The sequence below is a fragment of the Phoenix dactylifera genome, unplaced genomic scaffold (genome assembly GCF_009389715.1).
Source record: "Phoenix dactylifera cultivar Barhee BC4 unplaced genomic scaffold, palm_55x_up_171113_PBpolish2nd_filt_p 001282F, whole genome shotgun sequence".
Lineage (NCBI taxonomy): Eukaryota > Viridiplantae > Streptophyta > Magnoliopsida > Arecales > Arecaceae > Phoenix > Phoenix dactylifera.
The window spans coordinates 37,136-109,224 of NW_024068615.1; the positions used below are offsets into that span (position 1 = coordinate 37,136).

Consider the following 72,089-nt stretch of genomic DNA (forward strand, 5'->3'; position numbering starts at 1 on the left):
CTTACAATAGAACCCCCTATGTACGAGTTATATGTAGGAGACTTCCACTACAAATTCCAACAACATCATACTGAATTACTTCTTATTACGATCCGACTTCAATGTACTATCTCCACCAAAAGAAAACTTTTAACGGTGCAAATGCTTGAGAGGGGAGAATGTCAAAGCTATTAGCTAATATTATCCTACATACCATGGGTTACCGGCTACTAGGAAGGTACTATTACCAAACTGCGTTAATAACATCAGCTAACGTTAAAATAACAAACTTTGCTGTTATTTTGAAAAAGACGATGGTAATGAAACCATCAGAAAGCATTAATATTATAATGCTCAAAAATAGCAAACGACTCACATAGAAGATCTTGAAGAAATAGTTATAACACTCAGATAATCACAACAAAGAGTGGGAGCCATTGATGATACTAATTCTTAATTTCAAAAATCAAGTGATGGCTATTCCTTGGTTTGGTATGTGCGTGCAGGCAAATATTTAAACTAATGCGTGTTCGTGCTCATGCGCATGTGTGGGCATGTAGTTATACATTTGCATGCATGCATGATTTTAAGTATATTTTCCAATTCATTAATTCCCACAACCCTAATCATAGTTAGATTTTCGTTTACAGATTTAAACCAAATTAGAGTTTTTTAAAGAGACTTAAGTCTGCAGGACTTCAAGGAGTCCAAGGAGGAAACTACTCTTAAGTTGGGCTTTCTAGGGGAGCGTACATGCATAACTAGAGTCCAGTGTCCTCCCAAAATTTAGGGCTCATTTCAAAAGTCACACTTATTTAGACCAAAAAAGTAATATGTCACATAACTTTTGAACAAATTCATGAAGACGCATTTTACCACCCAATCTTTGCTAATCTTTTTCTTTTCTTCTTTTTTTTGAAGGGGTGCCATAGTGTTTCTAAAATTTTATTCTATGCCAAAAATCTTTGGTATATATATTCATGCATGCATGCACATCTCAAGTACTAGAAAGAATTCAATTCTATATAAAACTTCTGCATCCAATAGATTATGACTATTATTTATAATTCCAAATAAATTTTCAATCAAAGGTTAAATTGAGCAACAAAGTGTTGTTAATCCCATTGATATGACGAATGATAGACCATAGTTTTTCTCTTACGATAGCAATTACATGGCAAGAATAATGGTCACTTTTGACCTTATCAACATTGATTTCTTTGATCAAGAATATATTTCGAGGATTGGAATATAAATACAGAAAAGATAAATACTAATCTTAGATGCAAACGGCAACAAACACTAGTGGAAAAAAAAAGGGACATGATTACCTGCTTTTGTAAAAGGTTTGCAAGTATTCATACAAAGCCAGATTTCATCTCAGCATTTTAATAAAAAAATTGCCTGAACGGTGCAAGATTTATAATAACATCTTCGAATACAATGTCAGTCCTGCTTATGCTCTCTCGACAGTTCTGAGGTTTGTAGGCACCACAATTCCGGTTATTTTAAGTCATATACCTTGAGAACATCTTCGAAGGTGGTGAGAGATGCTGGTCATTTCCACTCTCTTGATAGCGATGTGGTCTGAAGGCGCCACCCTTCTGGCTCCTTCAAGTACATTTTCTCATCCAAATATTGTTCAAGTCCTAGTGCAATATCGCCCTTGTTTTGATCTCGTTTCTTCAGAGCAGGCAAAAAGCTACGGGAGATGACATCCAGTATCTTCAGAAACTGAGATTTGTATCTCCTAAATAGAGCAAAGCCTGCCATCTGATAACGTAAAAGCTAATTTAGCTATGAGAAGCGCAGCAAAGTATGCAGCGAATATGGGAGAGTCAAGAAGCCAGATTAACCTTTAGGAAGGACTCCAAAGCAGCAGCAGTGTATTCGTTAGCAGGAAGTGCATTCAGAAACATTGCAAGCCATGCCCATCCTTCTTTTAGGCCATGAGGATTTCTGATACCTTCAACCTCTGTCTGCCAAGACACAAAAATGGCATTTTCGTGTTGGATACTGGTACATTCATAGGGTATCTCATGAACATCTAATATAAACCAATCCTTCGTAACAGGAATGGATCCTTGGAATTAATAGCAGTCAAAGCAAAATTTCTAGGTTAACCAGATTGAATGGCGAGGCTCCACTACCATGATCTGAGCAACACTGGTAGCTTGACCAATATCTCCCTCTACACTAATATCCTTCTAAGTTCAGTTGGGCCAACACTTGTGATGTTTAACAATTATGTCGAACATGTATCAAAATGTAACACTGCAAATATCAAATAAAATAGAAATAATACTATTTTCGAATTTTCTAGCCTTTGACATTTTTCTTTCATTCTTAATATATTGCTATTATTGCAATTAAGGGGACAATTTGTTCATGAGAGAGTGAAGGTAGAAAAGGCATTGCATTGAGATGCATGATTTATGGGCAATATTTAAGCACAGTTAACCAGAAATGAATTTCCTACTCTATCTATTTAGTTCCCTAATTGCACCACCTTCTTCCCTTCCCCAATAAAAAAGGGGTGAAGCTTTAGAAAACTGGTAGAACTCAATCAAATAATTGTATTAGTTGTCCAGACCAGCAAGAAAATACTGGAGCTAAAGAATTCCCCTTTTTCTTTCTCATGTTTCTCACTGTTTTCTCCTATTTTGTCATTGTTTCCTGTTCCTTACTTCAACAAATTTGTCTAGCCATAGCATTTCCCTTCACTCTTACATACTGCTTCCTAGTTCCATTTGGAAGGTGGCAGCTATGGTTTTAAGAGATGCTTATGGTTGGAGGAGAGAATTTGTCAGATAATGATCTGGTAGACATTTTGGGAGGGTGTTGATTGAGGTATTTATGGCCCTAGAGAAAATACACATGCAAATTTCTAAAATAATTTAATAGTATTATTGTAATTCTACAGTACTATTTTGTTTGACACCATTAGCATCCAGGAATAGGAGAAATAAATATAGAGACCTGAATGAGTGCAGCATATAATTTCATATAAGACCTGACACGATTCAGGTAACTTTGAGAGCTTTCAATCTTCCCATCTTCTTCACGGTAACCAATCATTTTCAAGTATTCTCTGGTTCCCAGTGCTGGCTGAAATAAGTAAGAAATTGACTAAAAAATCTTTCAAAAATTCATGCTACTAGAAGATTTAACTAATACATAAAATATAATTCTCAAATATAAAAAATGGAATAGTTGTATTTTGTATAGTATGAAGTCAGATTTGTGCAATAGAAGACTTTCATCATGCTTCTAAAATTCACTGAAACCATTAATCTGTTGCAATTATCCAAATTATATTTGGATAATCCTCCATTATTAGTTTGTTTATATCTTCCATAAAAGAATAGTATTATCTAGATTTCAGAGTCACTTGAGAAGGCTAATCATACCTATTGTCTTGTTTGATTGATCGCTCTCAAAGATGTGGAACCACTTGATAAACTTGTGCTTTAACACAAAATAAGTTTCATAGTAAATCTATATAATGTTATTGGAGTCTGCAATAAAATAAAATAGCCTACCAGTTGTTAAAATTGATTACATTATTAACTGCAAATGCAGTTAAATCGAATTATTGTTTTCTCAAATAACCTTTACGTGATGATTAAGAAATTAGTATTATTAAATGCTTTTTCTTTTTGAATACTGAAGAAAAGCACAAGCATCATTTGAAAAAAATAAGTAAAATGCCGAAAGTTGGAATACAACTTTATTGTTTTGGCTATAGTTGTAGTTAAAACGTACACCATCTAAGAACTAATGCAATATAAAGTAGATAATTTACAGTTAGAAAAACAATAGCTGGTCTCACATTTGAACTCTGCAGATGCTTTGGAACAGTGTAAATGCAAGCTTTGTGGAACTCAGCCAGAACAAAATCCATTGTAACTGGGATCTGAGGATGATCCAAATAGTCAGTTCATGTACTTGAAATGCTAATATGCATAATAACATGTGATAACAAAATAATGAATTTAACATCTATTTGCAACCAATATTTACCAATAGGCAACTAGAAATCTAAGACTTTTGACAGCAAATATTTCCTACCTCTACTAACACCACGGGTCAAAGTGTGTAATGAAGTTTCCAACATATAGAGAAAATAGATAATGATTTGCAAATTAGAATGCAAAACAGGACAAACACAAGCAAATTTACTTATTATCACTCAGGGTGGACAACACGATTTTTACCTCAAATATGTTATGGATAAATGTAACGTGCCAATACAACCAGGTAATGCAACCAATCATTCTCATGATATGTATGCATGGCCAATATCTTATATTCAAACCAGTCGACACGTATTGAACTTTTTTCCAACTCATTGTAACTATGGTGGTCAGGAGCATTCCAAGGTGCACCAAATAGAACTACCATTATTTCGCAGCAATATGTCATATTGATTTGCTTTTTGTGCTAAAGTTTTAAACAAAGAAATTATGAGGGAATTTTTAGTTTTGCAAATTGAATTTTTTCTTTAAATAAAGCAAAACTCAAACATTTTCAATAAACATGGATTAATGGATTTTTCTACCAAAATTGTGGGTCTCTAATTAAATCAACCAGTATAAAGCAAATTGAAATTGAAAGTGGCCTTTCATTTAACCATCTGCCAGATCTAACAACTTTAAAATAACTCTGTCCGGAACCTACCAATATGGGTTAGATTTTTGTTAAAAATCATCTGTCATGGATAAAAATGATTTACGATAAATTAATATTATATTTCAATTAAATGGTGCAATCTAAAATTGCTTTCGACAAAAAATACAGAACTATAAATTTTCCAAAAATCATACTTTGTATTTATTTGAATTGATGAAAGTTTTATGAGATATCAATCAAAAAATATATCACAAGCAAGCTCACTTACTGGGGATATATTAATGTATCATAGTCAATACTGTCTAGCTCATCTACTTTGTGCCATAACCTAATATAGTATATTTATATATGCTAACGTTATGTTTCCAGCAGACCATGGGGTGAAGCCTACAGGGTGGACTGTGCTGCATCAGCAAAAGATGTACATGCTATATAGAATCAGTTATGTGCAGGCAATGTGCATATGAGCACCTGGCTAATGTAAATGGATTCATATAAGATGTTTCAATGTCCTTTGGGAGGTCTATGCAAAAGTACTTGGTCAGTTGGAGGACAAATTATTGAATGCAAATAGTCACTAATCGTTGGTTTAATATAAAAGCAAACATCTTGCACCATCAGATACAGGCACAAAGAACAGAAGGCATGAGCTTTGTCTTTTGAGGCGTCTTCATTTGGATCGCATGGACGAGTGCAGTATGCAAAGAGCGCAGGTCATGCAAAAACCACGTAGATGTTTTCCAGATGTTTGTGTTTTATTACAAGAGAATTGCTGGTGCAACTGGGAACCACTTATGATTTTGAGGAATTTGTGAAGAATGTTCTCTATGTTTTTATGTTATATATTTATACCACTCCAAAATGAGAAATCTTCCACAAAAGTATATTCTTATGAAGTTGAATCCTTTAGTTTAAACATACTTTTGTACTTGAGAAAAATGAAAAGAATAAAAAAGAAAAGCACTATAAGTTCTTCCTTTGATAAAATCAATTTCAGTTCAAAAGTTTTACTTTTGCATCTTTGGAAAAGGAATACATTTATTTTCAACAAAAAATGCCATAATTCTATAATTTCTATAATTCTATTCTATTGTTTTCTTACTGGGCTTGGTTAACGTGGTTTATCTCTGATAGTGCAAATCAAAACAGCACCAAATTGTGAGGCAGGGTTTGGATGAATATTTTGAACAATAAGCAGAGAATCCATTGGAAAACAATGAGTCTTCATTAAATGACATAAATTTCAGGCATATTTTATATGTAATGTTATTGCATCCAAGTTCCCATTCCAGGTGCTCTCACAAGTTGATTGTAGCTCTCCAATAGCGCTGCATAAAAGACAACATTAGACTTGTCACCCTGCAAATGCCACTGCTACGAGAAATAATATTTCTTAAATTTCACTAGCATTATCATCTTTATTATCACTCAAATCACTGTTACTAAGTATGCTTTGATAGAAGAATACATGGATAGAGTGGATTGCCGACTTGTTACAGGAAGGAAATAAGTAAATAACTAATGTGAAAATGAACCATCTTATACCACTCCAGGCTAAAGTATCAGCCATGATGTTAGCTGATTGAAACAAACTAGTACAAAGAAAAAGAAGAAAAACTAGATCATTAGTCAGCACTTGTTTTTCAATTCATGGTCCTGCCTCCACCCCCCTCAATTTCAATAATGTAAAAAAATTCAATTCTTCAAGCTCATCATCGTGGAAAGCACCAATATCAAGGATGTTGCATGTGTGATTTTAATACATTTCGTTGACACAAATACAATGAGCTTAAATACTCTTCCTCAAGCATTAATTATATGCTAATGTAAAAATATGCAGCAAATGGCACTTGCACGACATGTTTGATGATACTGAGAGACTTTAGTTAGGAGATCTCTAGAATTATAAATTATGCTAACCTCAGAACCGTCACTTTCATTTATGTTTCCAGCATATAGAGATCTGTAGATTTAAACTAACTATCGCATTATGCTAGCATTAGGTATCATCATTTGTCCTGAGTAGTCTGCCTGTGCCGGTACCGGGCCCCAGACTGGTTGCCCGACAGCACGGTTCGGTACGGGCCGGCGTCGTGTCGTATTAGGCTTGTACCAACAAAGTAGAAGAGGCGGGGAAGAGGGAGAACAGGAGAGAGAAAAAGCGAGACAAGGGGAAGGCCGAGGGAGGCCGGTGGAGAGCCAGCAGAGGGCTGGAGAACTGCCACGAGAAGGAGGAAGAGGCCGGAGAACTGTTGCTGCGGAGGGGCTCCAGCTCCGGTCCCTTGTTTTCGTTCGAAACAGGGGCTCAGAGGTGGAGCCCCTCTGTTGTGGCTCCCCGACCTCCGCCGCCTCCATGTGGCGACTCTTCAACCTCCGTCGGCCAGCCTCCACCTTCCTCTCGTTTTCTTCCTCTCTCTCTCTCTCTTTCCTCTTTTTCCATCTTCTCTTCCTCTGTCGCTGGTCTCATTTTCGTTGCCAGAACTGTCTCGGTCTACCAGAGGTTGGCTCGGGACGCCCCAAACCGGGCAGTTCAAGACGATTCCGCTGACCATGGTTTGAGTGAGGTGAAGTATGATTCAAATGGCTCTGCCAACCATATGCAAGAATGCTTAGAGATTCAAGTTGGCTTTAGGATATCTCCAAAAAAGAACTCTAGAACTATGAATTATGTTAATCTCAAAAAAGTTGCTTGTTTTACTATCATATAGAAGTTTGAAGAACTAAACTCTTCAGCACCGTGCTAGCATTAGGTAAGCATCAGTTTGTCCTGATGAGGCAAATTATGAATCAAATGGTTCCATTAGTCAAGGATCCTTAGAGATCCAACAGGTCAAATAAGCCTTACATAGTTTCAAGAGTATCTAATTGAAAATCCGTCACAATCATCTTCATGCATGTCTATGTAACAATGATGGAGAGAACAGGCCTAACATGAAAAAATGACATATGTTTACATAAGAATATTACAGAAAGGGATCAATACAAGATGTCCAGAACTTTGCTTTATAATACTAAAAAAGAGTATACATCCTATTGGGCAGCCAAAAAGAGGACAATACCTATCACAGGAAAGAAAAGTAACAAAAGTAGTTGATACAAACGCAATGAAGTACCCTACTATTAATTGAATATAATTTAAAGAATTCAAGGATGATAAAGAATTTAGCAGACTTAAGATTTCCTAATTACTAATTATGTAAATCAGAGTAAGGAAGAGTGAAACCTGTGATGTAACAAGGAGAATGACATGGCTACAAGCAAAAGCAGTGCGGTCAAAACTTCCAACTGGGTTTCCACATAAAGAGACAACCTATAAACAATGTTTAAATATTAGTTGAAAAAACAAATTACTGATTATATTGTAACAAGCAACATGCATCACATAAGTGGTAATTAAATTTAAGTTATTAGTATTCATGTATGAACAATTTCAAGTGATAAATAATTCCTAATAAGTAAAACTTTGTGTACTGGGTGCCTACATATCCCGTTAAAATTGCCTTACTTGGGTTGTATAAAAAGTCAGATCATACATGGTTTTTCTTTACTTGCTTAAGAGAAGCAATTGGTTAGTTGACTCATTTACCCAAAATGTAGGATAAACTTGACAAGGTCTTCTTTACAAGTATATGTTTTAAGAGCAGTACATATCCATTCATGTTCAGTATAATACATAAGCAAATTGCAAGCTCAAAGGCCATTAAGTGCTTTTGCATTTTGCTTGATGCATCATGTGAAGATGTGAACTTTGAAGGTGACCATGGTTCTGAGTTCTAACCAGGGTATTTGTTGAAGTGTCAATGTAGGTTCCATTGAGTTTCAGAGACCCAACTAGGTTTCACCAAATATAGGCATAGCCCTGAGATATTTACAAGGGGCATTGAAGCATACCACCAAAGGTGGTGGATAAAGGTAATAAGACAGCAAGTAGGAACATGCCAACATGGACCAAATATTATAAAAGGGCAGGACACTTGACAAGCAAGAATATATTAACAGTACATAGCCCACATGGTGTGATGTTGCAGTATGAGCCTTGCCACTTTAAATCCAATAGTTGTACCCCAGAGTTCATCATATAATGTGCTGGACTCAATCAATTGACTCGAGCCCCATGAGGGCCTGGATAGTGTCAAGATTGCAAAACTAGGTGGCATAATGCATTCAAATAACATAAGAAAAGAAGACATTCTCACAAATGTCGAACTACTCAAAATATAAGCACAAAACAAGGCTTTCAAAATTAAAAACTTTTGATATCTGAAGTCTAATTAGCCACTTCAACCAATTGAAGTGCAGATCAACATCTAGACCCCTGAAATTTCACAACATTTAGCATCATTAGGTCCAATCACTTATTTATTTCTTTCTCTTGCTTGAAGCTTGACTCTTTCAGTCTTATTTTTTAGGGGAACTTGCTCAGCGGTCCATTTATTGACCGAACTTTAACATTAAATCCCTGTTGACCGGTTGTTTAACAACCGGTCCATATATATTTTAACATTGCTTTATGGGATAAAAATGCCCCCGCCTCTCCCATTCCCACCGAAGAAGGAGAAGAAAAAGGCAGCCGCCGGCCACGGCCCACCCCCTCCTGCGCCTGCCGCCGGACACGGCCCACCCCCTCCCGCCGGCCACGGCCCACCCCCTCCCGCGCCTGCCGCCGCGCCCGCCGCCCGCCCCCTCCCGCACCCGCTGCCCCCTTCCGCGCCGCCGAAAATACCTCCGCCCCCACGGTGGGGAGTTGCCAAAGAAGAGGAGCCGCTGCCCCCCCGGTGGCCCCATCCTGCGGCCGCCACCGTCCGACCCCCTTCCGTAGCTGCCGGCCTCGCGAGAGGAGAAGGAAGAAGAAAGAAGGAGAAGGGAAGAATGAGAAGGAAAAAAAAAAGAAAAAGAAAAGAAAAAAAAGAAAATGAAAGAAAAAGAAGAAAAGAAAATAAAATAAAAATAAAAATAAAGTTAACTGTATTCCTAGACAAGTTAACTGTGTTCACAGACAACTTAACTGTGTTCACAGACCTGGAGTCGACCCCTTAACAGCACGAGTCGACCCCTGCTCACCTGGAGTCGACTCTCAGGCTTTCCTAGACAAGTTAACTGTGTTCACAAACAAGTTAACTGTGTTCCTAGATAACTTAACTATGTACCTAGACAACTGTGTTCTTAGACAAGTTAACTGTGTTCCCAAACAACTGAACTGTGTTCCTAGACAACTGTGTTCCTAGACAAGTTAACTGTGTTCCTAGACAAGTTAACTTTGTTCCCAAACAACTTAACTGTGTTCCTAGACAAGTTAACTGTGTTCACAGACAACTTAACTGTGTTCCTAGACAACTGTGTTCCTAGACAAATTAACTGTGTTCCTAGACAAGTTAACTGCGTTCCTAGATAAGTTAACTGCGTTCCTAGACAAGTTAACTGTGTTCCCAAACAACTTAACTGTGTTCCAAGACAACTGTGTTCCTAGACAAGTTAACTGTGTTCCCAAACAATTTAACTGTGTTCCTAAACAACTGTGTTCCTAGACAAGTTAACTGTGTTCCTAGACAACTTAACTGTGTTCCCAGACAAGTTAACTGTGTTCCTAGACAACTTAACTGTGTTCCCGGGCAAGTTAACTGTGTTCCCAGACAACTTAACTGTGTTCCTAGACAACTGTGTTCCTAGACAAATTAACTGTGTTCCTAGACAAGTTAACTGTGTTCCCAAACAACTTAACTGTATTCTTAGATAACTGTGTTCCTAAACAACTTAACTGTGTTCACAGACAACTTAACTGTGTTCCTAGACAACTGTGTTCCTAGACAAGTTAACTGTGTTCCTAGACAAGTTAACTGTGTTCCCAAACAATTTAACTGTGTTCCTAAATAACTGTGTTCCTAGACAAGTTAACTGTGTTCCTAGACAACTTAACTGTGTTCCCAGACAAGTTAACTGTGTTCCTAGACAACTTAACTGTGTTCCCAGACAAGTTAACTGTGTTCTCAAACAACTTAACTGTGTTCCTAGACAACTGTGTTCCTAGACAAATTAACTGTGTTCCTAGACAAGTTAACTGTGTTCCCAAACAACTTAACTGTATTCTTAGATAACTGTGTTCCTAAACAACTTAACTGTGTTCACAGACAACTTAACTGTGTTCCTAAACAACTGTGTTCCTAGACAAGTTAACTGTGTTCCTAGACAAGTTAATTGTGTTCCCAAACAATTTAACTGTGTTCCTAGACAAGTTAACTGTGTTCCTAGACAACTTAACTGTGTTCCCAGACAAGTTAACTGTGTTCCTAGACAACTTAACTGTGTTCCCAGACAAGTTAACTGTGTTCCCAAACAACTTAACTGTGTTCCTAGACAACTGTGTTCCTAGACAAATTAACTATGTTCCTAGACAAGTTAACTGTGTTCCCAAACAACTTAACTGTATTCTTAGATAACTGTGTTCCTAAACAACTTAACTGTGTTCACAGACAACTTAACTGTGTTCCTAGACAACTGTGTTCCTAGACAAGTTAACTGTGTTCCTAGACAAGTTAACTGTGTTCCCAAACAATTTAACTGTGTTCCTAAACAACTGTGTTCCTAGACAACTTAACTGTGTTCCCAGACAACTTAACTGTGTTTCCAGACAACTTAACTGTGTTCCCAGACAAGTTAACTGTGTTCCCAAACAACTTAACTGTGTTCCTAGACAACTGTGTTCCTAGACAAATTAACTGTGTTCCTAAACAACTTAACTGTATTCTTAGATACCTGTGTTCCTAAACAACTTAACTGTGTTGACAGACAACTTAACTGTGTTCCTAGACAACTATGTTCCTAGACAAGTTAACTGTGTTCCTAGACAAGTTAACTGTGTTCCCAAACAATTTAACTGTGTTCCTAAACAACTGTGTTCCTAGACAAGTTAACTGTGTTCCTAGACAAATTAACTGTGTTCCTAGACAAGTTAACTGTGTTCCCAGACAAGTTAACTGTGTTCCCAAACAACTTAACTGTGTTCCTAAACAACTGTGTTCCTAGACAACTTAACTGTGTTCACAGACAACTTAACTGTGTTCCTAGACAAGTTAACTGTGTTCACAGACAACTTAACTGTGTTCACAGACCTGGGGTCGACCCCTGCTCACCTGGAGTCGACTCTCTTAGGCTTTCGAGAGAGCTGTTTTTTGCCCTGATTTCAGGGGTCGACTCCAGCTCTTTAGGGGTCGACCCCAGCTCTTTAGGGGTCGACCTCAGCATAAGTCTACAATAATTTTCTAATAACACTTAACTGTGTGCACAGTCGAAATAACTGTGTTCTGGGGTAGAATAAGTGTGTTCCGGGATGATTTAAATATGTTCCAAGCTTTTTTAAACGTGTGTCATGTTAGATTAAGTGTGTTCCAAACTTATTTAATTGTTCCAAGCTTATTTAACTTTATTTTTATTTTTTCCTTTTTTTCTTCTTTTTTTTTCCTTTTTTTTTCTTCTCTTCTTCCCTTCTTCTTTCTTCTTTTTTCTCCTTCCGCGAGCTGGCGGCACACAGTTAAGTTGTCTGCGAACACAGTTAACAGGACTGTGCACACAGTTAAGTGTTCTTAGAAAATTGTTGTAGAAGTGAGCGAGTCGACCCAAGATTCTCACGAGTCGACCCCAGCAGAGCAGGAGTCGACCCCAGTTCAAACTTTTTCTTTTTTTTTTCTTTTTTTTCTTCTCTTCTTCCCTTCTTCTTCTTTCTTCTCTTCCCGCGAGGCCGGCGGACGCTGGAGGAGGGCGGGCCGTGGCCGGCGACAGCCGCAGGACGCGGGACGGCGCCCTTCTTCCTCTTCTTCGGCACCTTCCCACCATGGGGGCAGGGGCGGAGGCATTCCCGGCGGCGCGGCCGCGGGAGGGGGCTCGGGAGGAGGCGAGTCGGGCCGGCGGCGGCCGCGGGAGGGGGCAGGCCGCGGTCGGCAGCAGCCGCGGCTGGGAGATTACAGTTTGGAAAGTCTCTGAAATTCTTCTTCTTCGGAAGGATGGGAGATCATGAGGAAAGGGGCATTTTCGGTATCTTATTTCAAAATAAAAGGGGCTCAGGGACCGGAAATTACAGTTTGGAAAGTTTCTGGACCGGTTGTTTTAGATTTAATTAACAAGGACTTTTTGTTACAGTGGAGTCTTTAGAGGGATGGGAAAGTCAATTACCCTATTTTTTAAACCTCTAGTAGAATAGCTAGTTCAAGTTATATTCTAACCTACTTAAGGAGGAAACATATGCGCAGAATATATATTTATCCACAGATTGTGACTGAACCAAAATCTTTTTTTTTTTTGACAACTTTTACTTCTAAGAAGCAACTTAAACTTAAGAAAATGCATGGTAGACCAAAACATGGATTTGTATATTACAAATCAAATGTGTCACTGACTTGTGTGGTTCTAAGACCACTTCCATTGTAAAATTGTAAGCGAGTAAGTAATTGATAGTGAAAACCCTGGCAGGTTACAATGGTAACCTAGGATCGAGACATTGAAGCTGCTGCATCTCTATGACAGTGTGTATGAGATTCGCACATAAACAAAATAAATAATAAGAGACAATAGCTTCAAAACAGAGGGAGGGAGATGCCTCTGAGCTTTCGCCTCACGCGACAAAATAAAGAGAATGCTCACAGGTGGAGAAGAAAAACAAAATTTTGTTTGATGATGGATATTGTTAGGTTATGTTGAGTGGTACATATAGCAATCACTCCACCTCAGTTTGAGTAGCACTAAACTAAAAAAACTCCTTTGATTCCTTTGTATATGATAAGATTCCATTTGTGGTGTAATTCCTCCCTTTGCTCAATGATGGATATTGTTAGGTTTCATTGAGTGCTATATATAACAACCACTTGACCTCAGTTTGACTAGCACTAAACTAAACAACTCCTTTGTTTCTTCAAATATGATAAGATTCCATTTGTGGTGTAATTCCTCTCATAGCTTCCAAAATACAAAACTAAACTAAAACCTCTATTGGAGAAATCTTGCCCCACCAAGGACTGGAAAGCCCATACACTGCACTTCTAGGATTCTGGATTTAGTATAAATAAGAGAACTATGATGAGGATGTCCTCGACATCAAACTTGGCAACCAACACGGATTCAAACACCACGAACTCAACATCGGCATTATCTTCAAGACTCCCTCATAATAAAGATGTCCTTCAACTGTATCTTGGCAAAACATAAATTCCTCCAACGGTAATGGTTTCATAAATATGTCGGCGAGCTGTTTCCAATTTGTTAACAAATGAAGTGATGCCAAATCTTCAAATGTGCTTTGCATGGCTGCGATGCACTAGATTCCTCATGATCATGATAATGGAGCAATTGTCGCGATAGGTGGTCATCACCTCTACTTGTTCATGCTTCAAGTTAGTTAGCACATTGTCGCTTCCATATAGCTCGGCAAGTTGCTGCAGTGACTGCCATGTATTTATCTTCTAAAGATGATAGTGTTATTGAGTGTTTCTTCTTGGAGGACCAACAAATAGCCCTCAAGCTAATAATGTACACGATCTAGTGGTGCCTTTGTGATCATCTATCAACCTACCAAATCACTATCAGAACAACTAGAAAAGCTACATTCATTAGCACTAGTGTACTATAGGCCATAGTCACTTGTCCCTTTCAAGCATCTTTGGATTTTCTTTACTGAAACCCAATTAATTTTACTTGGGCTCTACATAAATCCAGATAACAAGTAGCCTACATGATATTCAGCCTCATATTTGTGACATAAAGTAGACACCAAATCAAACAGTTTGCTGACTTCACTTAGAAAATTTCTAAAAAAAATTAGGGCAGGAGCCCCTGTTTCGTGTGGCCACCACCTATGGAAGAGATGAGGGCTCGAAAGCCCTCTCTCTCCCTCTCTCCGCCTCTCTCTCTCTACCCTCCCTCTACCTCTCCCTCCCTCCCTTCTCTTCCTCTCCCTCCCTCCTTCCCTCTCCCTCTCTTTCTCTCTCTCTCTCTCCCTCTTTTCCCTTCTCCGTGTTCCCCTCCCTTGCCAACTTTGGCTTTGTCGGTAAAGCCAGAAACGGAATGGGCATAGTACCATACCATATTGTACCACCAGACAATCGATACAATGCCCAATACCGGCACCGCATACTTTCAAACCACTTATGTTTTATCTAATAAATAAAAGTCCGAGTGCCGCACTATTTGTCCTCCAAATGAAGAAAAGAATTCAATCAAACCAAATTGTCATCTCAAACTCATTAATCATGCAAGACTTAAAACTCATAAATCAATTTACTAGTGTTCCCAAAATAAATCAGATCACCATATGTAAGCAAATAATCCATATTTTTGTATCTTTAGACCTTATTTAAAGTGTTGGCCTAATGGTTTCTAGTAAAATTGTGCTTCTTCTCCCTAGAATCATTTAATACATAAAAGATTGCTACCTCAAAACATCACTCTAGAACTTGCTTATTGTGCCAACAGATTTCTCTATAGTTGTGCATAGAGCACATCGAGAATGAAAATTGCTCCATCAAAGAACAAATTGCCAATAGGAGCATACAACTAATTTACTGCATTATGGAGAAGTAGCTTGCCAACATCTTTACATAGTTGATGCCATCGTAGATGTTTGTGTTTTGCCGAGATGCGCTTGAAGTTAAGGATATTAGAATTATGTGGAATGCTAAAGATAATGTCGACGTCGAGTTCATGGTGTTACCAAGTCCGAGTTGGTTTCCAAGTTTGATGTCAAGACATCCTCCTCATCATGGTTCTAGAATCTGGAGTAGTATACCTACAATCGTTGAGTTGTTGAAGCCCTTGGTGGGACGTGGTAACTTCAATAGAAGCTTTAATTTAGCATTATACTCTAGATCGAGGTCCGCCGTAACGGATCCGGTAGGCGTACCGGTCGCCAACCGTACCGGTACGGTTCCAGTTCGTACCGGAACCGAGCGGTACGAACCGACCAGCTCTTCCCTGCTGGAGCCGGAGAAGAAAAAGAGAACGAAAGAGAGCACAGGGAAGAGACGAAAGGAGGAAACCTGTGGCCGCCATCGAAGAGCCGCGGAGGGATGGCGGATTCCCCCGTCCCCCGCCGCCCTCTCCGATGGTGGCCACAGGTTTCCTCCCTCCCTCTCTTCCCCGCGCTCTCTCTTCTTCTCTTCGTCTTCTTCGTCTTCGGCACAAAACTGACTCGTACCGGATTTCACGGCTCCAGCATACCGGTAACTGGCTAGATCGGTTCGTACCTACCGGTATGGACCGGTTCGGCATACCATGCTCTAGATGCTATGAGGTGGAATTCCACCCAAAATTGGAATCTTGTCTTATTCAAAGGAGTAGAGGACTTCCTTAGTTCAATTCTAGTCAAACTAAATCAAAGTAGTAATATATACTACTCTATGTAACCTAACGATATCTATCATCAAATAAAGTTTTTTTTTTCTCCCACCCAAAAGAAACTTCTTTTTCTTTTTGCTGTGAGAGGCAAGTGCTGAGAGCTGTTCTCTCTCTACTTTAAAGCTACTCTCTCTTGTTATTTATTTTATGTGTGCAAGTCTTGTATGCACTAACCGGTGTACAGATGCAGCAGCTTGGGCACCTCAATCCTGGGACTACCATAGCAGCAAAGCAGGAAGTGTAGGTGAGATCTTATATTGTCAAAAAAGAGTGTTCATCTAGCTCCATTAGTTTTCATGTACATGAGAATCTCTATGATGCAAGAGAGCGCCTAGACTAGGATTCAGTACAGCTGATGTGGCTTGAACTAGACAGGATATATAGCTGCAATTAATGGTTCAGCCTAGAATTTGAGCTGATAAAGTTTAAAATAAGAAATTTTGCATGCAAAAAATAAGGTAGAAACTACAAAGCACAAAGTAATCTAAGGTTTGAACATCAATAAGAAGGTTTCTAAGCAAGGTATGTTGAACCGACCAAAACCGGTCGGTTCAGCCTGTACCGAACTGGTGCCGAAGGGCACCGGTACAGTACAGCGTATAAAAACGGTTCCGACCCAGTTTGGGTGGTTCCGTACTTGTACCGGTGCGAACCGGGCCGGTGCCGGCCCATTACTTTTTCCCCGCGCGCGCGCGCCCCGCGCCCGCGTGGGCCACTTAATGCCACATAGTGGCATTTAACGCGTCCGCGGACGCGCACGGACATGTACATTTTTTACCGCGCCGGAACCGATTCCCCAGCAGGGAATCGCGCCCGCGCGCGGTTCCCCATGCGGGGCAGCACGCCCACGTGTAATGCCACTCTGTGCACTTAACATGTCCACGCGCGTCCGCGGAAACGCACGGACGCGTTGTTTTTTTTATTATTTTTTTTTAATGTCTGCGCACACACGGGGCCGCAAACGAGCACGTCTCCGGTTCGGTACCGGTTCCAACCGGTACCGGTGCCCACCGGTACGTCGGTACGGTCGGTCCGGCGAACCTTGTTTCTAAGTGTTTAAAATAAGAAATTTTTGCATGAAAAAAATAAGGTAGAAACTAGAAAGCACAAAGTTATCTAAGGTTTGAACTTCAATGAGAAGGTTTCTAAGCTAACTATGGAAGGGAAAATACATTAAAGGTTTTCTTGGAATCAATAACAGTAGTCAAGAATTGTTATCTAGATTAATATGAAAAGATTTCAGCTAAGCACAGATCAAGTTGGACTGAGATTTTATAGGAAAAAGGGATGATATCATCACTAGAATGATAGTCAACTCTTGCATATACATAACCTTCAAAATATGCTCATATCATCACAAGCTTATTTACTCATCCAAAAGAAAATATGAGTACACATACCCCTCAATTATATATAAACCCATCCAAATATCTGAAATTTGCATATATGCCTTCAAAAAAACTCAAATTTACATATATGCCCCATCACAATATGACATTCTAAAAATTAAAAGTAACAGTACCTCACTGTTTTATCATTTAACCCCTTCAGTAATTTTTACATATAAACTTTTCATATAGTGCTTTACTGCTTATTTGCTTGTCATAGAAAAACTAATATATGTCGTTGCACAAAGTTTCAAAATGCAACACCACATTATAAAAAATATATAATAACAAAGAACAAAATAGTCGATGGACAAGTAAATTAAGCTTAGGATAACAAAAGCTAATACAACATGAAAGGAAGGGTATACATGCAAATCAGATCTTTGGAAGATTATATATTGTGGATCCCACGGGCAATATTGACATCTAATACTAGGCCCATACCAACTACCAAGCAAGTCACTTGCTATCAAATGATACCAAGTATCAAGTGAGCTGCCTCATACCACATGGTCCAAGCGAAAAGGGGGCCCTAAGTTATTAAGTTATTTATTTATTTATTCAATCCTATTCTATTCTATGTCTGCATGGGATTGTATGTTTTCAGCATAGAATAGCCCAACGTAGCAGGCACATGCTAGCCATTGGCCGGCCAGCCTCATGTTAGTAACATTTAAATCTTTGGTATATATGCACTTTTGGCATCAGCCTGACCATGTTAAGAGATGAACAGCTGGTGCCATGGTAAGCACTATTGAAATATGTATTCCTTTTAATCTGTTTTAATTGCTTTCCCATTGTCATGGCAAGATACATGGCTTTGTTGAAAGATAAAGAATTAACATTGCTGAGATCCAATTTCATCATCTAATTCTTTCTTCTTTTTTTTTTATAAGAAAACATCAGGAACACCTTTAATTCTTAAATTACAAAAAAGCAAACAAAAACATGTCTTTTACCAATGTACGCAAAAATGCAATTAGGGTAATAACTTTATATGCAAAATTGATAAAAATGATTGAATAAATAAGACAACAAATGTGAGGACCATCTTCTACCAAAGACCTGGCCTAGGTTCATACCAAAGAGAGACCATCTTCTAGGACAGGGTCAGGATCCCAAGTCCCTCTAGACCATGTTGTTCCAGTCCGTTCTAGTGCATCCTAGCATAACGAACCAAGCAAAATGCATCTTGACACATGGATGGCTTGGCATCCCATAATTCATTAGGACAACAATTTTATTATTTGTTTCTTTTTTTTCTTGCTTTAAATGTTTCTTTAGAGATTTCTTGTATCTTTATTTAAATTCATAACTTTTGTCCATGACATGATAAATAAGCGGCATTTTAAATTTTACTATTATTTTTGAATTTTTGAAACCATCAACATCATAAACCTAACAACTGGTATGACAAACCTACTCTAAACCCTACATTTCAGCAAACACCTAAAACCTCTAAATAATATATACATATATATAACAATTAAAAAGGGCATCCCAGTGAATCACCATGATGCCAACATTTCCCAAACTTTGGTTAAAAAATGTCACAACCGAGACTCGGACTGATATGGGTCCCAAGGATGGGATTTAAACCCTAGAATGTGACGGTTATATGCCTTAACCTATGTCCAATAGAGTCAAAGATTCATAATAGGTCCGCGGAACCAATACCGGGACCCGTACCGATCCATGGCTGGTACGATTCTATATTGTACCGTGGCCGGTACGGGTAAGGCGTGCCGGTTCCGTACCAACACGCCCAAAATTTCTTTTGGAGCTTTTGTAATATTTAATTTGTAATCACTCTTTTTAAACTTTTTCAATGATTTAAGTCTAATTTGATGTTTTCTTTGGTGTTTTCTTAATATTTTTTATGTTTCTATAATTCCGGTTTAACCTAAATGATGCATTTTATTGTTTTAAAATGATACAAATTATACAATGATTAGTAAGATGTTGCATGCTACAAGGAACAACATAAAATATCCTCAAATCAAGTAATGATGTAAAAATTATAAAATAATATAATCAATTACATACATTTAAAGTACAAATTACATACCGATATCTAAAATCGAGTCGAATGGCGATGGCACTTGTAGATATCCGAATCATCAGCATAATCAGGAGGCACATCAACCCACCCCTTTAACCAAGCGGCGTTGTAGTCTTGTATGTTAATCCCATAAGAAATGCGTGCCGGATTATAAGCACTCTCAGATCTCCGCTAAATCTCTAACTCTGAGAGGTGTCCTCTAGCTGATAATACAGTTGTGAAGGGGTCCATCCGAATATGCCGGCAACAAAATCAACCCGTGAGATTGCTCCGGACTGCGTAGGGTAGTAATCACCGAAAGATGCCTTATACGTACCATATCCATATCCGTATAAGTCATAGGCTGCCTGTGATTGTGGATAATAGGATCCAGTTTGCGACTCGAAACTTGATACGTCTATGGATCCTACGCCATGTACGAAGTCATCTGCAGCTGTATCTTGTCCTCCTAAATGACCTCGAAGTGCCTATCTCCTATATGCAATCATATCCTCGCAGGCTCTACCAGATTGTGCATTATGGCCAATCCTGTGTAGCATGCATAAACTAAAACTCACCAGTAAATTGAAACCACCATGCGGTTGTCTCATAAACAGTGGTCTCCTATCCTTCACTCCCTCTCTGGCCAGCAAATCCATAACCACCAAAATTGCTGCTCCTGATTTTCGAATCTAAGTGAACTGACTCCTCAACACTCCATTAGGGTTGCAGGTATCTTTTGTTTTTCATTTTTGGTGTGCTGGACAGGTGCCTTCTTACCTTCGTGCCCCTCGCTGCCTGGCTATGTTAGGAGAATGCATGTTGCCCTCCTAACCGAGTCGACCAGATAGTGTAGTGGCCTCGTTTAAGCATCTCACAATCATATCTAGGAGAGGATATCTTGAACAAGGAGTCATGTGGTAACTAGCTCTCCTGTGATTGTAGCTGATCAGTTGGAAGGATGCGTGGAATATTGCACTCAGCCCATTTAGCCCATTGCCCTGCATCGATCTTAGCCCTCGCTAGCTACGAAATTGGCCGGTCGTAGAGGCAATCCTCGCTCATCAAGCTTCAGCTCCTGCTACTAGCCAACAAGCCATCCAATCATAGGATCATCCTCTTCATTAACGAAAGCACCATGGATCGAATCTGTGTACTTGAGCTCCACTTTCCCCTGAATGCACTTCAGCCTCAACCTCAGATAATAGTGAACATATATAAGGTCTTGAGGCGCATCTACATCAAACGGTTCATTTGCTTGCTATGGATGAGAGCAAAGGTGGACCAGTTGCACTCACATTCACTCAAAAAGACCATCTAAAAAAGAATCCAGATAGCTAGCCGCTTAAGATTTTTACGTCATCATGTAGATCGTCCATAGATCTACAACATATAATAAATTCAAGCTCAAATCGAAAATTTTGGCATGATCTCTCCTTATTTTGCAATTTTCATGCTATTTTTTCAAGCCCAAAATAAATTAAAGAAATGAGATAGAGGAGAGGAAGCCCACCTGATTTAGGCTTGGATCTTCTTTCTGAGCTGCTGAATCGGCGGGTTTCTTGATTGTTTGGGAAGGAAAAGCGGTGAAAATCTCTTCGCCGCTTTTATTTGTTGTTGTGAAGGCCTTATCGGGCCTTCCCAACGGCAATATGATGTTTTAAAAGCATCAGATTAATCCACAATGACAACCCAGTTTGGAATCGAGTTGACTCTGTGCGAACCAGCCAGTTGGCACCGAGTTTGCACTGAACCGGCCGGTTTCGGCAGATTCGAACCCTTTTCAGCGATTCCAATCGGTTCAGGACCAATTCCGGCCGATTTGATACGGATTCCCCAATACAAGGCCAAAATTAAAAATGGAAGGCAAGCCGACCCGGTGTCTCGACACTGCCCGGATAGGGCAGTTCGGCCCGGTTCGGCAGACCATGATTCGTACCAATAAAATATTTAAATCTTGGACAATTTCGGTAGCCCCAACTACTAGGTGCTGGTATGGTACTATTAAGTCAATATGCCCTAGTTTGGCCTAACTAGACCCAAATTGCTCAAACCACACAGAATTGGGGCAGATCAAGATAGGACCAATACCTCTTAGTACCTGTCAACAAGGTTTTAAGTGCCAATGGGATCGGGGGCATCCTGGCCATTTCATCTCATTCCTATAAGAAAGCAGGACCAAGATAGGGTCAATACTCCAAAATCTATACATGCAGGGAGAGAAGAAAGAGGAAAAAAAGAAAGGAAAGATGAAGAAAAGGAGAAAGTTTAAGGAAAGAAGAAGAAAAAGAAAAGAAAGGAAGGGAGAAGAAAAAGAAAGGAAAGAAAGAAGGAAGAAAGAAAACAGAAAAAGAAGAAAAAAAGAAAAAAGAAATAAAAGAAAGGATAAGAAGAAGAAAGAAAAAGGAAAGAAAAGGAAGGTAGAAGAAAAGGAAAGGAAAGAAAGAAGAAAAAGAAAGAAAGAAAAGAAAGAAGAAGGGGAGAGAGATAGGGGATATCTATTGGAATACATGATCGGGACAGCCACCAGGATGGAGTAGGACAGCAGGGCATCCCGTATCATAGAGAAACTGGGACACCTCCATCCCACGAGACTTAAAACCTTGCTTGTCAAAAGCCTCTTAAACCCCTTCTTTGTGTTCTCTACCATTTAAAGGTGGGAACAACCATGAAGAAAGAAGAATATCTATAAGCAGGCATATAAGCTAATAAATGCAAATTTATTTACATGAATATCATTTAATTTTTATATTTATTTAGAAAGTTACACATAAGGAACAACCCCTTATTTGAGTTCAGTGAAAATACTCAAAAGATTCAAAATTCATAAGAATAAAAATGCTGATTTCTCAATTTTACTTCATTTTCTAGATTTCTAAGGTTTGGTCAAAATGTCCAACTTTCAAGTGCTAAGCCATTTCTTAAATCTTAAAGGCTCATAATTTTTATTTTGTTCTAACATTGCTAAAACCCAAAAGCCCAACAATAATTTGTATATGTCTCTAAAGCATCTCGCTAAAAATGAAACTAATAATATTAATTGTGACATATATGCATATATAGTCCTTTAAGTATATGGTGGGCTATTACATATCTATGAGCCCACCAAGCACCCAATATGACATCAAGTGAAAAAATGCGGTTATATCAAAAACATAATCATTTTTGTTCAACATTATGCAAAATTTAATTTTTTTTTCTTTGTTCATTTGTCAAACCAATGCTACTAGTAGATTGTTTAACCTTGAATGCATGGCAATTTTCAAAATCATTCATTAACTCACTAATTGCCGATAACATAATTACATTTTGATTGCTAATGCTCACATAGTTTTTAATAAAGTTCTGATTGCAAGCAATGTAATGTGTTAAATTGGCAAAAGATATTCAATGTACATTTAATTGGATAGTTAGGGCATTAAATTAATACTTACAAATCTATTATGCAGAATCATGGCATTAAAACAAAAAACATAATCAAAAAACAAATTGGTAGGCCAAAATAGGCAATACAAAGCATGCCCTAGCCATAACAAAGCATACTTGTTGGTGCCACTTGTCAATACAGCATGTAATACAACACATACCATATCGGCTGGCCATAACCACACCCTTGTACCTTGATATTTGAATCTAGGTATTGATTAAGTTAGTCGGAATTTTTGCTAATACCATAGGATGATTCTAAATGCATAGTATGACACGTCATTCTCTCATCTACTCCATGCACCACAACATCGCAATCGCATTTTACAAACACAGGCATAGGTATTGTGACAAAGACTTGTTAGCAAGAAATTTTTTGCTGCCTTGTAAATTACATTTTCTAGGTTTATCATAACTTTGAGCAAAAAAAAAAAGGAAAATGCATTTCTTACAAAAAAAATATCTTTTTCTATAAGATTCATACATATATTCGTCAATCTAATCACGAATATCTAGACTTACATTATAAGAAGCATGGAACAATTTCTATTCAAAAATATTTGGAGTTCATAAGAGCTTATTTACCACTGCGAATCTAGTTTTAACCCATAATGAACCAAGATTTCACATTGTTGATGTACAACAAATGAAAACAGAATGAAACAGAAAAGCAAGGGCAAAGATTTGAAATAGCTGGTGTACATAAGTGAAAATAATTCACTTGAAGTAAAATGCAACCTAGCTGTTATTATCAGCATGTTAACAGGTTACAAGGGAGGTACTATCTACCAATATCAGCAGTCCAATGTTAGAACTAGATTAATGAAGTAAGGCTTGTAGCCTTAAAAAGATTTGGTGGATAAATTATTTCTGATTTGAATCCATCAATACCTTAATTGATTATTTCTGATGGAAGCCATGAATAAACCTTGAATGTGATGCATATGTAAACTATTTGCCCTATCATAAAACTCGTGCCCATAAATAAATACCATCTAGCTCCATCAAGAAAGCATGTTTCTTTAGTCTATAGTCAACATATCCTCAGCTCTAAACTTCGTGATGTGCGATGAGTGCATGAGTAGTTCAGAAATGATCTTGCTACAGGTGAAAACGAGAAATCAGAGAAGGTTGATAGCTAAAATTCTAATAATACACTTAAGTTGTCCAAGATCACTAATATGACCCCTGAATATAGCTTATTCTCTTACAACCGTATCACATGACATGTCCATGCAAACTGGGCCATAGCCCAGCAGTTGCACCTGCCCACGGTTCTCCATTCGAACCTTAGAAGGTGTTTTCCATGTTTCTGACTTGGGAATTGTAATTGGTTGTGCTCCAACGGATAGCTTGACTAGGCCTATTAAATAAAATATTCTTTTATCAAAGAAAAACACCAACGAGCAGCAATTCACTAGGTCATGAAGTTGAAGTTGGAACCCTAATGTATAGAGGCAAAGGTAAAATTAATAAAATATTAAAAATTAACCAATCCTGCCAAAAAAAAAACAATTAATAATGTCAGATACCTTCTTTGAAAATAACAAGATAGAGATAGAAGGAGGGCATGCAGGATCCTTGATTACATTTATCAGCGCCTGTGCCTTGGCTCTGTATATAAAAATGAAACAAAAAGGAAAAAAGAAGAAAAATAAAATATGTACATAAGAACCTTGGCAATTCCATTACATTTTAAGAAAACCAAAAATTGTATTGCATAAAAATATGCTTTAACAGTGAGGAAAATGAAAAAGTACCACAACCACTTCAAAGATTACATAAATACAAGTAACTTATTTTCTATTAAACTGGTAAATTTACACAAACACAAGCAAGCAACTATCGTGTGGCTTCTCACATTTAAGTTATAACATTATAACGTAATAAGATAAATGCAGTATATTCCCGAACACAACTTGCACAAAGAATTAAATATTTAGAGTTATACATATGGATAAATTGGGAAGTGGATGAGAGAATTAAACACCTTTGTTGCTTAAAGATGAAGTTTTGCATTACTAGTTTCTTCACTATCAGAACTAAAATTAAGTGCTTGAAATTGGTATAACTAATACCAAACAACGAACATACCACTCAAAGAAAAAGTAAAAGAAAGTAATGCTAAGATAAAAAGCATGAATACTTCAAATTACATCTCGTGTCCATATTCAATACGTATGAGATACAGATACTTGCTACAGCTACGATACATGTGTGCATATCTCCATTATTTTTATATAAAAAAGGTTCAAGATCTTAGTGGATGTGATCAGCTGCTCTTCAGAGATGGCTTGAAGGATGCGTGAAGTCCCTTCTTTGGATCTAGCTAGCATTTGTCATGTAACGACCTAGGAATGACCCAAAAAGACTAGTCGAAAGGTAATGTTTAGGCTCCTTGGTCCTGTATGCATACCCAGGATCTACTCCTTGCATGGCTAATGTGGGACTAAACACATGCTCACACAGTCCTCACATACTCGCATACTTCCCCTATTTAAGCCCCGACATCCTCGTCAGGCTAATGGTCCAAATCCATTCAAACCCAATCATAAGTATCACAAATCCAATCTAGACCTATGCTATAGTGTTCTCTAGTCCACATGGGCCATGGGCCAAATCCACTCCGATACCATTTGTTACAACCTAGGACCTCACCCAAAAAGGTTAACCGGAAGGTATTGTTTGGGCTCCTTGGTCTTGTATACGTACACAGGATCTACCCATTGCATAGCCAACCTGAGGCTAAACACAAGCTCGTTGCCCAATTAAGGAAAGATGCCTCTCGGGGCATCTGAGAATGATTTGGGCATATGAAGGGAAATGCCCATGTACAATTTGTTTTGGGGGGAAGCACGAGTCTTCACATGTCATGTGCAATGGATGTGAGATGTTGAACATGCACTAGTTTTCCGTTACATACTTCAATAACAAGTCCCGCCAAGTTATTCATCTCATGGAACAAATAAAAATGAGTCCAACTTCGCTTGCTCAACTATAGGTTTCCTATATATAAAAAATGAATGTTAACCTTCCAAAGATGGACACGTTAGATGATTAATATTACGGTACGAGATGTTGATGTTGTTCATGAAGCATGGACAATGTTATTTGAACAACCATTATGATTATTGGATTTCCTCTATACATATTCAGAAACAATGATGTAGGACAGTCAAGGGACAGGGATTTACAAGGGTTTAGGAGAGGATTGAAACCTAAAAGGTGCTGGAATTTTAATTGCAGAGCTGAGTTTTATATAAATCTGAACTATAAAAACTGGAATTTTAACATGAAATTGATGATGGATGTGACAGCAAAACCTAGAGATTATGAAACTAGGCTTTAACTCGTGGGGAGAAATCTAAATAAGGAAACAAAAGGATTTAAAGGGATATTGAAAGACTAATCTAAGCAGCGAGGTCCATAGGTTGTTTAGACATCAAAGGAAGCAATTTGGAATCAATACAAAGAAGAAAACAAAGGAAAAAATAGATGCAAAAAGGAAAGAATAAGTAAAGCAAAACACGGATTATTACTAAAAATAATACCGGGCTCACTCAAGGACCTAAGAATCACACCCAAGGTTTGAAGGCCTCACACCTCTATTGGAGGATCACACCACAAGAGTAACAAATACTCCATTATTTCATTCATAATCTACATAAAATCTTATTACATCAAACTTTAAGAGTCTCTTTTCATAACAAAAGAGAAACATTATTTCAAGATCCCAAAAGTACCCCTAATAACGCATGGTTACTGTTCACAATTACTGTAGCATGAAGAGTGCCATAAACAGTAATGTGCTACAGCAATTAAATTCTCAGATAAGCATTGAGATCTTCTAATCCCAGCCCTAGACTCCAAAATAACCAACTAAAACTGAAAATAACCAAAAAAATAAAAGAAAAATACAGAAAAATAATAACTTAATTCAATCTAATAAAATCTCTAAGCTGCAGCTCTATGATGCAATACTACAGGAACTTCGATCCACATCACACAAATACATACATAAGTACATATATATGTATGTACATATATAAATACACATATCCATATAGATACATACACACACACACATATAGAGATGTATGTATAATCGTATGTATATGTGTGTGTACATCCTGTTTTATCATATCATTTCAACTTTTCAAGATTTGTCATATCATTGTATCCATTTTTGTTGTCTCCTCATCTAGTATCAATATTCATGCTTAGTGGATGCAAAGAAATCATGTAATAAGTGACAAGCTATCTTTAGCTATTTCATCTTTATCTCATCATATGCGTGCTATTGACATGATATCATCCTATTTCAGTACCAAATTTATAGGTTTCCAAAAAAAAAGATCATTTTTCATAGTTATAGGGTGAAGAGTTCAAGGCTGGTTTCAAGGATTCATGTCACTAATGGTACTAGTCTGTCCTGTCGGTACTGCTCCAGTAAGACAATGGTACTTGGGACAGGTGTGGGAAACACCAGTTCTGTCTTGAACAGGGATACTGCAATGTCCCAATTGGTACCAATCAAGATGGACCAGGACAGATTGGGAAAGTTGCGTCCCAATACTTGGGACAGCTTGGCATCCTGGGATGCAATTCTTTTTCTGTTTTTTCTTGTTGTTAATGACTATTTCAGATTAGACCAGGTGTAGGTATCTAGATTTAAACCATTAGTCAGTTTGTTGTTCTCAACATGCAGAAGAGTTTTGATTTTAAAGATCATATCAATAAGCAGAGAGGTCACCAAGTTGAGGATTCAGGTTTTCAGGAAGAACAGTATAATTGGGAAAATCCCTCCAAATAATTCTGTGCCGAGCATAAATCAGATAGAAATTACTGTTTCTAATTTTATAGATGATTAAGCAGATTTTCATACTTTCTGGATTAAAAGATTGAACAAAACTCTGCCAAATGTTATTTACTTTCATAAAAAGGCTAACAAAACATGCAACATATATTCTCTGATCCCCTCATTTATCATAAGAGAGAGCAGTAAAGATTATTTCAGTATCTAGGGACTAGGAATTCTCATCTTAAACCAACAATATATAGAGAGGATAAGGCACGTTGGTAAAGTTAAGCCATTAAGGTAATCTAATTTAGATTCATCACCTCAAAGATGTAAAAAAAAGGAAATAAATCAACCTATTTTTAAGGGTGACCAGCCATCAAACCCAATTTGTTTGACAGAAAGTAAGAAAGTGGTGATTCCAATAATTAGTCTCTGCTAAAGAAGGCCACACCACTTCAAATTCTACACTAGAACTACACAGGCTTTTGTTGTTGGGGAAGAGAATAGCAGCAGTTCTGGATTTATTGAGGCAGGAGGTGTCGACAGTGGTGAGGTTCATAAGCCTATTGTGGATTGTGGACTAGCTAGTTTTGATGGCCAGTTACAAATAGGGTTTGAGAACAAAAATATGACACAAACAAATTGCATCCAATAGTAAAGATATCCCATTGTCATAAGTAAAGATGTCGCTGCTTTATTCCATTTGAATTGGGATAACACCATTCATTACAATCACATAATATACACTCCTTTGTCTTTATATGTTCTTCATTTTCACATAATATACACTCCATTTGAATTGGGATAAGACAGTAAAAGGCAAGATATACTTAAAAATTCACAAGCACAAATAAGCAAATGAATAATTCCAAATATATCATTGCTTGATAAAGTGACACTTATCCACTATATACTTTCTCACATTTATTTTCCGTTCTATTTATATATTCTTGTTTTATTTTTTTTGTATTATTTGTCTTATTGTTTAGTTCTTTTAAATTTTATTTTTATTTTCCCCATTCAAATATTCATTTTAGTAATTTTGATTAGTCATTTCCTCTAATGTGCATTGCATGCCTTATTTGCTTCCATAAGATATCCCTCTCCTTTCATCTTTTCCAACAGTAGGATTGATACTTGCAGCATATATGAATTCCATTAAGATATAAATACTAAAACCTAGAGAAAGGATAGGGAGATAAAGAGCAAGGGAAGATGAAGGAGGAAAGGCAGTGAGTTGCAGCTGCTATGTTCATATTTATCACGTGAGGTTCCGAAGCAGCATTAACAAAAGAGGAGGCTGGCCAGCAACTTGAAAACCAGGTAGTGGTGAAGGTACTCAAATTATAATTACGCAGCTCAAGCTCATACAACAAGATAGCAATGCTCTAAGTTTTCCCTCGAGTGTAAATTAATAAATAACAAGACAACTAAGTAACCTTTCCTAAAAACATTCAAATGAACTTAAAACAAATGAATATTTCAGTTTCATTTAGAGCTTTTTTTTTTATTATTAATCTTATGGGTAAGGCTGGTGGATTTTGGAACATATAGTTACTATCAACTTTAATAAGCCTAAAGGAGAATTTTATGCTAGGGTTTCTTCTATATATGTAAATAAAGTTTCTTCACATTATTGAATTTTCGCTCATCAGTAATTGCCGCAAGATGTCATCTCATTCAGTGAGAAGAAAATGACTTTCAAGTTTCAAGCCTAAAAATAAAGAAACAATTACGCGGTCCACTGTAATGAATGTTTCTGTCATACCTTAACTACTAAAGTTTTAATTATTTATATACAAATGCTAGAATTAAAGAACTCTCTGAAGTAACCTCAGATTGATCCAGATATAGAACTTCATTAACAAAGAAGAGTTTATAAAAAAAATAACATGCAACTAAACAATATCAAAGGTACCAGTTATCAAAGTAGTGTTCCTCACCTTACATTCTCTATAATTCCAGCTATTTGGTTTACATACTTAGTGATCCGTCTTTCACATCTATCAATATCCTGCCCATGAGCATAGACTTGTTGAAGAAAGTATGAAAGTGCCTTCAAGGAAATTTAGCACTATAAAAATGGTTCAAAAAAGAATGTGAGTTACATAGAGAAACATATAAATTATTGGATAAATGTATTTATATGCTTTCAAATAAGTATTTTATATACAATCAGTTCTGATGTCCAGAGTATCAATAGACAATGCATGGTCCTTAAGAGTTAAAATGATGGCTTTCTTAATCATAAGAATTAAGTCAATTAAATAAAACGGGGCACAAGTTGATGATGAAAGTAGAAATATGACTTGAGGGAACAAGCCAAACCTTTTGAGCAAGCAAATGGATTTTTTCGGCCACTTCATTGTATATCTTTAGTCTGTTTGCCTCCACTTTTAGTGCAGCCTCAGCAGCCAGAACTTTGACCCCTGTCATGCATAATTTGACAAATTCTATTTCTTATAAGCATTGTAATCCTAAATGCAAGTATTGCAAACATTATATTTACAATTTGAATTAAGTTATCAAATGTTATTCTTAATTAGAAATGAATATACATGAATCATCTGATAGTGTGAAATATAATGTTTTCTTCATTGTCAGATCATGTTGCAAGCAGCATTATTTTCAATTATTTCCTGGTACCCTGAGAGATATTAAGGATATGTCAAATGGCACACCTCCAACTGAAAGTCCATATATTACAGCTCTGCATGTAACTAAAGAAAACTGCAGATAACAGCACATGCATTCCCGTGGCATACATTCTATGATCTTGGTCGATCGAATCAGAAGAAGTTGCAGCGGCTTATCTGATTATAGGAGCAAGGATGAGAAGATGATTAATGGCTCCTATTGTTACATGAACTTGTCCAGAGTTTTTCCATTTATATGCTGCCCTCTCAGGTTTCGAAATGGTAAGAGGCCCTCGTTTCAAGACATCAAACCAAGACCAAACATTAATTGATGCATACGTGAACCTAAACTCAAGACAATTTAGTTAACAAGGCCACCATGCACTTGCACTAGCTTGAATTGAATTGATAAAGGTAGTACATGGACTTCAGATAAGTTTGGAAAGAAAGAACTTTGAGAAACTAGTTTATCTAATTATCTTCAAAACAATTTGAATGTTTCTCATTTGACTTTCAATATGAATCTAAAAAAATGGTGATGGCCCTATTATTTAGACAGCTCCAAATAAAAACACATAGAATAAATTCAGGCATATTTGGATCTTGATAAGAACATCAAAAAGAACTATCTATTATTGATAATGTGTGATAAAAAGCATGTGAAACGCACTGCAAGGGGGCTACGGGATGTAGAGAGAAAAAGATAGAGAGAGAGAGATATGCATGTCTGAAAGGAAGTTTTATGTTAAACTACAGAAATTGGATAGATTACTTAGAGGAGATCATTCAAGGTTTATACTTTTGTATTATGTGGCAAAAGAAGCATTGAGGTGGTTGTTAGGATGAACTGGAGAAATAATATAAATCTACCTACTATCTTCTATCTCGTTAGTTAACTAGCTAAACAAAAAGACCATCCATCGGAATAGTGACAAATCTCTCACAAGACTCTTACTATATCAAGGCCTGTAAGGCCTTTTATGCACAAGCCATCCATCCCAACTAATTAGACTCCTTTTATCCTTTAATGGTAACTTCTATAATTAATTTCTAGTCTCATCTTTTCAGATTTATCCTCTCTTTATTTTATATTTATATATTCTTCCTTTCCGAAAAAACTAAAGTTTTCAAATACATATGCTCCATGTCAATATTATAATAAAATGAACCACTTAGTCAAGCATCAAAAAGTTAAAGCCACCTCTTTTTGAGGTTAGTTGCACTTACAAGGGTTTAAACCATGGAATGCGGGCCGGTACGTACCGGTCCGGTCCTTGACCGGTACCGGAAACAGATGAAAGCCGGTATTTCCCTTTTTTTGTGCGAACCGGCCGGTACGGAGCCCGTACCGGTCGGTACCGGCCGGTACCGCTTGGTACCGACCTCGTACCGATGCGAACCGGCCGGTTCGCACCGGTACATTTTTTTTTCCGAACCACAGTGCCTCGCGCTGTGGTTTTTGAAACCACCGCGTGGCGCGTGTTTTTTGAAACCACGGGCCACTTCTTTCAAACAAAAAAAAACTGTGGCCTGTCGGCCACAGCTTTTTTTTTTAATGGGAAAGAAAGTGGCCTCCGGCTAGCGGTACCGACCGGTACGTATCGGTCCGGCCGGCCACCGGTACGGCGGACCTTGGTTTAAACCCTAGTACTGGGACCATGTTGGTTTGGGGCTTAGTCAGTACAGTATCAGGACAAACTGGAATGACCATTAACAACAAGATGAAGAGAGCAAAAAAAAATGGTGTCCTCATACACCATGTCATCCCAAGTGCCGAGACATATCCATCTTGGTCCATTTAAGCCAGGAGGACCCTATCACCCGGGGTTCTAGAGTATCCGAGGACTTAGACTTTCTTCTTCCGATATAGTCCCATCAATATGGATCAAGTCCTCAATCCTTAGCATGTAGAACGAGAAAGCAGATAAGATGAGTCCTAAAGGGACATAAATGAATTCATCCAAAAGATGATTCTAAAACAGTCAAAAGAAAATAACAATAATCATAAGAATAAGAAATATAGTCACCCATCTAACAATGATTGAAAAAAACTGAATAATATATTTACCCATCTAGCAATTATATTTTCAATCAAAGCACACCTTTCAAATCCTATTTTGCAACTTATATCCAAATTTTCTTACATATTTTCCATAACTTCAACACTCGAGGACTTATTTCTAGCCCCTCTTCTTCCTAAAGCACCCCATATTGCTGCATATCAATATACTATTCAATTTTATTTTGTTGAGTTGAACATTCAATATAAAAATTGGACATGGTAACAAGAAAGTATAATCATTCTACATTACGTGAGACTTAAAAAGCAAAGGTAGCAAATTATATATCAGATTTCCACAGTATTACCAAAATGAAGTATTAAAAAAACAGCAAAATATGTACAATACCTACAATGTAAAGTCAACTGTAAACACAATTAGCTACAATGCAGTATTACTCACGTAGAAAACATTTCTGGGGGGCTAATTTCTAAGCTTATTTCTGTTGTTAATGTTTATACAAATCCAATGTTAGTTTGAATAATGAAGTACACACCTTAAAAGGCAACTAAAAGATATCTAAGATGATTTATTATAGATTTCAATAGGTAAAATCAAGGTTCGCCGTCTCAGTACCAGACCTCATACCGGTACGATCCTATTACAATGTCCGTATACGGTGCAGTACGAGATAGCAAGGCATATAGAGTGTCCGTACAGTACAAGATTGTATACCAATCCGATATCTGTATGGTACGGTACCAACCGGTACAGCGAACCTTGGGTAAAATGGTTTTTTGTCTAAAACAGTCTACACACTACCAAAAAGCAGTTCAATTAGCCGATGTTTTTTTGGAGAAAAAAAAAGAATCAGTGCATACATTTCCCTATGGGTGCCTGCCAAGCATGAACACAGTACCACACATTATTCAACCTACACCCTAGCAATTGCATGATTCGCTTCACTTCAACCCTTAGAAAGATGTTGGGCTTTTCTAATAAGATGTGCCAAAATTTCAGTATAAAAATACATGATGCAGGAGAAAACTGAAGTACCTGGCAATTGCACATTTTTTGGTACAATAGTACACTCATCCTTTGATATTAAATTTCCAGCCTTTACTTCACTAGTTGTTTCTGCACCAGTTGCCCATTTTTGCTCCATAGCCCCTTTCTGTGCAACTTCAGCTGCAGCTTTCTCTCTAGTTCTTGCAGCTTCCTTTTCCGCAGCTTCTTTAGCTGCCCTTTCAGCAGCATCTTCTAAAGCTTTTTTTTGTGCTTCAGCTAATTTTTCAGCCTTCATTTTAGCCTGCATTCAATCAAAGGAAAACTTATTATACTACAGAAACGTATTTAAGAATCAAAAGCAGACAAAAGCCATTTGTTAGTAGAGTTATTAAAATTCAAGATTCAATATCATTTTAATAAAAGTATGCAATTCGTAATTTGGTGAAAAATCAAGAGAAATTTGGAGTACGTCAAAAATTAAAAACAAAAATGTGAATATTAATTGGAAAATACTAAAAGCAACTCAATAAATAGGAGAAATTGAGAGAAATAGGAATTCACAAAAAAAAAAAATCATTAGATATCCACAAGTCACTATAAATTCAGAAAATCATTTTTTAAAATCTAGTATAATCTACGAAGAGAACCTTCGACCAAAGGAATCAAACCTTTCAATAAGCCAAAGAATTTTGTTGTAAGGATAGAGCAACTAAATGCCTTCAAATCTATCAAATGTGTAAATTACAATAATTAACAAATAGATGAGACAAATCAAGAAGTGCAAAGTTATTCTCATTTGGGAAAAACCAAAACATATAAATTTACTACAATAGGAAGTTGGAAGATGCCATTACTCTCTCTCTCTCTCTCTCTCTCTCTCTCTCTCTATATATATATATATATATATATATATATATATATATATATATATATATATATATATATATATATATATATATATATATATATATCTTTTGATTCCAAACATATCCATCAAGGTTCGTCGTCTCGTTACCAGACCCCATATACTAGTATCATCCTATTATAATGTCGGTACGCTCATCATGGTACCCGGTTCGGCAGACCGAGTGCCGAGACGCCTTCCATACTGCGTATTAATTGTACCGGTATGGTACGGTTGGTACACACCAGTACCGACCAGTACAGTAAACTTCAATGATCGTGATAATCTAATGTGCATTGGAGGTACAATATACTTAATGTTGAAGTAGATCAACATCGACATTATGTTTTGATTGCTTCAGAAATACCTATAAGTTAGTGTTATGTCTTACAAATAGTAATGTCATCAAATTACATATGCCTCATCTAAACTCCAATCTCAAGGATAATAAATACATGGCATTTTGCAAACTTTTTTAAGGCCTACATCCTAGATAAAGCTCCATCAAAATCACTTCAAATATTGAGCTGGACTTGTCAAATCTAACTCTCCCCTAAACTATAATCCTTGCCATTTAGTGCCTAGTATCTATAAAGGGTTACTTAGAGATTGATGCAAGTGTCCTTGGTAACAATACTATAAAGCCCTATCAACCATTTCAGCTTCTAGTTTGATTTTTCGCACTCAGGCTTCTTTTCCTTACCAATTTCTTGTTCAACTATGGTGGTCGTCTAACTTTCTTATTGGGGCTGGCATACAACTTGTTGCTAGTTAAATATTTGTCTTATTCGGCTGCAATTTCCTAAAGATACCATTGCAGTGCTAATAGAAATGCGAGTACTAGCTCATCAGGCATATCATGATTCAATCATATATTCTCAACTGAGGTCGACATGACTACTGATACAAAGCCATCACATTGCCTCCATCCTCCTCCAAGGCAAGGTTTGTCATAAGGTACTCATAAGGTATTGAGTTTCAGTTTGTTATATGAGCCGAGCAGTCCGAACCGAGCAGAAACACCCCCCTCCCCCAAGGTATCGCATTATATCGAACTATACCTCTTGGTCTCACATGGAATAATGGCTAAAGAGTGAGGAAAAAGTGTCGACAGACTGTCTTCACACAGGAAGTGTACTGTACCAAACCGAACTAATAATATATTGGTACAATTCCCATAATGGTTTTGCGGACCTTGTTCTTGAGTTTACTTATAAAATGAAGCTCTCCATTCCTATTTGGTAGTAAGTCCACTTTTCATTCCTTGTCTTAAACAGTTGTAACCATTTTTGTGCCCCGATACTCTTTTAGACCAAAACATGTGTCTCAGCATCATGATCTTCATAAAGAGTCATAGGGTCTATAAATAGTACTCCCCAAGCCTTTACCATCCTCCTCAACATGCCTACTACCTTCTTAAGGCAATCAATTGTGTCAAGCAAGTGTCAAGCAAGTGCCAAGCATAAAGAAATCTAGTCATACAATCATAGCAACCAGCCCCAATTTTGACAAGAATGATCGTGCCATATTCTTCTATACCCCTTACAAACAATTACACCATTCAAACCCATAGCAATAACATGACTAATGTTAGTACAAGACTTTGAGATGAAGGATCCTATGTCACCATGTCAACTTCCTAGTACTTGATGTCACCTAATTCAACAAATGCACAAGAATTATCTCCTCTCTAATGCATGGCTGAATTAGAGTCATTATTGATGACAATGAATTACAAAGCATGGTCCGCCGTCTTGATACCGAACCTTGTATCAGTGCCACACTAGTACAATATTGGTACGGTACGGTACGAAATTTTTTTTGGCATACCCAGTGTCGGTACGCCATCCATACCAGGTACTGGTACCGAACCAGTATGGTACGGTACACCCCATACTGCCCGGTTCGGGTCGGTACGGCATACTTTGTTACTAAATGATGCCACCAACCATAGAGACTTGTTGAAGACATTGCTTATCTCATTATGGTCTCACAATCAACAGTACATATACTATGACTTTTGTCTCATCATTTAACACCCGACATCAGATACATGGTAATACATTAGATCTTAGACCCCTATTACTTTCTACTTGGAAAGTACGTAAGCATTCAGCTATTTCAAGGGCACAACCATCAAGGCATTGCTACTCATTATGATCTCCTCGCTTCAAATCTGTGTATATGATGTTGGTTGGGCCATCGATAATACCAAATACTTACTCTCCCCTATTTAATATCATTCTTGGCGACCCTTCATCTCCAAGAGAGATAGCCAGACATTGTCTCATTCTAGTCAACTAACGCATAAATTACACTATTGTCAATACCACTGTTAAGCTTGTCCACATCTAGTGCCTTCTTGATGGCACAACAATATCACATACACTGCCTCTCTTTCCTGGGATAACTGGCTATGCAGGTCATCAGCCATTCAGTGCTACATTAGTGGACCGAGCAGATCAATTTCGTTCCCACTTTGTCCATCGTCGTGGATGCAGGTGTAGACTAAACATTTCTATACAAAGTACAATAACCACTGCTGATTATTCTTGGCAAATTCTAGTCCTCCAAATGTGGACTGAACACATCAAGATTGATTCCCACTTGGCTCATCATCTGATGCAAGACCAATTGGGAAAGCCTGCTAGGGCATTCATGGAACTTAAAGTTAAAGAAAATTGAGTAGATTTTTCATGAAAAGAATGTCTAGCTGTCTTGTATAACAAAAAAGATAGATAGAACATGCAGGGTCAAAATTTTTCCATGGATTTTGAAGAAAGTGAGAATCTAGTGTTGACCAGGTGATCAACAAGGGTCAATAGTTGACTTGAATTTCTATCGTAGGGTAAAAAATCTGATACGTTGCTACCAAAATACATACACAAGCATACATATGTGTCAATGTTTATCAAGATATGCCATACCATGCAGAACCAGTATGGTATGAGGAGTGTACCGTACCATATCAGTATATGGTACGGTCGTCGAATTGGCCTCCATACCGGGCGTACCGATATAGTAATAGGGTGGCATTGGTACGAGGCCGGGTACTGAGATGGTGTATCTTAATGTTTATTGATATATATGCATATGTATTTGTATGTCTATATGGGCAGAGATAGAGTGCTCTAGACAAGAAAGTTGCAAATTGCTCCTACCGAGAATGTTACTTTCATTCTTAAGGAATTACATTGTGCAACTTTCTTTACATGTGTATTTTGGTCCATTTTACCCTTGCAATCATGGCATCGAAAGTGGAGCAATTAATACAAAAAGAAAAAAGGAAGTTCCAACTATAGCATGGATTAAATGATCAAAACACTCAAATCTATGTAAAGCTGCTCAATGCAATTATTCAAGGGTAAAAACTAGTTTTCCATTAGGAGCAAGTGCTGTAGCCAGCAATTTAACTCTATCATGGCTAAAACATATATGCATGTATGTATGGGGTAAACTGCAAGTAGATGATCAAAAGCAAGTGAACTTTCACAAAGAGTAAAAACCTGCATATAGCAGCCAATTTAAGGGAATATGAACAATCAGGACATTTGAAATGCAATTAGTAAGAAGATAGATAGCATTTGCAACATGAGATATATTGGCATATCAGGTAATTGCAAAACAGCAAAAAGAGTAATACAAACCAGAAATTGGGGGAAAGAAGAAATTTAGACAATTATTAAAGCAAGAGAGATCAGAAGCCAGTAATTAAGGGAAAGGAGGAGAGTGGAAGAGGAAAAATTTAAAGCAAGAGATATGAGGAGGAAACAAGAGAGCAGAACCAGACCCAATTCTTTGACAAAGGAAAAAAGGGGAAAAAAAAAAAGAAAAGAACACTCTGCCATTAGGTATATTTAAACTAAGGTTTCAGATACTAGTACCAAAACCCAAAGTCCACCGAACCGGTGCCGGGAACCATACCGGTCGGCGGGCGGGTTGGTAGAGTACTGGTTCGGTACCGTACCAACACACGGTATGCTTGGGCATGCCAATATGCCCAATTTTTTTAAAGAAAAGTTTTTCAAGTTTGATTAATTAGTAATCAATTTTTTCAACTTTTTCAATGATTTTAAATATAATTTAATATCTTTTGATGTTTTTTTATGTTTCTATGATCCCGATATAACCTAAATGATGCATCTTGTTGTTTTAAAGTAATAAAAAATATAAAATAATGAGATATTACAGGCTACAAAAAGCAACATGCCACATCCTAAAATCAACTAGTTATATGAAAAATATAAAATAATACAATAAATTACATAAATTAAAGTACAACATACATACTAATATCTAAAATTTCGTCGAGTGGTGATGCCTCTCGTAAATATTCGGATCATTAGCATAGTCAGGAGGCACATCAACCCACCCCTCTAACCAAGCAGCGTTGTCTTGTATGTTAATCTCAAAAAAAACGCGCTCTAAGTTATAAGCACTTTCGGATCTCTCGCTAAAACTCTAGCTCTAAGAAGTGTCATCTGGCTGATAATACGGTTGTGGAGGAGGCCATCCGAATATGCTGGCAGCAAAATCCGATCCATAAGATGCTCCGAAATGTGTATAGCAGCCACCGAAATACGATGCCTCAGACACACTATATCCATATCCATATCCGTATGAGTCATAGGATGCTTGTGGTTTTAGGTAATAGGATTTAGTATATGACTCGAAATTTGATACGTCTACAGATCCTATTTCACGTGCGAGGTCATCTATAGCTGCATTGTGTCCTAAAAGATCTTTTTTAATCCGAAAATATATTTTTAATTTTTAATAATTATATATAATCTGAAAATTAAAAATTTTTATATGATTATGTAGATCATCCATAAATCTACAACTTATCATAAAATCAAGCCAAAATCAAAAATTTAGGCATGATCTCCCGTTATTTTACAAATTTCAAGGTATTTTTTGGCATCCAAAAAAAAGAGAAAATGACATGGAGAGAGGAAGCATACCTTATTTAGGGTTGGATCCTCCTTCAATCGTGCTGAATCAGCATGTATTTCACCGTGTGAAAGGGGGGGCTATTCGAGGTTAGGAAGGCCTGAGAAACTTCTCGGGCCTTCCCAACTTACCTTTAAAATAAAAGGAAGAGAGAGGGGAGGGGGCCGGTTCGGAATCGATTCGACTCGGTGTGAACCGAACCAGTTCCGCACGAAACCACTCGATTCGGAACAAGTCCATGTGGTTCGCAACCGGTTTCGACCGATTCCTATTGGTTTGGGACTGGTTATGGCCAGCTCCAAAAAAACAGATGAACCAATCCGGTCCCCCACCGAGTATTAGGCCGAACTGGGCGGTTCGGCTCGGTACGGGCCAAATCGGGAGGTTCGGCCTAGTTCTGCAAACCTTGCCAAACCCTATAGCATTGTTCCACATGAATGGGCATAATACCAGTACTAATATGTACCAAAATTGAAAATATTAAAAAATAAAAAATTGGTATGCATTGGTATGGTCAGTATAAAATATTGGTATGCACCAATACAAACTAGTACAGCTGTTACGTCCCATAAATTGGGTTTCAGCATCCTTCCGGTTTCGTGCCAAAACGGAATGGAATTGGTCATACAGTTCCATTCAAGTTGTTTCTGAATACATAATTTTAACCCCACATTGACTTGTCTTCAAGCAAGTTTTAAGTCCTATCAGGATTCATAGATACAGAAAGAAATCGCATTAGATATGGAAACAAATCTCATTAGAAGCCTATAAGCCACTTACCTATTTAACTCATTGCAACTCCCAATTAAGCCGCAAATAATATAGCACCACGATTCAAAGCTGAAATGACGCGAACAGCAAGTGATCCCCTTTTAAAATCACAAACTACACATTCAACCCAATTTTAAAAGCCAAATACCAAGAATTCACACTGGATGAAGATGGCGTTACTGTTTACAAATATTCATTGCAATAGGATGGCGCCCAAGGATGCTTCGGTTACTATTTGATCTCATAATCACATCCCCCCATATTTAAATTCACCTACAAAAGGTCTTCAATATTGATCGTTTATGTTCACTACGGTCACCTTCAATCCACAACAAATATTATTCAATGTGGATTGGATTGAGTCATTATTACTGCCAAGGCCAACTTGTCCTCCATGTGTCATCCACAAATCAAGTTTTAGACTAAGACTTCTTATAAATTTGACAATATTATACACCATCTAGAATCAGGTACTGATATAGGAGCTGATGAAAGCGCGGATGCAGGTAAATGGATGCCTTAACAACACTTTACTAAGGAAGTGCTTAGGAGACATGCGCAGGATCAAGATTCTAAGAAAATTCTGAACCAAGTTCATTACCCTAGATAGACGATTGCTGCTATTAAAATCTAAACATGATCTAACCTTTGAACTATTTTGAAATCAGTTTTTGCTTCATATATCATATTATGATTCAGAATCACATCCAAAGAATTGGTATGAAATGGGGACCTCACACCTCAAATAGGTGAATTTAACCAACAAGTTTTACTTCTCATTAGAAGTATAGTCTATAAACCTAATTTGAGAAATTCCAATCAATTGAAACCAAGGTACGCTATCTCGATACCGGATCTTGTACCAGTGCCACACTATCATTGTAACGGTATGGTATGGTATGGTACAGCGCCGATTCGATGTACCGAGTGCCGGTACGCCCCCACACACCATGTACCCTTATTGAACCGTCCGGTTCAATACGGTGTGCCCCGTACCGTCTGATTCAGTATAATGCGCCTCGTACCATCCGGTTCGTTACAGTGCGCCTATCTTGATCGAAACAAATATTCATAGTATTCACATGCATATCAACTAGATGGGTAGAAAGGTCGTATCTAGATTTTTTGCTACTAGCCAAAAAATTAAGGGCTACTCCCTCTTATTTTACTATTTCCTCCACCACTAGTAATCGGATTACATTTTTCTCTCTTTTGAAGGAAAGATACTGATAGTTTTTTTTTCGTAAAGAACAAAAACAAAGTTTGAGGTAAGCTTCAAAATGAAATGACACAAAGCACTATTTGCATAAAATTAATCAAATTCTAATTACAAAGCCAAACTATTTCTCACAAAAAGAAAAGAAAAGAAAAGAAAAGGACACATTATAATCCAAATTTATTGCAGTTTGGAAGGAAAGACCATGAAAATAACAACCCTAAGTAGTGAAAATTGGAGAAGTCTAAGGATTCTTCTCATACTAAAATTCCATAATTAGAAGTTTCAATCACAAAAGGCCTGTGGGCCTTTGTTCTAAATACGGCTATGGACTTTCCTAAGTCATATTTAATATAATTGCTTATAAAGAATGCAAATCAGGAGATTTGAATTCTAATTGGACTGCTGAGTATTTGAATAGGATTTCTATAAGGGAATGAATTGCCGTATAGTCTTGTACCAACATACGTCTGTCTAGCATGGTCTTTACCTTGTACTAGTAGAGGTTAGCACAACATCAATACAAACTGGTATAGGCAGTACATACAATTCCTACATCATGGTATTTAGATCTTTGGGACAAATTGAAGTTTTCAGCTCAAATTTTCTTGTAAGCATAAATGCTGCAAAAGGAATAATCAGATCACAAAAATAATACGAGAATTATTCAAGTTTAACTTAAAAAATCATTAATAACTAGATTGTGTCAACATTGCTTCAAGTTAATTTTTTAAACAGTAGTACATTAGTGCAAGGAATTAAAACGAAGATTCTGATCTGGGTTTAAAATGGTTTACAATCAACAAATTGCAAACATATATTTCAACAGATGGTACACTGTACTGGTCAGTACTTGTGCATATCTAGTGGTACCGTACCATACTGGTACCAAACCAGTAAGCAGTATAGGGGGCGTACGAAGTGTCAATATGCCAAACTGACCCCCATTCCAAGCATACCAATACTGTACCAAGATGTTACCAATATAAGACCAATACCAAGATGGCAAACCTTTTTTCAAGAAGAGAGATGACCATTTTATTACTTTTAGAAGTGGATCAAATATGACTCTGATGCCTGATAAGTTGCTTTTCTCTTAAGAAAAGAGCATGCAAGGATGGCAAATGATACTAGGGGAAGTTTAACAACACATTACAGGTTACAAGTCTTAGATGGCCCATATGAAGTGCAAGAAAAAGAAAAGAAACAAAAAAAAAAGCCTACTGAAAAGATGGTGGAATTTAAAATGAGAAATGAGATGTAAATGTAAAGGGATCTAATAAGAGTTTAGTGTAGGGCTCAAACCTATTAGGCTGGATGCAAGCACTTTGTCCATCCACATAAATTCAAGTCACACTACAAAAGTACAAAGTAACATATAGAACTATAGTAACTGTGTACAGTCTTTGCAACGATTCATGTACCAATGGTACCAACGCATCTTGTTGGTACCGTACCATTGAGATGAGAGAGAGAGAGAGAGAGTAAATTACCAATGAATGCATTAAGTCTAGATACTCTAAATTAGAAAAGTCACTTTTATCAGAATAAATTATCTCTAGTATGTATATTTATGTATTGCATATGTGATGCTTACATTTGTGTGCATACATGTGCTTATGTAGTACATATGAATGTATATGAATATATATGTATGTAAAGCTAACCTCTGCTTCTGCTTTAGCTCTTTCTTGACGCACTTTTTCCTCATGAAGAGCTTTCTCCTTCCTTTTAGCTTCTTCAAGAGCTGCATCATCTCTTATTCTCCGTTCTTCGATTTGGGATCTTTGCTCGTGATCCCTTTGGATGGCAGATAAGTGTTTATCAAGTACTTCTGCACTAGAGTGACGCAAGCAGATGCAATGTGACTGTTTCCATGTAAGAAAAGGTTGTACTACTAAGTACTACCTATGCAACAAGAAAATAATGGCAACCCTTAGTCTTTAAGCATCAATAATTCAAATAGAAAACCGGCATCATATGTACCAGCCACCTTACTGTAATGCTAGCTGCTCCTAAAATTAGGGACAGGAGGCATGTAATCTTTTTGCTAGACAGAGTATATATTTATCCAAAGCATTCAGAGTAAGCAATGTAAACACAAAATGCAACTTAGCCAAACAAAAATAACTCATAAATAAAATATATCAAACGTCTGAAGACCTTGATTCTGCTCCTAGCTGGACATATAACCAATCTATAAAAATAATGAGTGGGTCAGAAAGAATCCTATTCAATTGGATTCCTCCAAGTCTATTTCTTTTAGCCAAGATATGAAGAACATGGCATCAGTATCTGTTGAATTAGCTCAAACCTAATTGGCTTTTATAATGCAATGGCATGTAAGATGTAAATAAGCCTACTTTTTGATCTCATAATAAGAAAATCATTATCAATCTGATCGATCAAGTGAGAATTTCATGACTACATCACCCATTACAAGCATCATCTCATCGGCATTAACATCAATCAAACAAGCATTACTTGCACAACCTTTATATATTGTTAAGCATCATTGGAAATGAGAAAAATTATAAGCAGCACCCAACTAAATTTGATTGCATGAAAAAGTTAATAAGGTGACACTGAAGTACTAGAAAACCAACAAGTTGACAATTCAACCTGACAATACATATAGCAATTGAATCTTACATGTCTAAAACAACTTCTCCTCAAATAAATAGAAAAATGTTTAATGGTTATGGTTATATTTGTGGCCATATGCAGAACAACTTCCATATATAAAACTCAGTCTGAAAGCTGGGCATACTTTTGAACCAAGAGAGATCTTACAAAAGAATCTCCTGTCAAAATTTCATGTCCTATTCTTCCTCTCATAAATGGATTGCTCCTCTAATCATCACAGTTTATATTTACATTGTACTAGTGCATTTTTCTTTTTTTCTGGTTTTTAACACATTATTCAGTTTTCAAGTTTTCATGACATTATGGATCATATATTGTTTATATCAAAGTCTGCCAAAATGAGCTGAACCACCCGATTCAGGCAATACCGAGCCAACCCGATGCGAAACCGGGTCGGTTCGGTATTTCAATTCAGTTCCGGCCCCTACCGGCCGGAACGCCCATTGGACCGGCCAAAACTAGCCAGTTTGATGCCGACTCGATGCGAACCATCCGGTTCCCACTGAGTCAACTCGATTTCGAGCCGAACTGGCTGTGGCATTATTGCCACAGTGCCACTATGGTAGCCAGCATCAGATGGTGGTGGGAAGGCCCGAGAAGGCCTTCCAACCACTTCTCCTTTCCAAAAAATCCACAAACAATACCGATTCAGCCTATCAGAAGAAAGATCCAAGGCAAAATAACGTATGCTTCCTCTTTCCTATCTTCTTTCCTCCTTTTTTGGGGGGAGTTTGAAAAAATAGCTCCAAAATTGCAAAATAAAAAAAAAATCATGCCAAAATTTTTGATTTGGGCTTATTTTTTTATATATCATAGATCTATGGACAACGTACACGCTAACATAAAAACTTTTAATTTTCGAATTATATATAATTTTTAAAAAATAAAAATATATTTTTGAATTAAAAAATAATTTTTAAAAAATAAATAAAGATAAAAGTAAACTGTGAAATTAGAAACTTATTTGGGGGCATGCAAGCTACTCTCTATAAAAATTTGGTGTCCATTCATTCAAATTTTGATGCAATCATGCGCACAGTAGCCTATACCTAAATTTGAAAAAAATTAAAAAAAAAGTAGCCTGTGATACATGCCCGAGGGCCTAGAAAAATATATATAGCATCCAGTATGGAGTTCTACATGGATCTAAGCTAAAATTAAGTTTTTAAAATATTAATATTTAAAAATTATTTTTAAATTCAACAAATAATTAAAAATATATAATTAATACCAAAAATTACGAAAAATTAGTAGTACGTATTAAATAATTCAGAAGTAATTTCTGAGGTAGAAATCATATTTTTCTGAATTTACAATATATAAGTATTTAAAAAATTAAAAACTGTAAAAAATATATAATTAATACCAAAAATTACAAAAAATTAGTAGTACGTATTACATAATTCAGAAGTAATTTCTGAAATAGAAATCATATTTTTTCGAAATTTACAATATATAAATATTTTTTAAATTAAAAATTATAAAAAATATATAAATAAATAAAAAATATGAAAAAATAGGGTTATGTATTAGATAAATCAAATGTATTTTCTGAAGTAAAAAAAAGTTATCGTCGTATTTGATAAACTGGCGTATTTGATAAATCCGCAGGAATGGAGTTATCAAGGAAAAAGGATCCAGAGTGTGATATTGGCTGGGAATATGAGCAAATTCTCTCGGGTCGGCATCATTGGCAGTGCAACTGGTGCAACACGGAGTTCAAAGGAGGAGGGGTAATTAGGCTGAAGCAGCACTTAGCTGATGGTTACTCCGACGTATCTATGTGCTGCAAATGCCCACAAGAGTTTCGGTAGCTGATAAAGAAGCATTTCGTTGATTTCAAAAGCGAAGGAAAAGATTGCCAAGAAGAAGGCGGAGGTGGACCGCCGAGCAGTAGAGCCACCTTTTATCATTTTAGGAAGTCAAAGGAGGCGTCCATTCTAGATGACGAGAATGCACAAATTCAGGCTGCCATGCAGGCGAGCCTGGATGATCAGTGGCAGCAAGATGTGGCCGGACATAGAGCTCGATATGAACCCTTGTACTACGAGTCGGGCTCTAGTTCTGCAAGCAGTAGAGCAACTCCAGAGTTCAGGAGGACCTCCTCAGTCAAGGAGGCCGTCAGCAGAGGCGGTGATCGAATTAGATCTACATGTCTTCTCCAGTAGAGACTCAAAGCAGCAGAATGTTGATTCAATGCTGAAGAAGAATAAGAAGAAGGATATGTGGCGGGCTATTGGATCCTAATTCCATTTTAGCCGCATCCCAGCGAATGTGGCAGACAATACGTACTACAGGTCTGTCATTTCTACCATACAGGCTATCGATCCCGATGTAGATCCTCCAAGCCCGAAGAACATCTACGGTGAGCTTATCGTAAGTAAGAAAAGTAAAAAATCCAGGTATGTTACACATCAAAAAGATATTTACCTAGCATTAGATGGTTACTAATATGGTACTATCTTATATGTAATTTTTTTCAATATTTTTGCCACTGAATTGTGAATTTATTTTGGGCTATCCATCAAAAATCTTAAACGGCTAGCCATCCGGATCCTCTCCTAAATGGTCTCCTCGAGTGGCTGTGAGCGCAACTGGTCTACCTTCGCCCTCATCCACAGCAAGCAAAAGAACCGTTTGACGGAGGAACTGTTTGACACAGAAGCGCCTCAACAATCTTATATATGTTCACTACAATTTGAGGTTGAGGATGAAGTGCATTCAGAAGTAAGTGGAGCTCAAGTATACAGATCTGATTCATAGTGTTTTCGTTAATGATGAGAATGATCATATGATCGGATGGCTTGTAGACCAGCAATAGGAACCAAAGCTTAACGAGCAAGGATCGTCTCCACGACCGGCCAACTTCATAGCCAGCAAGGCTAGGGTCGATGCAGGGCAATGGGCTGAGTGCAATATTCCACACATTCCTACAGCTGATCAACCACAGCCATAGGACAGCTAGTCACCACATGCCTCCTTGTCTGAGACATCCTTTTAGAAATATGATCGAGAGATGCTTAGACAAGGCCACTATGTTATCCGGTCGACTCGGTCAAGAGGGCGACATAGCCAGGCAGAGAGGGGTACGAAGGCTAAGAAGGCAGCTGCCGAGCACACCCAAAAAAGAAAAGGCACCTGCAACTCCAATGGAGAGTGTCGAGAAGGAGTCAATGCACTCAGATTCAGAGACCTGTAGCAGCAGTGATGACAGTTCTAGTAGCTATGAATCCGCTTGTCATAAAGAGAGTGGAGAATAAGAGACCACTGTTTATGAGACACAGCCGCAAGGTGGTCTTCGATTCACCGGTGAGTCCCAGTTTACGCATGCTACATAGGATAGGGACAACAGTGCACGATATGGTAGAGCCCGCGAGCATACGATTACATATAGAAGACGGACTTCTCGAGGTCATGCAGGAGGATACGATGCAGTTGCAGATGACTTCACACAGAGTAGAATCCATAGATGTATCAGATTCTGAGTCGTATACCGGATCTTATTATCCACAGACACAGACAGCCTATGACTCATACAAATACGGATATGGATCTGGTGCGTCTGAGACATCATCCGATGGCTACTATCCTACACATTCGGGAGCATCTCACAGGTCGGATTTTGCTATCGGTATACTCGAATAGGCCCTTCCACAGCCGTATTATCAGCCAGAGGATATCTTTTAAAGCCAGAACTTCAACGGGAGATCCAGAGTGTTTATAATCCGGTGCGCATTTCTTATAGTATGAACGTACAAGATTACAGTGTCGCTTGGTTGGAGGGGTGGATTGATGTGCCTCCTGACTATGTTGATGATCCGGATATCTACGAGTGGCAATAGATATCAGTATGTATGTTGTACTTTAAATATATGTAAGTAATTGTATTATTTTATAATTTTTACATCACTACTTGATTTGAGGATATTTCATATTGTTTCTTGTAGCATACAATATCTCAGTAATCATTTTATGGTTTGTATTATTTTAAAATAATATAATGCATCATTTTGGTTACATCAAAATCATAGAAACATCAAAAAAAATCAAGAAAACACAAAAAAAAACATCAAATTAGACTTAAAATCATTAAAAAATTTAAAAAAGGGTGATTACCAATTAAATATTCTTAAAAAGTAAAAAAAGGGGCATGCCGTTACGAAACCGACACGCCCTACACGTTCCGACTCGGTATCAAACCGTACCGACCGGTATGGATCTTAGGACCGGTTCGGCGGTTCTTAGTTTATATACATCATATGTGTTACAAAGACACTTCTTAAGACGTTGATAAAGAATCCATGGCCGACCTAGTTCACATACTTGTAAAACTTACTGGCAAGGTAACGAGTGAGAAATTACAAAATATTTCATCTTGCATGCTTGCTAGGGTTGAAATAAGTGCATATAAGAAAAAGCAAATGTACATGTTGGCACTAGATTATGCCGAAACGGATAAATAATGTCCTGACAGATAACCAAAAGATATAACAAATGAAGGAAAATTTTAGTATGATACAAGAAGAAAATCAACTTTAAGTTTGTTTAGCAGCTCATAGGATGTATCAAAAGCTTCCATCCAAAACCACCATTAACAAGAAATGAAGACAGTTTCCGAACAATGTAATATCATGTTATTTGGTTATGAGCAGGCAAACACCTCCTATAGCAATAACCATACACTAAGGCTTTGTAAGAAGGCCTTGTGTAATATTAACATTATGAAAACCATAACTGAAGCAGAAAAAAAACATACATCTTTCGTTGGTATTGCTTGTCTAATCTTTTATCCATCTCCCGCCTTGTTTCTGTATATTTCTCAACCTGAGCCATGGCAGAAACTGATCTCTCAATTTCAGTCTTCTGATATGCTTCCAGTTCAGCTAACTTACTCCTAACTTCTGCCTGGAAATTGAAGCATTTTGTTATGAAATGGTAACTTTCAACAAGAGAACAATCAGGTATATCCATCCATTCAGGTTATAGTTATTAGATATCACAAAAAAGAACTATATATATTGCACATATATGTAGCATGCTGAAGTGAAAAGCATATTCATAAAAGTAAAAGACCAAATGGGGACTGGTTAAGCAAAAATTAATCCTATTTTATGGGTACTTGATATTTCTATTTTAAGACGACCTTTCATTCAACCAATTCAGATATAAACCTGGTCGGCCCCTAGAAATTCACTAAACATCAACAAGGATGTCCATTCTTCCCAGTGAAGTGTAGCGGTTCACTCAAAAACAGAAATGTTGCATGGAGCCAACTTTGGTTAGGGAGCATGGAGATGACGCATACACATCCTTAAGGTGAGGAAGCATCTAGAAAGAATTTTGATCGAATACTATATGTTTCTTTTTTTGGCTACTCATTTTTTAAATCAAACAAGAAAAAGAACTCAAAAATTGATAAAACAACAAAAAAAAATTTTAAAAAAATTTCTTTTTAAATAAAAGATAATGGATCAAGGTTTGCCATACCGATGATCGTACCATAACTGTACCAAATCAAGACTCGGTCCAGGGAACGTACTAAGTCTTGGTATGCCATGTATGCCAGACCAACTCCTCATATCGGGCATACCAACACTATTTCAACATGGTACCAGTATGGCATCCATTACCAAGATGGCGAACCTTAAATGGACCGATGAGAAGGTTCAAACTTTGAAGCATCAAGAAGTGGTGTAGGAGTGGAAGTGAGATATTCGGGTGGATGGGACTGCATAGGTTGAAGATTCTTGGCACCAAGGCATGAAATAAAATAATATGGTCAAGCTGAACAATCCCACAATATCAAGTCTAACAATAAAAGAACATGATCCAAGGATTAGGGTCTTGTATCATGCATTTCTCATGAATGACCTAGAAAGATTGCTGGCATCTTCACAGAAAAAGGCATCCCCCAAATTCTTGCTTGTTGGAGATGACCATCATATGTTACAACCACTGACAGGCAATATACATGCAGATATGAGACCAAGATATGCAATAATCTCCTTTGAGGATTGAGTTTTTCTTACTATGGATTAAAAATTTCAATTATGTGGACCCAATATAGTTGCAATACAAAATGGATAACTGAGTATAGTAACCGGCCTATGTGGCAGGAGAACAGATTACAGAAAAGTCGGTCTATTTCTCTTAGATGCATTCTCAAAGACAATGACTTTAAGTTAATCTAGCTTATATTATGGTCGATAAAACTATCAAATGTTATGCTCAATAAGAAATAAAGCAGCATCCCTAGTGTAATTGCTAATGTTATGATCAAAAAATATATGTAAATTTCATCATACTAATAAATACTATGGTTATAACTACTTAAGATTATACAACAATGAAATTTTTGATTTAACTACTAGAATTTTACTTAATTTTCTGTAGGTGATTTTAAATGTTTACAACTTCCTAGAAATACTTACTATTTAAGTAAGTACATTCTTATTAATGGGGCATGTATAAATGGACCCACTTCTTACTCTCTTAAACTAAATTATTTTTTTTACTTAAATAACAAATTAGTTTAAAGCTTCAAAGCCCTCAAAGAAAGAAAATCAATGAATATGCCCCCCATCTAAGACAGTAGCAGTCCCGAGGTGGACAGTGTAACCACCAAGGTGCTAAACTAGGTGCTTGGGAAGCCGTCTTGCCTTAAGGCCTAGAAAGTGGCAGGTGCCTAGGCAGTTGGGTTGTCCAAGCACCTATTGAAGACTGCCTAGGCACCTCTGACAACCATGCGAAAGTGAAAATTAGTTAAAGGAAATCTTGTAATATTAATTGATATAAAGACAATTAAGATATGCAGGAATTAATAGAAGTGTTAAAATTTATGGCAAAAAAAACACGTTTGAGATAAAAATTATTTTCTTGTGCATTATCAAGACTTGTCTTTCTGCAAAATATATATCACAATAAAATAAAACTAAGTCATGATACACACCTTTACTTTTAGCTGGTGCTCACGTTCAAGTTCAAACAAAATGCCTTCCTCCATGCTTCTTTTGTACAACAAATGGGATTCAGTTGCTTGAGTATGCATTTCATCATCAGACTCCTCAGACTCACTGAAATGGGAAAATCAGTGTATATTTTAAAGGGAAGATAAAACCTATATGCAAGATGCAGACAAAGTAAAAAGATGCAACACATCGAAAGATATGATCAAAGGCTTTTTATTTTCTAGATATAATTTCATGGTATATGTTCCAAGATACAGTAGGAAAAAGCAAGTAAAATCTATGAAGAAAATTCGAACATCATTACAGATATACACAATTTGCATCATAAATCTGACTACATCATAGGCATAAACTCCACCAATGGCAAATAATGAGTATTAGAACATAAAATTGAAGTTGTAAAAGATAACTCAAGGGTTGGCTACCATGGTCTACTCTTTTATGCATCAGAAGTTCATATTTTCATGCTCTCAAGCTGCCCTTGGCTATGTTGGCTAACTCTACAACTGCAATTGCAATTTTGCTAGCACTGATTGTATAACACACTAATTGTATAACCTGTAATATGCCAACATGTTATCACAGGTGAGGCCACCAAACACATAAGTTCACCTAATTTTTTTCATATATACAAATCCTTTACAATAATCAAGTCTGCCAGGTATCACCATGGTTTATCATGTGTCACCTGTAATCTTTTATAAATTATTTTGGATTTCTGAGAAGCTAAATCTTGATATCCCTGTCATATTTCTAGAAAATGCTTGGTAGCATATAAGATGTAATTCTCAAACCATTCTCCACCATCATATGTGCAAATGAAATTCACTCAGATCCTAGAGCTAGTATTCCAAATAAATCATATGCCAAAGATGATCATTATAATGTTTGAAACATCTCCTTCCAAATTAATAGAAGAAAAGAAGCAGCCTATACCACAAGACTGCAAGAGAGCTTGATAGGTCAACTTACACTTCAGGATAAATTCAGCAAACAACAGAAGAATACAATGTGGCCCAAACTAAATGTTAATTCATGGATATAAGACAAGAAACTGACAGATAACGATATGAATATCCTCAGACCCGTTGACCTTGGAGATGAAAATACAAGACTCTAGACTTCTGATAGGGAATGTTATAGTCATTATCAGACCAAAACTGAAATTATTATAGAAATGAATGGCTTACACAACCCTAATATATGATGAAAAAATGGATAGATGGTCAACAACATTCAACAGTTAAAGTGGTAGAAAGAACAGACTATAATGCCAGAATAAAAGAGGGGAGGAACAAGTCTCAGTGTCTCACAGTCAGACACAAAATGAACATTGTCAAAGTGAGTGAACTGTAGGTTTCTTAATTGTGAGGATATGTAAAGAACTTTTCATAAGGATCCTCCCAAAGGACTAGTGATATTTTAACAGGATTCGTCAGCTATGTCAAGTTATCAAGGAGACCAATATTTTCAGTGATCAATGAAGTGGCAGCTAAAGGAGATTTGATGGCAACCAATTAGATATTACAGGTTGAGTGTTTGACTAGTGATAATATGACTAGTCAAGCTTTAGATAATGTGAAATAGAGACACAGGAAAGATGGAACAGAAATTTTTTTGTTTATAAACTCTTAACCCAGACCATCCACATCAAAGCTGAAAAGCAAACAACACTCCTAGACAAGAGATCATAGCTTACAGGCTATCAACAACAGATGGAAAAATGTCATCTTCACAGTAGAGGTACTAAAGTAACTATATAGACTTGGATCAAGAGGTTATGATCTGGAACAGAAGACTTGATATTCACCAAGTTGAGGACACCAGATAACTGAGATAATTAACAATATTTACCACACCAAGTGTACAAGCCATGGGAAGAGCACTGTAGGTAGTCAAGATGGTGAGATAACTAATTGTGAACTAAAAGAAATTCATCATGGATCAAGGTTTAAAAAAACCGTCCGTAACAGCCCCGTATCAGCTGACTATTGGTACTATCAAGGCTGGGATGCCCTGATTTGGCTAAATTGAGCCTGAAGTACCTAGATTTCACTAGATCAGGGTGAATCTGGCCCGCATAGAAGGAAAACTGCTCGGTACCACCTGGTATCAAACACAGCTTGTTAAAGGGACCTCTTTTTGTAAAACGACTCGGGAGAGGGAGTATAAAGGCAAGAACAATGAGGCGTTGTGTATTTAGAGCTCCAATCACTGAATTTGGGGCCAGAAGCAAGCTTCTAGCTAGGTAATGGTCTCTCTTGCACTCTTTTTCCGAAAAAAAATTGAACCTAAATCAAGGGAAAAAATAAGAAACTAGGTAGGGATCGTGCATTCGAATCTCAAGGTAAGGGCATGTACTGATGGCTGGCTGGTGGAATACATATATTGTGTACCATACCAACAAAGAATATAAACTACTACACCTTTGAATGGCCTATTTCAGTTTCCTTTTTTTCTTTTTGTCTTTTCTCCTATGTTTTATCGCTTTAATGGTATGCTTTTGCATAAATATGGTAAGCTTATTGATCTAAATGCTCTTTCTATCTTATTTGATGTGCACTTAAGTTTTTCAATTGTTAGTTGAATATATAATTTCACATAACTCAAAGTTAAAACAAAATTAAAAAACTAGAGTTCTACATTAAACAATTGAATAATTAGGTTACTGGAGATTGGTGACTTAATGAATGATACTAAAAATTGTAGTGTGTCCAAGATGAGATAAATTGCTACTAATTTGACCGATGAACAAAGAAATAATAAAATAAACAACAATGGCAATATTTTGACATTTAAGATAGCCCGTCTCTTGATGCAACATCGAGAATTGGGTGGACTAATAGACGTGCTTGCAGGATACAAGGTTCAAATTGTGTACCTTACTTGAGGTGGTCATGTTACAACTGGAGTGTCACGTATTGGTGGTTCCATTCATACCAATATGACACTCCAAAAGTACTAGGGCAACCTCTATCGGGTAAACAATGCAAACCATGTATCCAACGAGCCCATCTATGAGTCCTTCAAGCACTAAAAGTGCCACAGAGGCGAGGGACTCCATTACAATGCCAAACATGATCATTGCCATAGTTAATATATTATTTCTCTGTTTATTGGTCAAATTAATCCTTCTAGTAGATTATTTAATTTTGGATGCATCCAATATTATCTAAGTTATCTCATAATGATCTAGTCCAGTTGATGGTATACTTCTAGTTGCATCAACTAAACAGCCAATATCTTCCAATGTAGGTAGAATATAGCTTCCCACATGCATCAAAGCATTAGGTTAATTCGACAGACCATTGTTTGAGAGCTTCCCCGATATTCCCACATCTTTACAGAAATACAGACTTCCTTCAAACAAAATAAACTTGAAGGAAAAAGAAAAAGCACCTATGAAAGCCAGAAGTCCCTTTCTCCAGACAAAAATAATCAATAAAAATCCTAACTAACAGCCAGCTTTGTTTCTCAACAAGCATTCATGCCATTTCTTGAATTTTATACCCCAAAACAGAAGTACACTGACCTGGTTGGACTTTAATCTCCTCCAGCTCTTTCCATATTCACCAGTCTTACACCTAGCAGCTCATCCAAACCAGCACATAACAGCCCATGTCTCTCTACTCACCTATGTCACCCACTCTTCTATTTAGCCTAGGATATGCACACCTGACACTTAAACAAGAACATGAGTATGACACTCCATGAAAAGAAATTCTTAGATATTAAAAGGATCTGAAGCTTAGACACATACCTGAACCCAACATACAAGAATATGAGTCCATGTAGCATAGCAACTTATATAGCTGACATGGAATCAACACAATTCACTGTGCATGTGGTGTTAAAAAATAGTCAGGTCTCCCAAAACCAAGATAGATTTGTTAACAGAGACCTATCCCAGTGAAGGGCGAGAACTGCAATCCTATATTTCAGTCGTGATCTGCCTCAGTCTAGACAACCTCTCTTTTTCCATTTATCAGCCCTTCCTTCTGACAGTATCAATGACATTCTAATTAGGAAGCTGAACCTGGTAAATACCAGTTCTCAGCTCCTTTTCCTACTCACTTTATCGTGGCCATTTCTCGATTCTTTTCCTCCCACTGTCCCTTATTCTTCCAGTCATCAGCCCAATTTTAAATTTTGGAATGGAGAGATTTTTAACAAATATCAACTGATGCAGTCAATATTATCATCAGTTTTAAGAACTAGATAGTTGAATAACCGAATCATATGACAGAAAAGACGCACACCTCAAATAAATATCATTGCAAGAAAATCGCTTTCCTGTCACCACACTTCGATCATCATCGCTTTCACTTCCTGCTATATCATCATCAGAAACGCACATAACAAAGGGCTTGTTACCACTCCCACCTGTCTCCTTTCTTTCAGAATAATCCCTGGAGAGAAAAAAAAGGTCAGATTACAAGACACATGAATCCTGATATGCCTAAAAAGCTAAGAAAAATGAGGAGGGGTAATGACTACCAGTCTGCTTGTTTTAGAGGCACAGGAGGACCAAGCTGCCGCTCTAACGAGTTCAGCTCTGTGAGCAGATCGTCAAGCGTCCAGCGCGGCTCGGGATCGGCGGAATGTACCACCGCCGAGCTCTTAGGGCATGGAAGATCTAATTTAACGAAACCCCTGCAAGAAAGAGAAGAAAAATATAGGATTATTCAAGAAAAACTCCAAGATAAGAAAAATAATAATTAGAATTTTGCTGACGGAACACCAGTTACCAGGTTTTGATCCAACTTACATATTCAAACAAAATTAATCTCTGTAAATAGAACAGATGCCGAGAAGGAGGGAGGTCAAGAGGGGCAGAGGAGGACGAGGAGTCGGCGGTGGAGAGCTTGACGAACTCGACGGAGATCGGAGGAGTTGTAGGAGGCGGACTGGGAGAAGAAGGATCGAGCGGCGGTGACGCAGGACAAAGGGAGAAGAAGGAGAGGGAAGAAGAAGAAAAAGAAGAGGAGAAAAGAGTAAGAGGAAGGCCAACTCGATACTATCAAATCTCGGCAACACAGGTCCTGTAAATATTTATAAGTTCAAAATTTTAATAAAAATTCGTATAAAAATAATATTATAATTCTCACAAAATTTTAATAACTATAAATATTAAATTAATTTTTTGACTTTTAAATAAAAATAAAGTTAGTCCAAATAAAATATTTTTTAAAAAATTATATTTGCATTAAACAATAGTGCACTTAGATTTCTTATAAAATAGTCCTCCACTATACTCCCTCATTTGGAAAAAAACTCAATTTCGATAATTTGACTGCAAATACCACTCAAAAAAACTCTGGATTTAAAACATAAAACTCATCCCCTACAATCCAAGGGCAGCCTTTTTATTTGACAAGATAACGATAAAATTTATCACCAGAAGAAGTAACAATCTCGTTATCCAAAAATGTTTCTATTTTATCTCGTTGCGGAAGAAGATGCAACACCTTAAAAATTGAAGTACCTATAGGATCACTAGATAGCAAAGTAGGAGGCTTAAAGATACCTCGATAAGAGAATAAATCCTCCACATTGAAGATAGGAATAATATTCATTCGATCAAGTAAATCAAGTATATATGCATTAGATTCAAATTTTCAAATAACAGGGAATGGATCCATGGCTTGGGCATCTAATTTTTTGAAAGAATTTTTAGGCAATCGTTCTGGACGAAAGTGAACCATGATATTATCCTCTATGTTAAACTCCTTAGCCCTATAATGTACATCGATAGCAAGTTTGTAATTTGCATTATTTATTACAATTTTGCGCCTAATTTCTATATACAAATCATACATGTGTGGGGCAAAATTTTCAACAGTTTTAGAAATATAGCTATCAAGTGCCAAAGAAACGAGATCAACATGAATACGGGTTTGATATCCATAAGCACGTTCAAATGGGCTCTTAACCATGATCTATGAACAAAGTTATTATAAGCAAATGTAGCAGCAGGTAAAACATACCTAATGATATCATAATGGTGGTCAACGATCTCTGAATTATACTCAAACTCTTTTTCATCACCAGAATATTCTACGGGATCAACTACTTGGTCCTCAACCTCTTGCATATCATCAAACTCTTGCTTCAAGGCTAAAGCATGTTGAGGACAACGTGCAGCTATGTGACCCTTATTATGACAATGATAACACTGTATCGAAAAACCGCTAGAACAAGGATCACTGACGAAGCCACTAGAATGAATAACAAGCTAAAGTTTCCTACTCCTAACAGTACTATCCCAAGAAGCTATCTAGAAAACAACCCTAGATTGGATAGTAAAATTCGATTGGGAAACAAGTCTAGATTAATGAGAGTCACTCACCTGACAAAAGAACCTACGTTGAGGAGTCTCAAGATACATTTCTATAGTAATGGTCTTTTGATATGCCGCCTCTAAGGAATCAGATGCATATAATTCTACTTCCCTTTTAATATGTTCCCTAAGCTCATTAATACATCTTCTAATTTTATGGAATGGGTCTTCCTGTATCCTGGTGCTAAGCATAAGCTCATCAAATCTCTCCATGTATTTGGACATAGTTGAGGGTGTTCTATGATTCAAAAGTTGATCAAATAATTGATTCATATAATAGGAAGGTAGGTACTTCTTCATTAACTTATGTCTCATAAGTGCCCAGTAGGTGATAAATAGTTCATCTAGACATTAAAATTTTGCTGGACATCCTGCCAATATTTTTTAGCAGCTCTTACTAACTTCATCTTAGTAAAATGAACTCTTTCTCTATCACACATATCATACCAATTAAATTAATCCTCAAGCTCATCCAACCAATCTAAGAAGGTATCAGGGTCTAATTTACCATCATAAGATCACATATCTACCTTAGCCAACCTAGTAATGCCACTAATGTCCTCCTAATCATGTCTACGAGATGGAGGAAATTGCATATTGATCTTATCATGATATCTAACATGTTGATCAATTGGCATATGATGGATTTCACCTAGACAATCATAAACTAGTTACCTATGGTTCTGTCTACATTGATGCCTAGAAATCTAATGCTCTTCTATAAACTCATCCTTCTCTTGAACATTATCAAGAGCCCTAAATTCCATATTATAATAAGGATCTCTAGGTAAAACTCTGGCATATCTAAGAGCATAACGCATTCAATTAGTAGCTACAACTAACATAGGAGTAAGAAGAATACCCTGGACCCATCTGAATGAGGAGATCCATCAAGTTGCTTAGCAGACTCGTCTACCCCTAAACCTCTTAGGGCAAACTACCTGCTAACTTAATTACTCATATTGTTCTCTCATTTGTTCAATTTTCTGGCCTATGAAGCTTATAAAGATTGAGGGTCAACAGAATTTATGGTAGTTTGGTCCATAGTAGATCAGTGGCCACTCTGTTTGTTTCTGGTCATAGTGTGATGCACTCAGGTGCAGGATAATAAAATTATATAGAGAGAGACTAAAAATTATAATAATAAACTAAGATGCTTAAACTATATGATGTACACACATAAAACTAATAAGTTTAATATAGATGATATGCCAAAGTTTAAAAACTAAGAAGGGTGCAAATAAGGGTTAGGCGCAAGAATATTTTTTTCTTTTTTTATAGCTAGAAGAAAGGGATAAAGTTAAACTTGAACTAAGCAATTTACTAGTTATCTAACCAAATAAATATCAATGAAGCTTTCAAAGGGAAGGTGTTACCTCACTAAGAGCACTTTAAACTACTACTTTATCTTCTAGCCAAAGAAAACTCACTATAGAGGCTAAAACAATAGAAACAGATGTTATGTAGAAATTAGCTAGGACAGGTTCTTGTGCTAATGTGGTGTTGATGTGGCAAAGCCGCTAATGTGGTGCTGACACGGCCGATGATGTTGTCGGGCTGCATGACTGTGATGACAAGTCAAAGGTTGTTGCCTTTATGATGTATCGACTAGTTGCTAAGTTGGGTCGGGTCAAATAAGGTTTAAATCCGAATTTGTGGGTTGAATCAAGCGAATAGGTCAGATCTTGATTCAAATTTGGATCAACTAAAGCTTCTTTTGCGTCAAACTTGTGGATCAAATTTGACTTTGAACCTAGATCTGCTTCGACTTTAAAGCAAAATATCTAAGGTGTTGTGGTGTAGTTGGAGGAAGTAGGGATGTGGGTTTGAGCATCCGATCAAGCGGCAAAAGGGCGGAGTCTGATGAGCGAGCTGAAGACAAGAACTCTATTGTCGGAGTGGAGAGTCGAACTCGAGGAACGAGGGTGGCCGGAAGCCAGAGATGCTAAATATTGGTGTGCCGGATGGGTGCGATAGTTGCGATGGATGAATAGGGATTTGGGTGATTTCTTTTCCATTTTTTTTCACCTTTGGCGATGGTGCGGTGGACAAGTTAAATCTTGGGGGGGGTGGTTCAAAGGGTTGCTAGGGCTGCAATGATGGAGCGGCAATGATATGGTAGTGGTGGTGGATCAACCTAGCTCCGATACCAACTAATGCAGGACAGAGGGAGAAGAAGAAGAGGGAAGAAGAGGAGAAAGAAGATGAGGGAAAAATAGTGAGGAAGGAGAAGAAGAATCCATGGGAAGGGCAACTCGATATTATCCTAGTAAGAGTCTGTATCGACGCAAAACACTGAAGTCCTTACAAAAGTTTAGTCCTAATAAAAATAGAATTCCAAATAAAAATAAAATTCTCTAATTTTTAAATAAAATAAAATTAGCCTAAATAAAATAAATTTTTTCTAATTCTTATATTTGCGCCTAACAGTAGTGCACTTAGATTTATTATAGAATGGTCTTCCATTAGCAAGTAGCAAGGAAGAGAAGAGGCGGCAAGATGGATGGAGAGAGAAGAGGGAGGCGGTGGAGGAGAGGGCAGAGATGAGACGACCCTCTATGCGATTAGATGAGAGAGATTTGGTCGGGTTGTTGGATCGAATGGGGCTAGATCCGATCAAGATTATCCACACCAGGTCTTTCCTATATCGCATCGAGCCAATATTTTGTTGTAAATGCCTCTTGATGAGTTACTATAAGAAAAATGGCATGATTCATAATCCTCAGGTCTCGTAGTATATGCAAATTTTTTTTTTCCTTTTTTGTTTGTACAATAAGGGAGGCATTTACAGCAAGAAGCCATAAGCATCAGCAACATCTTTGCTTGAAGTTAATCACCCTTCTTCCAGGTTGAATAAGCTTCCAATGCCAACGATGTCAGCTAATCGGCTATCTGGTTACCTCCTGTATAAATGTGACAAGCTTGAAAAGCTCAAAAAAAAAAAAAACTTCTTCAGCTGCAGAATATCTTGTAACAGAGGGTTAGTTTAATGCATATGGATATCTTTCCTATTTATTGAGGAGATTATTATCATAAGTCACCCTCTGGCCAAACTTGGATGGCTTTATACTTAAATACACTGAGGAGAGGGGGTAACCAAGTTACTAAAAAGAAGGCTTCCTGTTTCGGTTACTCTAGTGCCTTGTGATAGAGTTGAAGACAACCAGTGAATGGCTCTGGATAAAATCAAATACAAATTGAGTGTTCCTCTAACCACATCTGCAGGTGGATTAACCATAACTTGAAAGACCCTTTCATTTCTAGCTTTCCAAATAAGCCATACTATACATGCTATGGTTGCTTTTACTCATTTTTCTACTTGCACAAGGGACAAAACATCCACTGATACTGGCAAGAGATAGAAAAAAAGCTCACAGTACCGTATTGCTCTGCTAAGAAGAAGCTATAGTAACATACTTGTACTCCTCCACTTGACTTGGGCAATGATCATAAAATTGAGAATCAGACCCAATAATTCCACATCTATGGAGGACCGATTTACAAGATATCTTTAACTATACTAATTTCCACCATAAAGTTTTAACTTTCATGGAGTATACAACTTCCAACTCCAGGCAAAGGATAAAGAGTAGCCTGCAAAAGTAGTATCAACCAGCAAATTATATACATGTTTGGCACCCAGAAACAAAACGTTATTCTTTTTTCCTAATCCTCATCTTTTTACTCTTATTCCCACTCTATTCCTTGAAGGCGGGTCCGACCAAATTGGAACTCTCGACCGTATCTATACTTCATTATAAAATGAAAAGGAAACATGTCAAATAGATTCCTCTATCAAATGTACCAACCAAAATATCTTTAGTTTTTTACAGAAGTATTATCCAAAAAAATAAGCTAATAATGATATTCTTAGTGAATATCAAAAATAATATATTTTATTATTTTATCTTCCTGTTTGTAAACTATGTGAGTTATTATCTTTCCATTGTTACTTCTTCTCCCATAGTATCAAATTTAAGTTGTGGGAAATCCTCTCTCTATGTCCCTAAGCTCACGAATCGTGTCACCCATCCTTCGATTGTAACTGAGATATTATCTTTAAAAAAAAAATTCTCAAAAAACATTGTAAAATGAGATATCTTCATCACTGGATTTATTCAAACCTTTTTTTGAGTGGATTAGATACACAAAATTCTCAAAAAACATTTGGTATGGGACGAACATCCCAAGATAAAGAGTGATGCGGATGGAGATGATGAGGCCACCACATTTAGTTGCACAATAGTAGTCGTACATAGTAGTGATTTCAAATCATCCACACTTCTCAAATCATCACATAATCCAGCGATGGAATACTTGTCCTTAAGGTCAGGTAATCAAGATCATTCTAAGACAGTGATATTGAACTGAAATTTGACGACAAAAATACCGCTTAGTTTAGTAAAAAAAATTGGTCTATCAATATACCATTAATATATTATATCAATATTATATCATATATTAATCATATTTTTTATATTATTATTATGATAATTTTAAATTATAGTAAAAATATATTATTTTACTTTATATTTATATAATTAAATTATTTAATATATTACTTCTATTTGTCTTATTTTCCTAATCAAAATAAATATTAGTATTAAACATAGTATATCATAACTATAAATAAAAATATTAATTCCGTAATAACAATTAATATACCTTTATAGAATTAATAATTTATAGAATAAATAAATACATTTTTTATAAAATATATTAATAATTAATATATTAACATATATATTAAAATTTTATTATAATATAATTTATATGATTAATAAATATATTTTTATATCAGAAATAATTTTGGTCTTATATGGCAAGTAATTTTGGAATCCCAACGGGTTACTCACAAATATCAAAAAAAATAATCATTAAAATATAGTATGCTAGGTATAGTAACTTTGAATCATCAAAAAATTATATTATTTGAGATAAGAATCACCGATAATCTAACATCATCTTGTTTAGATCGCTAAATGCCACCTAGAATTCAACGTCACTCTTCTAGGCCTATGATCAACTTCTAAGTCAATGTTTCTCTCTTTTGAGCCGGGAACTATAAATCTTGTTGCGTATCGAAATTAATGAGCAGTCGCTTCCACTCAACACCCACCACCCTTGTCTCGCTCTTTAACAAGCGAGAAGACCCCTAAGGGATAAAATTACATGAAGATTCCCATGAGACCCCTTCTATATCTCCTCCTCCTCTCATTCCTTCCATCCAATTCTCTTCAGGCGAGATTGGCAACATCATCGCCGTCTCTCCCCTTGTCGACGAGCTCGCGATGGATCGTGGACGGGAACGGCCGGCGGGTGAAGCTGGCCTGCGTCAACTGGGCGGCGCACCTGGAGGCGGCGGCGGCGGAGGGGCTGGGGAAGCAGCCACTCGACACCATCTCACGGCGAGTAGTCGCTCTGGGCTTCAACTGTGTCCGTCTCACCTGGCCACTCTACCTCCTCACCAACGCCTCTCTCGGCTCCCTCCCCCTTCGCGCCTCCCTCGCCGGCCTCGGCCTCCTCGAGTCCGCCGCCGCCGTCGCCGTCAACAACCCAGCGCTGCTGGATCTCCCTCTCCTCCAGGCCTTTCAGGTCAGCCACTGATCCCACCATTCAATTCTCCAATCAAAGCTTTGCTCAGCAGCAGCACGAAAAAGTCTCGACAAGAAAACTTTACTTAGCTGACGTGTAAGCTCTGTACATTTTTTGCGTGAGATATTGGTGTTGCAGTATTGATTCTTATCTTGGCACCAACATCACTGTCTCAGCAACCCCATGCTGCTACATTATTATTATAATTATAATGCGGTACACGGTACATGATACATTAAGTATTATGATATAGCATATAGGTTCAGTATGGCATGTTACATTTGATATAGTACGATACCAATTGGTTTGAAAAATTTTGCTTGGCACCAATTGTTGGCCAATAGATGATGGACAATGTACATAGATACAAACCTTGACCACTTTGGGATGAGAGGGAAGCCAAATTTCCCTTTGAGATAGGTTTAAGGTCTCATTCCCAATCTCGTGATTTTGCATACTGTTGGGGGGGGGGGGGGGGGAGCGAACATAGTCCCACATCGGCTAGTAGCGGGAAGGTTCTGTGCCTTATAATGAGGAGGGCGAAGCCCTTTCCTCACGAGAGCCCTTTTTGTGGGACAAAACCGTGAGGGTCGGGGCAGTACCTACGCGGACCCCGTGGCGTACGGCCCAGGGGCAGTACCTACGCGGACCCCTTGGCGTGCAGGCGCGCCCAAAATGGACAATACCTCATGGGGGACGCGGTCTCTTTCTCTGCCCGGCCGGTGTGGGCTATGCTGTTGCGCGGGCCCAAAAAATCCCGCAACAGATGGCGCCGTCTGTGGGAAGCGTCCCTTTGCCGCAGGCTACCCCCGAGACTGGGAGGCGCACTGAACCTTCCTGCTGGGAGGGTTATGTTGTGGGGGGGCCGAACATAATCCCACATCGACTAGCAGCGGAAAGGTTCTGTGCCTTATAATGAGAAGGGCGAAGCCCTTTCCTCACGAGGGCCTTTTTTGTGAGAGAAAACCGTGAGAGTCGGGGCAGTACCTACGCGGACCGCCGTGGCGTACGACCCAGGAGCAGTACCTACGCGGACCCCCTGGCGTGCAGGCGCGCCCAAAGCGAACAATACCTCGTGGGGGACGCGGTCTCTTTCTCTGCCCGGCCGGTGTGGGCTATGCTGTTGCGCGGGCCCAAAAAATCCCACAATACATACCATTGTGGATAGTTGCGGCATCATCCATCTCGAAGACGGATGGCTCTCTTTTGTCCCGAGAACATGTCCAAATATTTTTTAGTACGATATATAGTGCGTGCGAATATGAAGGAGAGCTGTCTATCTCCAAGATGGATGATGTGGTAGCTATCTAAGATAGTACTGCATTATGTAGTTGCAAAAGTCGCAACCTAGAGGATCCCGTCGATCATTTCCTTCAATTTTTGAATTTTGAAGTTAGTCATATGACATACAAATTGCACATTAATTACAAGAATCCCACCACCATGTCTTGCTAGTAGACCCCCTGGACAAGCTTTTCTAACACTTTGGATAGATGATTTGCCAAAATAGAGGACAGCCTGATCCAGCACTGTGCTCAAACAATGCAACTTAATTTCTATACATCAATGCTCTCATACCATGCCTTAATTGCATCACAAACCATAACACTTGCATGATAAAAAGGGTCAAAAAATTCTTTATGATCACCTTCAACGGAATTGAACATAGACCATCTAATTTAGGAGGCTGGTGACAAGCAACCAACTAGAAGTGGTTTCCAAGGTGACGAAAATAGTTATAAGCTTTGCTTTCTCTGATGCATGGATATTGCAGATAGTTTCATCATATTTATGAATGTTGCTAATCAAACGTAGGAATTTTCTTGACAATTTTGTGAATAAGCATGATTTCTTAACTTTAAGAAACATGCCCTATCTAATTCACAGATTATAGGAGAGTGATGTGGTATTTTATTTCTGAAAATCAAGTATCTAGTACAAGATTCAGAGGATTAGAGAGGCCTCTCCTCTCTAGACTTCATCAAAGAAAAAAATGTTAAGGTCATTGTTCCACTGGTCCTTCCCTCAAACTACATCCCTATTTGGGGTGTGAAAATAAATTCCAACTTCGTTAAGCCCTACTTGTTTGAGGAATCAAATACTATCATTATTAGTCAATGATATGATAAGTTTGGACTCAATCATCTAAACATTTTCTTTACAATTCGGTTGACAATTGGTTCATTAAGTAATGACCCTCTTTGGTAACTAGAAGGCAACAGTGTATGCTATTCTGTGAATTTTCTAGCTCAAACCTGTTTGCTCAACTTCTCTAGGCTGTATGCTTGAAAATGTTTGCGACTGTACCTGACTTGTTATAGAAGATTTAATGGCAGATGTTATGTCCTCATTAACTACCAAAAGAAACTATGGTCTCATCCAAGTGTTCATCCACAAGCATAGAATAAAAGGATGGTTGATAAGCATAAGAAACCATGAAAGTAGTCAGCCTCCGAAGATCCAACAGGATAGTATTGCTCTGTTGATGCTCATTAGGCTGTATACTCTTCTAAGTTTACCATGACATGGATTTTAGTTGCTTATTTAAGTTAATAAGATGAGGCTCTCTAGGTAGTACAGCTAACGCAAGACAGTTACTTGCAGTCTGCTTTTAATGGTTTTGGTAAATAGCTCATACCATCTGGTTCTCAAACAACTTCTTATGTACGAAGCTTTAGTTAACACAATCAAACTTTTAAAATAAGCACTGAAGCCTTTTCCTCACGAGAGCCCTTTTTGTGGGACAAAACCGTGAGGGTCGGGGTAGTACCTACGCGGACCCTCGTGGCGTACGGCCCAGGGGCAGTACCTACGCGGACCCCTTGGCGTGCAGGCGCGCCCAAAACGGACAATACCTCATGGGGGACGCGGTCTCTTTCTCTGCCAGGCCGGTGTGGGCTATGCTGTTGCGCGGGCCCAAAAAACCCCACAACAGATGGCGCCGTCTGTGGGAAGCGCCCCTTTGCCGCAGGCTACCCCCGGGACTGGGAGGCGCACTGAACCTTCCTGCTGGGGGGGCTATGTTGTGGGGGGGCCGAACATAGTCCCACATCGACTAGCAGCGGAAAGGTTCTGTGCCTTATAATGAGAAGGGCGAAGCCCTTTTCTCACGAGGGCCCTTTTTGTGGGACAAAACTGTGAGAGTCGGGGCAGTACCTACGCGGACCGCCGTGGCGTACGACCCAGGGGCAGTACCTACGCGGACCCCCTGGCGTGCAGGCGCGCCCAAAGCGAACAATACCTCGTGGGGGACGCGGTCTCTTTCTCTGCCCGGCCGGTGTGGGCTATGCTGTTGCGCGGGCCCAAAAAATCCCACAACACATACCATTGTGGATAGTTGCGGCATCATCCATCTCGAAGACGGATGGCTCTCTTTTGTCCCGAGAACATGTCCAAATATTTTTCAGTACGATATATAGTGCGTGCGAATATGAAGGAGAGCTATCTATCTCCAAGATGGATGATGTGGTAGCTATCTAAGATAGTACTGCATTATGTAGTTGCAAAAGTCGCAACCTAGAGGATCCCGTCGATCATTTCCTTCAATTTTTGAATTTTGAAGTTAGTCATATGACATACAAATTGCACATTAATTACAAGAATCCCACCACCATGTCTTGCTAGTAGACCCCCTGGACAAGCTTTTCTAACACTTTGGATAGATGATTTGCCAAAATAGAGGACAGCCTGATCCAGCACTGTGCTCAAACAATGCAACTTAATTTCTATACATCAATGCTCTCATACCATGCCTTAATTGCATCACAAACCATAACACCTGCATGATAAAAAGGGTCAAAAAATTCTTTATGATCACCTTCAACGGAATTGAACATAGACCATCTAATTTAGGAGGCTGGTGACAAGCAACCAACTAGAAGTGGTTTCCAAGGTGACGAAAATAGTTATAAGCTTTGCTTTCTCTGATGCATGGATATTGCAGATATTTTCATCATATTTATGAATGTTGCTAATCAAACGTAGGAATTTTCTTGACAATTTTGTGAATAAGCATGATTTCTTAACTATAAGAAACATGCCCTATCTAATTCACAGATTATAGGAGAGTGATGTGGTTTTTTATTTCTGAAAATCAAGTATCTAGTACAAGATTCAGAGGATTAGAGAGGCCTCTCCTCTCTAGACTTCATCAAAGAAAAAAATGTTAAGGTCATTGTTCCACTGGTCCTTCCCTCAAACTACATCCCTATTTGGGGTGTGAAAATAAATTCCAACTTCGTTAAGCCCTGCTTGTTTGAGGAATCAAATACTATCATTATTAGTCAATGATATGATAAGTTTGGACTCAATCATCTAAACATTTTCTTTACAATTCGGTTGACAATTGGTTCATTAGGTAATGACCCTCTTTGGTAACTAGAAGGCAACAGTGTATGCTATTCTGTGAATTTTCTAGCTCAAACCTGTTTGCTCAACTTCTCTAGGCTGTATGCTTGAAAATGTTTGCGACTGTACCTGACTTGTTATAGAAGATTTAATGGCAGATGTTATGTCCTCATTAACTACCAAAAGAAACTATGGTCTCATCCAAGTGTTCATCCACAAGCATAGAATAAAAGGATGGTTGATAAGCATAAGAAACCATGAAAGTAGTCAGCCTCCGAAGATCCAACAGGATAGTATTGCTCTGTTGATGCTCATTAGGCTGTATACTCTTCTAAGTTTACCATGACATGGATTTTAGTTGCTTATTTAAGTTAATAAGATGAGGCTCTCTAGTTAGTACAGCTAACGCAAGACAGTTACTTGCAGTCTGCTTTTAATGGTTTTGGTAAATAGCTCATACCATCTGGTTCTCAAACAACTTCTTATGTACGAAGCTTTAGTTAACACAATCAAACTTTTAAGAGGTTCAAATTCTACAAATTAAAACTAGAAAAACATGAAACAGGCTGTGGTGTCAAATCTGGCCAGCAACAACATAATGGTCATACTGGACAATCAAATAAGCAAGCCTGGGTGGTGCTGCAGCAAATTTGATGAAAATGGCTTCTTTGGAGACAAATACTTTGATCCTGATGAATGGTTACGGGGCCTAACAATGATGGCAACAATGTTCAACAGTTCGGCCAATGTGGTTGGCATGAGCTTGAGGAATGAGCTCCGCGGCCCCAAGCAGAATATTAGCCTTTGGTACAGGTATACAGATTTAATTGCGCCGTTCATGGCATGGCTTTTCTCATTTAATTGACAGAATCTTTCATTTTTTTTACAACTTAGGTACATGCAAATAGGTGCAGAGGCAGTGCATGCAGCAAATCCTGATCTTTTAATTATACTATCAGGGTTAGACTATGATAAAGATCTCAGCTTCTTATCTGAGAAGCAAGTGAAATTAACATTCACAGACAAGGTTGTTTTCGAGCTACATTGGTACGGGTTCTCAGATGGTGGCGATTGGGAGAATGGGAACCCTAATGAAGTCTGTGGAAGTGTAGTGGATAACATGACGAAGAATGGAGGCTTCCTATTAGAACAAGGGTGGCCATTGTTCCTCTCTGAATTTGGGGTGGATCAAAGTGGAAGGAATATGGCTGACAACCGCTTCTTGAGCTGCTTCCTAAGTGTGGCAGCTGAACTGGATCTGGATTGGGCTCTGTGGGCATTGCAAGGGAGTTACTATATTAGAGAGGGGCAACTGGGATATGATGAGACCTATGGTGTGCTTGGCTGGGATTGGTGTAAGGCCAGGAATTCAAGTTTTGTAAATAGAATTGCTGCTCTACAAGCTCCCTTCCAAGGTATGTCATCAAATGTTTTATTAATAAGAATCTATTTAGCATACTTGATAACTTCATGAAACCATAGCAAAGAAAACTATTTTGTTCATCTACCATAGGTTGCATTTAACAACATTGCAATGATAACATGTTTATAATGCAGGACCTGGTCTATCCAATAATTCTCCATACGATATAATCTTCCATCCATTAACTGGACTTTGTGTTGTAAAAAAGTCTTCATCAAAGAACCTGCTTGAGTTAGGCCTGTGTGCAAATTCAGAAGCCTGGAACTACACAGCAGAGCAGAATGTAATGCTAGAAGGCACAAAATACTGCATGCTAGCCAAAGGCGCAGGTCGGCGGGCAAGGCTTGGAACTGGTTGTGGTGGCTCCAATTCAATTTGGGAACTAATTTCAGACTCCAGGATGCATGTTTCATCCAAGCTTCCCAAAAATGGCAGCACTGTATGTTTGGATATCAGCCAGGACGGTACTATCATAACTAATTTGTGCAAGTGCCTAAGCCAGGATGGGACATGCAATCCAGATAGCCAATGGTTCAAAATTATCAGAAGCACTAGAGAAAGAGAGAGCCAAACTACTCATTTAAAATTACCCTCCCAAGCATAGTCGGCTGGACAAATCTTTCCAGCAGAAATGCAAAGAGATGGGACTTTGCCAACATGAAAGTGCAACTACAAATTCAAGGTTTGAAATTATTATTTTTATTTTAATGTTAAATGGTCTGCTTGACGTGAATTAATTATTTGGAAATAATGATTTGTAAAGAATTCATCATATATCGGATATATCTTATTTTATGATGAAATCAGCAAATACATACCTTATAAGAGTTGAGTATGGATAGGATTGTTGAGGTATACTTTCCTTTAAGAGTAGATTTGCAATGCCCTTAAGTTTTGCACGAATTGTCCGTGTTTGGCATCGGGTGGAGGAGCTGTGAGGGAGTCGGCTGGGATCAACCTAGATGTGTCATCCTCTTCATGGTCCTCCTGCTAGTACTTTACTTTTGTTTGGTGTTGTCGTAGGTGTTTGATGAAATATGGATCAATCGTTGAGAGACCTGTGCTTTTCTTGGCTGCTCCCATTATAGTTTCCATTGCTCCGATGCTGCTACTAAGTGCTTGGATTTGTTTTGTGCTTTATCATTGGGAGTTTTGTTAAGGTGTTCTCAACATGTTTGGTGAAATGTGGCTGATTGGTTGAGCGGCAGGCACTTTGCTTGGCTTCTCATATTGTGGTTGCCTTTGCTGCAATGCTCCTATTAAGTGTTTCAATTGATTATGAGCTTAATCATTGGCATTTTTTCTTGCTCTTGTGATTTTTGTTTCTGGTTTGTTTGTTGATTTTTGTTGCTGGTTTATTTGTTGATTTTGTAGTTCTAGTGAGGGTTTGGTGGGGCTTTCTTCTATGTGACCAAACGTGCTCGGATGGTTTGATGGATGGTGGCTTTGTTAGCTCCTCCTTTTGGTGCATGGATGATCTAGTAAAGTAGTAATGCCTTAGGAACATAATAGTGTATGGTTGGGTAGAGGATAGTCATAAAAAGATATAGAACCCATAATTTTGTGAACTCCTCTACATCTTGTTGTCTACTCTTTCCAACAAAATATTTTAATTTATTCTTTATTGCATCTCTCCCTACCTTTTTGTGGTCATCCTCAAAAAATTGGGTGATAAGGTCAGACTTACCCCTCCTCTCCCTTTGTAGTTCGGTCTCATCGCTCGTGGCCCTCAAATTAAGGATAAGCACAAAATCGATCCCTACAAAAGGCATTAGCACCTTACCAAATCAAAAACCCTCCTCCTTATCATCCCAGAAGGAGAGCGATATATCTAGGACTGGCCTGCTCTACTTGATATATGGAAAAGCTAAGATATGTACAAATGGAGTGATGGTCACCCTTTCCTTTTGTTTCTTAGACATGGACTCGACAAGGATGACGGTGAGATATATGAAGTGGCTGAAGTAGCACATTCCATCAACCATATTCTTTGGGCCAACAGAAGGTATTTTTTCAGATTTGATGTTGCTCCTTCTTAGCCTTCCCATCTTAGATATCTGCATCACAAATGATATTCAAACAATACTTTTTAATAATATCATTTCAAAATTAGAAATGTATATTTGATTAAATCATCATATATTAATTAATGATCTTCATAACTCTAATAAAGAATAGAAATAGCATTGAATAACTATTAATGAAAGATTATAATAATTTTTTCATGATAAATATATTTAATATACTAGCTCAAACTTTCTATCTATTATTTTTTCAAATTTTGACCTTTCTTAATATCAAAAAACTAATGACCTAGAATACTATATAACAATTTGGAATTTATATAAATTGAGGTTAATTATGCTTTAAGGATTAACCTACCTAGAGATAGGCTGCAGAGATGACTCACTGCAGAGACAAAATGAAAAATGCCTATGCACGCGGAAGAGAAAAATATAGAGGAGTGCGGAAGTTGGAAAGCCACAAATTAGCGCCTCGAAGCCACAGAGATATTTTAAAGGATTTCAGCTAAATAGATGAGTAGGAAAGATGGGAGGGTTTGAGAAGTAGATTTCCAACTGGTCGAAAGAAAGTGAGTCGAGCGAAGAGGCGGAGCGAGAAGAATTCGAAAAATCATGAAGAAGGCTTCGACTGAATACGAGTTGGCCAAAGTCAGGAGGGTTTGGGAATAATGCATATGATCGACCGGCCGTAGGATTTCGATCGAAAAGTTGAATGAGAGAATCTCAGGTTGGACGAGTGAGGAGGCGAACTGAGAGAGAGTCAGAAAATCCTGGAAGGAGGCAGTCGGAAAATCGGGAAGGAGGCAGTCAGAAAATCGGGAAGAGCCTTTGACAGAATACAGGTGGAAAACTGGGAAAAGACTATTTGGGGATGATGAAAAATTAAGGGCATTCTCGTTCGAAGGGATGGATCGTTTAATTTCAAATTGCATATGGACTAGTTGTTATAAAATCGGTTCACAGGGACCAATAGTTAATGCACTGTCCAAGTATGGATTGGCCCTTTATTTCTCCCAAAAAAGCAGAAATTAATTCCTCATCCTCTCGATGATCATGCTATAACAAAATTTTTTCCTTGACTAGAACTGCTATTTCTGGTCCATAGATAAGGGTCTTCATAATTTCTTATCCTTAATGGCCATTTCAATATTCTAAAATCCTGAGGATGCCCCCACGACCCCCACCAAAACGGTTACAATGCGTTGATTTTTTTCTCGATATCCTAGCTGATCGCAATTAATCCCTTTCCGTTAAGGGAATTAATCATAGCAGCATCATGACGATCTTATATGCATACCCCAAATATGTTATTTATGCAAATCAACACGTTTATTGAAATCGCTTCTTTATTCTTCTCCGATATCCTGGGTGATCGCCAATATTGAAATTGCTTCTTTATTCAAGTGGCCAAAATCTTTTATTCCTTGTTTGCCAAATCTCTTATTTCCCATTTGGTTCTATCTCCTTGTAAAATGTGAACCGAAAATAGTCCCAATTTTTAGTCTATTAATACGTAAAAGGAGTCCATGAAGAAAAATCCTCCTCACTCTATATCATCATTTTCTTCTCAAAAAATATTGAAATAGCATCTTGGAGCATCTCTTCATCCCTCCAT

General features: G+C 37.7%; 2 protein-coding genes across 5 annotated transcripts; one reads left to right on the forward strand and one right to left on the reverse strand.

The window, feature by feature from the left end:
- Positions 1-1,285: 1,285 nt before the first annotated feature.
- Positions 1,286-55,764, reverse strand: LOC120108339 (protein GLE1-like). 4 transcript variants are annotated; one of them, XR_005509728.1, is made up of 15 exons: positions 55,514-55,764; positions 55,243-55,398; positions 55,005-55,154; positions 50,727-50,850; positions 48,534-48,682; positions 42,799-42,970; positions 33,336-33,588; positions 29,972-30,072; positions 29,587-29,657; positions 24,375-24,456; positions 7,835-7,921; positions 3,812-3,895; positions 2,993-3,087; positions 1,836-1,958; positions 1,286-1,752 (listed from the first exon to the last, which is right to left on the reverse strand). XR_005509728.1 is itself a non-coding variant. In XM_039121928.1 (15 exons), coding segments are annotated over exons 1-15 (1,899 nt in total). In that variant the 5' UTR covers positions 55,516-55,763; the 3' UTR covers positions 1,286-1,536. The 4 variants fall into 4 exon arrangements, 3 of the variants coding, with proteins under 3 accessions (XP_038977856.1, XP_038977857.1, XP_038977858.1); XM_039121928.1 differs by having other exon boundaries at positions 2,959-3,087; positions 55,514-55,763; XM_039121929.1 differs by lacking the exon at positions 2,993-3,087.
- A 6,412-nt stretch (positions 55,765-62,176) lies between these two features.
- LOC120108340 (glycosyl hydrolase 5 family protein-like) lies at positions 62,177-69,285 on the forward strand. Its single transcript, XM_039121931.1, has 4 exons — positions 62,177-62,680; positions 67,593-67,840; positions 67,922-68,442; positions 68,585-69,285. The coding sequence occupies exons 1-4, from the start codon at positions 62,258-62,260 to the stop codon at positions 69,052-69,054; spliced, it is 1,662 nt and encodes a 553-aa protein (XP_038977859.1). The 5' UTR covers positions 62,177-62,257; the 3' UTR covers positions 69,055-69,285.
- Positions 69,286-72,089: the final 2,804 nt, after the last annotated feature.

What these genes read in the sequence shown, in the direction of transcription:
- LOC120108339 (XM_039121928.1), bottom strand. An exon ending in TGCAATGATATTTATTTGAG is followed by an intron (nt 50,851 to 55,004) that starts GTGTGCGTCTTT and finishes TTCCCATTTCAG; the next exon opens with TGAGTCTGAGGAGTCTGATG. An exon ending in GAGCTAAAGCAGAAGCAGAG is followed by an intron (nt 33,589 to 42,798) that starts GTTAGCTTTACA and finishes GATTGAATGCAG; the next exon opens with GCTAAAATGAAGGCTGAAAA.
- LOC120108340 (XM_039121931.1), top strand. Translation starts at nt 62,258, where the DNA reads ATGAAGATTCCCATGAGACCCCTTCTATATCTCCTCCTCCTCTCATTC. An exon ending in CTCTCCTCCAGGCCTTTCAG is followed by an intron (nt 62,681 to 67,592) that starts GTCAGCCACTGA and finishes AACATGAAACAG; the next exon opens with GCTGTGGTGTCAAATCTGGC. An exon ending in TCTACAAGCTCCCTTCCAAG is followed by an intron (nt 68,443 to 68,584) that starts GTATGTCATCAA and finishes TTTATAATGCAG; the next exon opens with GACCTGGTCTATCCAATAAT.